This window comes from Malania oleifera, chromosome 10, assembly GCF_029873635.1.
Source record: "Malania oleifera isolate guangnan ecotype guangnan chromosome 10, ASM2987363v1, whole genome shotgun sequence".
Taxonomy (NCBI): domain Eukaryota; kingdom Viridiplantae; phylum Streptophyta; class Magnoliopsida; order Santalales; family Ximeniaceae; genus Malania; species Malania oleifera.
This window is the reverse complement of record NC_080426.1, coordinates 90,905,562-90,977,650: the sequence shown is the minus strand read 5'-3', so window position 1 is coordinate 90,977,650 and position 72,089 is coordinate 90,905,562. Positions and strand designations below refer to the sequence as shown.

The window sequence follows — 72,089 nt, the reverse complement described above, 5'->3', positions numbered from 1 at the left end:
TTGAATCTGACATTTATTTACTTATTTTTATGCATGATAAATTTTCAATTAGGGTTTACGTTGTTTTAAGTTTCGTTGCAAAAATCCTAAAAATCTCAGGAACTAAATCTGAACTGTGTTCAGTAAAAATTTCTTTTCTTATTTTCTTTGGGATTACATGAAATTTGGAATTAAACTGCATTCCCTGAGGAGACGATCTAACCCTTTGGCTAATTATTACACGACTGAATTTCTATACTTGGGACAACTTCTGAGCTACTCATTTTTCGAGTGAATCAAGTTTTTGACGCCGTTGCCGGGGATTGTTAGTTTTAGTTTCAAACTAGTGTTTTTTCCGTTATTTTAATTTTTCTCATGAAAAAGAAAACGAAAAAAAAAAAAAGAAAAGAAAGAAAAATTGAGTTTTGAAGAAAATATGACTACACCTGCACCACGCACGCTTATGGATTTTTTTTCAGCCGACACGAACCACACAACCATCTTACATCATATTGCTTCAGAATACACAAAACTTTAACATTAAGCTTGAGATGATATCTGTGATATCTCAATTTTATGGGATGGAGTATGAAAATCCGTATTAACATTTAACTAATTTTGAGCTTGCATGTATTACATTCATAGATGAGGCTGCTACTAATCAGGAAATTAAATTGCGTCTATTTCCTTTCTCATTGAAAGACAAGGCTAAGGCGTGATTTAATTCTTTTAGGCCTAATTCTATCTCTATTTGGACTAATATGCAAAACGAATTTCTGTATAAATTTTTTCCCTATAGAAAACTCAATTTTTGCAGGAACAGATTAATCGATTCATGCAAGGAGTTGATGAGACATTTCATGAATGCTGGGAGAAATTTAGAGATCTGGTTAACATGTGTCCCCACCATGGATTTGAATCATGGTGCCTGGTCAACTATTTCTACACTGCGTTGACTCCTGAATCGAAATAATTTGTTCATACTACGTGTTCAGGATATTTTTTCGACAAGGAGCCTGATGAGGCATTGGATTTTCTGGATCATTTAACTGACTATGCTTAGTAGTGGAATACTAGGATTGATAGAAGACCAATTGAAGCTTAACCATTGAGAGCAGTAGATGGTGGAGAGTGGTATGAATTGAAAGATGATTTTTATGTTGAGGCACGTATGGCTAAACTCACTAGAAGAGTGGAGGCTATGAAGATGGAAAAGAAGAATAGTACAAAGCAATTTTGGAATCAACCTTCCCAGTCCTATGCACCCCCTTATTAGTCGTCATATCATTAGGCTGCCTTTCAGCATCAGTATCAGCCACAATAGATCTCTTAGAGCTATGAACCTTCAAGATTACAATCTAATGCAGCACCTGCTCCACCGGAGAAGTCTCTTTAGGATGCCTTTCAGCAATTTATACAGATTCAAGTCACAACTAACAATCAGTATACTTAGGCCATAAATGAATTGCGGGACACCATTAATGAGATGAGCACGCAGTTGAATATCTTAGAAAAAAAGGAATTTCATGTAGAACCTTAGCATAATCCTCAAGAATGCCAGCACCAACAACAATAAATACATAATGTTTCTTTTGAGACAGCAGAGACCGTTATTAATTCGAGAAGTGGAAAAGAAGTTCCCTAACTTGAGATACTCACTGACAGACCAACAGTTGTCCCAACACCTAAAGTTACAACTGAGGTAGATGAGATCAAAGAAAAATTAGAGGAAGCGAGCCCAGAATTGAAGAAGTCAGTTAACGTGGATACTGAGACCAGTAAGGAGTACCAACTTGTGGTACCTTACCCTCAGAGATTGACAGCCATGGAACCATCAATCCGTACTGGATTAAATGTCAAGGAGTGTAATGCTGAAACAAATCCCTGCAGTGGTAAGGTGATGGGTACACCTGATGAAGAAGGTGAGCAGACTGGTGAGAGTTTAATTTTCAAGGAACCAAGTAAAATTTTTAATGTTGATGCTTTTGAAGAACCAAAGGTAATTGCTCTGACAACTTTGCCTCAAAGAACGGTTCTTAAAGAAGTGAAATTCCTGGAAAATATATTGAATAAAGATAATTTCTTATTAAAACAAGGAAGACAGTCTGCACATATTTTGTCTGGTACCTTAGAACGTATTAATTTATTTGAGGCTAACTTTTGTGCAGGTAACAAGACTAATTCATTATGGTGACATAAATTTGGAGATTTTCCGGTTCAATTTATAGACCTGCACCCACCAGATGAAATTCCTCCATAGCCTCCTCCAGACAGACTGTGATGTTTTTCTTTTCCTTCTTTTCATTTTATTTTACTTTACTTTATTTTTAGTTTATTTTCAGGTACATTTTTCTGTAGTTTCAGTTTTTCTTTTCCATTACTTCTCCACCTAGGTACGCTCTACTTCTCCTGTGCACGTCTTTTCTATTTCCCCTATGCTTTTACATTGAGGACAATGTTCCACTTTAGTTAGGGGGGGGGGTGAGAATTTACATGTGACACTGTGCATGTCTACTTGCTGAGTTTTGTATTAATAAAAAAATAAAAAAATAAAAAAAAATAAAAAAAAATAAAAAAATAAAAAGAAAGAAAGAAAGAAAGAAAGAAAGAAAGAAAGAGTATTGAGGATAGATGATTATGCCCTGATTAACACTGACATGTACTCTTCACATACTTGCATATAACCTAAGAATTACACACTCGAGTCATTTATGGGTAGTTTCTTTTTATATGACTTTGTAACTCTATGAAGGTTGATTGGTAGTACACTCGAGTTAATTTGGCTATATAAACTCTGGTATTTATATGGCATCTTATGAGGCTGAATAGATGCATTCACGTGATTCATTGCACTTAGGGTTCCTTGTAAGCATTGAGAGAACACTCGTGGCAATTATGACACCTTGTAAGGTATCCTTGAGCTATTTATTGTCCTTTTGAGTGTTAACATCAAATTAGAGTTCATGAAACTTAGTTCTCTTTTCTTCTAGATGATTCCTCGTATACTAGTCTCTATTTTTGACTTGTTAGCCTAGATGTGACATCTAGTGGGGAGATAAAAACCTAGGTCTTGTAGCCTACTCAAGATGTGAAGGCTGAGCCCCCTAGAGATAAATTTAATTCATGGACTATTGTACGAACTTAATTCTCATTGGTGGTATGAAGACAATAAAAGAAGTGTAATGATTGTCCTAATTGACCAAGAAAAGACAGAAATTGAAGAATGAGTATAAGAAAGAAAAAACAAAAGAAATAGAAATGCACATGAAACGAAAGGTAAATACCTGCTCCACACAAATACCACAAAGAGTCAGGGACACGACACATGTTCTCCATATATGAAGACTCTTCAACCGCTTAATGCTTCAGATGTATTCACGGCTGGTTTGTGAATAAGTTGATCTAGGGTGGCTTTGGTTGGATATGGTGAGTAGGTGAGAAAATGCGAGGGTGAAGGACTCGATGTTAGCTTTGGTGCAATCCAAAGAGGGGAGGGGGGTCAATTAGGTATTTAAAAATTTTCTCCTAGGTTAATTGGTTTAGCAACAGTATTGAACAACCTAGGGTCAGTCTATGTAGTCAATAAATAAACATATATGTGCAGTAAAGTAAAGTGCGGAAAAAGTAAATGATATACGCGATATGTTATCAAGGTTCGGCCAAAGTGCCTACGTCCCCACCTTGACTAACAAGAACAAGGATTACCACTATAGGCTCACTTAACGGGTGGAGTGACACCTAAACAACTAGGTCAATTAGCACAGGGTTGACCTCAACCTTTACAACCAAGTCAATTAACATAAGACTGATCTCAACCTACACAATCCTTCCGGGCTGGATTACCGCCCCCTCAGGCCACACTTGGAAATACAACAGTAACTTCACAATAAAATGGTATAGTGATTATACTTTCATGTAAGGAAGATATGTACCCAATACGCACAGTACAATCAATACACTACCAAAAGATAGGATTTGATAAGCTCAGTGTAGTCTAAGTGTCTACTCTCAAATAATTATGCAAATATTGCAATCAGTGCGTGAGAGTGTAAACGATATGATCTTTGTATCACAAAATATATTCAATCACGATGCTCAGACAAAGATGTTAGTAAAACTTCAGATATCTCAACGAGTAGATTTTATCAACGTATAAAACTTGAGAAATATATATATATTTGGTTTGCAAAAAGGATTTAATCTTTGTGTTCAACAAATGATATTACTCAATGAATATTATATATATATATATTTGGTTTGCAAAAAAGATTTAATATTTGTGTTCAACAAATGATATTACTCAATGAATATTGCAACAAAGATTTTCACCACATAAACAAATATCTCTTCAAAGATTTCTCAAGATGAAACACACTAGATATTTGAAAATAATTTGAAAAGATTTTTGTAACCAAAATCAAATAAGAACTTCTCAAGATATTGCAATGACAATGCAATACTTAGAAGTTCAAGTGAAGTCTTCTTAGGATAGACTTATTAATGAAGTCCCCTAAGAACACTTGAGGTTTTGCTCTCAAATAAAATAATATCAAACAAGCACAATCTTGAGAGAGCAAACCTTATGGAACAATAACACTCAAATCACACTTACAAATATATTTGAGCAATAAAATCTGATAAGAATGAGTGTTGGTGGCTAAAAAATGAGTATTATAGATTTTGAAATTTCAAAGGATTTTTCCTAATTAAGATTGCTAATTCCATACTAATTATTCCAAATGAGGGGGTACAAATAGTGTAACGGCCCGACCCTTTATACGGACCTAGGTTGCCAACCTACATACATAATAACCTGTACTTGATAGACATACATGAACAACCCGCCCTAAATAGGTACATACGGGTGTAAATCATACAAAACTGGGATATAAATGTCGAGGAAAAACATAAATATCCATCGGGATTTATACTAGGTATATACCAGAGTCTACCAACTGTATTCTTAAATTCACAAACATTCAACTTAATACATAAATCAGTGTTTACAACCTCCAAAAAGATGCTTCTAACTAAGTTTATTACATAATCGAATACTTACACAACTAAACTTAAAACCACCCTCCCAGTCGCTCTAGCAACTAAGACCGACGTCCTGAAGAACTTGAAAATAGAGGTTTTATAATAGAGTGAGACACTTCTCAGTAAGGAAGAAAGTATTACAATCAGTGTGTGACCACATGTGAGTATTTCAATTTAAAACATATATCCATATATATAAAACAAAGGTTTTCAATACTGAAGCACAACATATATATCAATATAAACAATACTGTTTTTCCATATAAGCTTTTAAATCATGTATATGAATATAGAACGACCAACAACTTAGTATCACAAATAATGCCTATTTTACCCCAGGGCACGGGTTGTGCACTGATATCTCTAACAATGCCTTGTTAGTGCAGGAACTGTCATGTATCTCATATATAGTCCGACTGTCTCCCCTGGTCCATTATTCACTAGTGATTACAAACTCCTGCAAGCCGACCATCTCTGTACCCACACCGCTTAGCGTGTGTGATTGCACTGTACTCACTGGCAACGGAATCCGAGCCTCTTGGTATCGAGACTATAAACCCCTTTACCTTGAAGTATTTCAACTCCAGTTCAGTAGTATCTTTCAACTCCTTAGTCGGTAGTATCTTTCAACCCCTTAGGTGGTAGTATCTTTCAACTCCAATAGTCGCGAGCTGTGGTTCCACTTATCATATATACAATTTATAACAAAACGTGATAACCTGTGCAATTCTTGTATTTTCACAAACTCATATATCCATATCTAGTATAAACCGGCACACACCCTCTTGTTTTACCCTTTTTGCATAATTAGCACGGTATGTAACCGACACCTGTTTTTCAACATTTTCTAGTATAACAATTTGGAACTCCGTTCCCATAATCCATATTAATAATATCAAATGTTCACAAGTTCATTTTCATCCACATGTCACACTAATTTAAACAAAAATCCGCTGTATAATATATAATACAATAAACACCATTTAAATAAAAATAAGGGATTCACGCATCTCCTACATACATAACAATACAAATAAAGAAGTTTTGAAACATTTGGAAACCATACGCCAAAACTCGTATTTGTACCAAAACCGTAAAATCATGAAACTCGACATTTCAATCCGGTGAAATTTAGTAAAATAGTAGTCAAATCAATCATATGAATGTAAACTATCTTTTTAGCGGTTTAGTTTTACGAAATAACTATTGTAATCAATTTCCCCTTACCTTAAACCTGAAACCGAAACACGAACGAACCGATCGAAAACAATGACTCGGGGTCCCCAAAACCTAAAAACCGAAGAACAATACTCAATATAATTTCCTATACTACTGATTTGCCGAATCGAAATCGAATTCAGACCCTTACCTCGATTTTAGGGAAAATCCCAAAATTCCATAAACAAAGATCCGTTCCACAATAAACGTAGAGATTTTCCTCTTGACCCACGTGGTAACGACGGATCGTGGATTCCGGCAACGGATGATGCGGAATCCTAAAAAGAGAGAGAGAGAGAGAGAGAGAGAGAGAGAGAGAGAGAGAGAGAGAGAGAGAGAGAGAGAGAGAGAGAGAGGAATTTATATAATAAAACCTAACTTAACCTTTAAGTAATCTAAATAAACATCTCCTCCAAGATATTTATATACAAATATCTCAAAATATCTTCTCCAAAATATCTCCTCCAAAATATCTCTTTATTTATTTATTTATATTATTTATTTATTTATTTATTATTTATTTATTTATTTATTTATTATTATTTTTTGGGTCGGGTTACTACAATCTCCCCTCCTTATAAGAATTTCGTCCTCGAAATTCACCAACCGATACGAAGCATACTCTACCTTACATCGGAGACCTACAAAAAAGTCGGCAGCCACCTACAAAGCAGCTCCGGCCCGAATTTATTATCTACCCTCGCTTTTGGCGGAGGAATACCGTGGTTACAATGCGATGCTTTAGAAGATTACACACACACACACTAAAACTCTCCCAATGACCATACCACCTATACTACTATACATAATTACGTACCATCAGAAAATAACTGCGGGTACTTCTGACGTATCTCTGACTCTAACTCCCATGAAGCTTCCTCCACTGCATGGTTATTCCATAACACATTCACTAGCGGTATTTCCCTAGTCCGTAACTGCTGAACTTTCCGATCTAATATCAGTACTGGTACCTCCTTATATGATAAAGAATCATTGATCTTTAGACGTTCGTAACTTAGCACGTGTGAAGGATTCGACATGTACTTCCTCAGCACCAAGACATGAAACGCGTCATGGACTCTAGATAGTGTTGGAGGTAAAGCCACTCGATAAGCAACTGAACCTATCCTTTCCAGGATTTCAAAAGGCCTAATATATCGGGGGCTTAGCTTCCCCTTCTTTCTGAACCTCATCACCCCTTTTATTGGAGTGATCCTTAGAAACACCATATCTCCTACCTCAAATTCCAGATTCCGTCGACGAGTATCAGCATAACTCTTTTTCCGACTCTAAGCTGCCTTAATTCTCTCCCCGATCAACTCGACCTTTGCAGAGGCCTGCTAAACCAGTTCTGGGCCCAGTATCTGCCGCTCACTAACTTGATCCCAGAATAACGGAGATCGATACCGGCGACCATACAATGCCTTATAAGGTGCCATATCAATGCTAGCTTGGTAACTGTTGTTATATGCAAACTCGACAAGCGGTAGATACCGTATCCAACTATCACCAAAGTCCAGTACACAAGCCCGCAACATATCCTCTAACGTTTGAATAGTCCTCTCGGACTGTCCATCCGTCTGCGGGTGGAAAGACGTACTGAACGTCAGTTGTGATCCCAAGGCATCCTATAGACTCTTCCAGAATCTTGACGTAAAACGTGTCTCACGATCTGAAACTATAGAAACATGAACACCATGGAGTCATACAATCTCCTGCACGTATAACTCTGCCAGCCTATTCAGAGAATGGCTGACTTTGATTGGAATGAAATGTGTAGTCTTCGTTATCCTATCTACCATAACCCATATAGCATTCTGCCCATGCACCGTCGTAGGTAATCCTGTCACAAAATCCATCAAAATGTACTCCCACTTCCATTCAGGGATGGCAAGTGGCTGAAGTGGTCCTGTTGGCCTCTAGTGCTCTGCTTTGACCTGCTGACAAGTCAGGAACTGCTCTACAAAATGGGCGATCTCTCTTTTCATGTTGGACCACCATAAAGACTCCCTCAAATTTCAATACATCTTCATACTACCAGGACGTACGGTGTAGATCGAACGTTGTGCCTCTTCTAGAATGACCCATTTAATTATGGAATTATTTAGTATACAAAACCTATGGCAAAATCTCAATATCCCATCACTGGAGATATTGAAATTTGGCTTCAACCCACTTTGAATTCCTTCCATAAGCTCAACGAATTTCGGATCCTCCTTCGGCGCCGCACGGATCCTCTTCTGTAAGGTCGACTGCACCACCAAGCTGGCAAGAACAACCTGATGATTCCCTTCCACCACCGCCAAGCACAACCTTTCTAGGTCCATATAGATCTGATGTTGAACCCCCACTGCTGAGACCGACGCATCAACAGACTTCCGACTCAGAGCATCAGCTACCACGTTAGCCTTTCCTGGGTGATAGCTAATAGTGCAGTCGTAGTCTTTTATCAACTCAAACCACCTGCATTGTCTCATGTTCATTTCTTTCTGGGTGAAGAAGTACTTTAGACTTTTATGATCGGTAAAAATCTCGCACCTTTCACCATACAAGTAATGCCTCAGGATTTTTAATGCAAACACCACCACTGCTAATTCCATATCATGTGTCGGGTAGTTCTTCTTGTACTTTTTAAGTTGACGAGAAGCGTAAGCAATTACTCTGCCTTGCTGCATTAGAACACAACCAAGACCCTTTTTAGTGGCATCACTGTAGATAACAAATCTTCCATCCCCAGATGGAATGGTCAGGACTAGAGCAGTAACCAGTCGCCGTTTCAGCTCCTGGAAACTCAGCTCGCACTCGTCAGTCCAATCGTACCTCACGTTCTTCCTCGTGAATCGCGTCAACGGACTTGCTAAACTGGAGAACCCTTCTACAAAACGTCGGTAGTAACCTGCAAGACCTAGAAAACTTTTGACCTCCTAAACATTCTTCGGCCTTGCCTAGTCCACTAAACCTCAATCTTACTTGTGTCCACTAATACACGTTCTTTGGACACGATGTGCCCTAGACAATCTGTTCCAGCCAGAACTTGCCCTTCTTTAGTTTAGCATACAACCTCTTATCCCTAAGCATTTGCAATACAAACCTCAAATAAACTTCATGCTCTGCAGCGCTCTTAGAATACACTAGGATGTCATCAATAAATACCACGACAAACTGGTTTAAATATTCGTGAAAGGCCTTGTTCATCCATAAATGCTGCAGGTGCATTAGTCAAATCAAAAGGCATAACAATAAATTCGTAATGGCCATACCGGGTTCAAAATGCTGTCTTTAGAATGTTCACCGCTTTCACCTTCAACTGATGATACCCAGATCGTAGATCAATTTTAGAGAAAATCTGCGTACCCTAAAGCTGGTCAAACAGATCATCAATCCTAGGTAGTGGATATTTATTCTTTACCGTTACATTGTTAAGTTCTCTGTAATCGATGCACATTCTCATCGACCCATCCTTCTTCTTCACTAATAACACTAGTGCTCCCAAGGGAGAAACACTAGGTCGAATGTACCCCTTGTCTAGTAGCTCCTGCAATTGTTCTTTCAACTTTCTTAATTCAGCTAGAGCCATACGATACGAAGCTTTCGAAATTGGTGCCGTATCTGTAGCTAACTCTATAGCAAATTCCACTTCACGATGTGAAGGTGATCCTGGCAAGTCCTTTAGAAACACGTCAGGGAACTCACGCACTACAGCAATCGTCTCTAGCTTACGTTCTTCAGTCGGCATGTCTTTCACAAACACCAGATGCCCTTGGCAACCCACCAGGAGTAACCTCCTAGCTTGCAAAGCTGAAAGGATCCGTGGTGCAGAACTCACACACGATCCTAGGAACTTAAATTCCTGCTACCCTGGCGGTCTAAATATCATCTCCCTTCTATGGCAATCGATACTGGCCAATCAATCCCTAGGATGATATCAAAGCCATATATATCAAATGCCATAAAGTCAACTGGTAGTACCCTTCCCTGAATTTCAACTGGAAAGTCACAGACTGCCTTGCTACACCCGACTAGTGATCCTGATGGCGTAGCCACTACCAGTTCATTATCTAACAGTTGAACCTCCAATCCACACAATTTAACAAATTCTTGGGAACTAAAGGAATGCGTTGCCCCAGAATCAAATAATACGACAACTTTATGAGAAAACATGTCAATGATACCTGTGACTACGTCACCAGTATTCTTTGCATCGCTAGGTGTTAGAGAATACACCCTAGCCTGGGCTGTACCCCCTTGCTGACCACCACGTTGTGCCTGAGTATTTCCTCTATATGACTGTTGTGAGGTTCCACTGTTTCCTGGAAGGCGACAATCTCTCGCCTTATGTCCTTGCCTACCACATCGCATACAAGCCCCCGTAGTCAGCCAACACTAACTAGCGTGCTTCCTACCTCAAAGAGAGCAACCATGGGAAGCTGCGGTGTTCTGAAATGTACCACCACTATTCCTTTTCCAGTTACTCTGCCTCACCCCAGACGAAGAACTAGGAGGCGCTGGCCTCTTCTTCGAGACCTGAACCTCCACGTCCTCTAGTAGGCTCTCCTCTGCCACAGCGGCTTTGTTGACTAGTGTAGCAAAGTCTTGCAACTGCAAGATCGTTGTCTGTCTACAGATCTCCTTCCTCAGACCCCTCTGAAACTTTCAGGCCTTCCTCGCTTCATCCGGTATCATGAATGGAGCGAATCGGGATAGCTCTTGGAATTTGGCAGCATACTGCTGCACCGACAGCGACTCCTGAGATAGGTTCATAAATTCTTCCATTTTCGCATTTCTTATTGTGGCCGGAAAGTACCGTTCAAAGAATAGATCTCTAAAATGGGACCACATCATCTCTACTGGTATCGGTCGGTGTTCCTCCATCTTCTTAACTGACACCGACCATCTCTCTGCCTCCCTTGACAACTTGAACATTGCAAAGGTTATTTTCTGCTTCTCCGTGCAGTTCAAGACATCCAGGATTTTCTCGATCTCTTAGATCCAATTCTCAGTATGAACTGGATCTGCGCTTCCTACAAACACCGAAGGCTTCAACCTGGTGAACTGATCAATGAAGCATCCCATCTCAGATGTGAGACGGTCCTGCCCCCTATTCGTTTGCACCATCTCAGCTATAAGCTGCCATGCAAAATCCCATTATACACTCGTAAAGTCACTATCGGCCTCATGGCCAGCACCCTCACTACTACTGCCTCCTATGTTGGTAGTAATGTCCCTGGATTCCATCCTGAAAGGCGAAAATGAAAATCCATTAGAAGGGCAAAAAGCCTAAATATTGGCTAATACTATTTTACTATAGACTCAGTCCCCTAAAATCATATTTTCAATATTGACGTACTCCATTAATTTAACATCATCATTCTAACTCAAATCCTGTCCTTCTGCTTGGAAACAATACCATCAATAGATTGCTGTGATTTTCTGAACCCTTCGAATGATCCAGAAAAATATAGAAGTCTGCCAAGGGAATTCCGTCTCTAAGCATACAAAACAAAACCCGAGGTCTTATCCATGTCCTATACTCTGGTATATTCTAGACTACAGAACTAGAAAATTTTTAATTTTGAACATATCCCTAACTAGGCAGCATGATTTAAATCACACTTTCGACTGATTAAGGGCTCTAATATCAACTGTAACGGCCCGACCCTTTATACAGACCCAGGTTGCCAACCTACATACATAATAACTTGTACCTGATAGATATACATGAACAACCCGCCCTAAACAGGGACATACGGGTGTAAATCATACAAAACTGGGATATAAATGTCGCGGAAAAACATAAATATCCATCGGGATTTATATTAGGAATATACCAGAGTCTACCAACTATATTCTTAAATTCACAAACATCCAACTTAATACATAAATCAGTGTTTACAACCTCCAAAAAGGTGCTTCTAACTAAGTTTATTACATAACCGAATACTTACACAACTAAACCAAAAACCTCCCTCCCAGTCGCTCTAGCAACTAGGACCGACGTCCTGAAGGACATGAAAATAGAGGTTATATAATGGGGTGAGACACTTCTCAGTAAGGAAGAAAGTATTACAATCAGTGTGTGACCATATGTGAGTATTTCAATTTAAAACATATGTCCATATATATAAAATAAAGGTTTTCAATACTGAAGCACAACACATATATCAATATGAACAATACAGTTTTTCCATATCAGCTTTTAAATCATGTATATGAATATAGAACGACCAATAGTTTGGTATCACAAATAATGCCTATTTTACCCCATGGCACGGGTTGTGCACTGATATTTCTAACAATGCCCTGTTAGTGCAAGCACTGTCATGTATCTCATATATAGTCTGACTGCCTCCCCTGGTCAATTATTCACCAGTGATTACAAACTCCCGTAAGCCGACCATCTCTATACCCACACTGCTTAGCGTGTGTGGTTGTACTGTACTCACTGGCAACGGAATCCGAGCCTCTTGGTATCGGGACTATAAACCCCTTTACCCTGAAGTATTTCAACTCCAGTTTGGTAGTATCTTTCAACTCCTTAGTCGGTAGTATCTTTCAACCCCTTAGGTGGGAGTATCATTCAACTCCAATAGTCGCAAGCTGTGGTTTCACTTATCATATATACAATTTATAACAAAACATGATAATCTGTGCAATTCTTGTATTTTCACAAACTCATATATCCATATCTAGTATAAACCGGCACACACCCTCTTGTTTTACCCTTTTTGCATAATTAGCACGGTATGTAACCGACACCTGTTTTTCAACATTTTCTAGTATAACAATTTGGAACTTCGTTTCCATAATTCATATCAATAATATCAAATGTTCACAAGTTCATTTTCATCCACATGTCACACTAATTTAAACAAAAATCCTCTATATAGTATATAATACTATAAACACCATTTAAATAAAAATAAGGGATTCAGGCATCTCCTACATACATAATAATACAAATAAAGAAGTTTTGAAACATTTGGAGACCATACGCAAAAACTCGTATTTTTACCAAAATCGTAAAATCACGAAACCATGCATTTTAACCTGGTGAAATTCAGTAAAATAGCAGTCAAATCAATCATATGAATGTAAACTATCTTTTTAGCGGTTTAGTTTTATGAAATAACTGTTGTAATCAATTTCTCCTTACCTTAAAACCTGAAACCGAAACACGAATGAACCGATTGAAAACAATGACTTGGGGTCCCCAAAACCTAAAAATCGAAGAACAATACTTCAATATAATTTCCTATACTGCCGATCTACCGAACCGAAATCAAATTCAGACCCTTACCTCGATTTTAGGGAAAATCCTGAAATTCCACCAACGAAGATCCGTTCCACAATAAACGTCGAGATTTTCCTCCTGATCCACGTGCTAACAACAGATCGTGGATTTCGACAACAGATGGCGCATTCCTAGAGAGTGAGAGAGAGAGTGAGAGAGAGAGAGAGAGAATGAGAGAATTTATAGAATAAAACCTAACTTAACATTTAAGTAATTTAAATAAATATCTCCTCCAAGATATTTATATACAAATATCTCAAAATATCTCCTCCAAAATATTTCTTTATTTAGTTATTTGTTATTTATTTATTTATTATTCATTATTTATTTATTTATTATTATTTTTATTAATTTTTTAGGTTGGGTTACTACATATAGACATCCCCAAAAATATGGCCGTTCAAGACACATATGAAATTATTATGAAGTTTTAATTGTATTTAATTAAAGTAACCCCGTTTGAAAATGTTAACCACGGTAAAAATAATGGGGCAACCCGAGAGCCCCGGTCGACCGAAGGAAATTCAGTTGATTGAGCTGTTTGAAGTTCGGTCGACCGGGAACAATTTCAACTACAAGTTTGGTTGACCAGACTTGGAGGTTTAGAGCGATTTTTCCCTTTTAGCGCGGTTCTGTTGACCAGATGCTTTTGAAATTGTTAAGTTCCACATGTGGGAAATCGGTCGACTAGGACGTTGGTATGCAATCTTAGCACAGTCGACCAGATTGTGAAAGTGTTGAATTATAGGGACTTCGGTCGACCGGGTAAAATTGAACTGGGTAAGTTCGGTCGACCGGGCTGTGGTCAATCTATTGACCCAGTCCTGGTTCGATCGACTGGGTGATATTATACTTGGCAGTACGGTTGACCAAACATGCAACTTTAGTGCATTTTGGTCCTGTTTAAGCATGCAATCACCATATTCAAATGACCATACATATATATATATATATATATATATATATATATATATATATATATATGCATATGTGAGTGTCCTAGGGTCATTATAGGTCTTTTTGAGTGCACCAAAAAAATCCGGCGTCGGTAGACCGAAGGGTGTTCCGTAAGGCCCAACTACGATTTTGAGCTTATACATCTTACTATGTAGGTAAGACATTAATTATTATAGACCATGTTCCTATCTTACTATTATAGACCCAAAATGATAAATACATAAATTACAGTACAACATGAAATACTTTTCAGGGTCTTTAGGTTGTTCAACTTTTAGTCCTTGTGCCATTTGATTTTAACCTGCCAACTGCACATAACCTCAAGCATGCATCAAATACAACATGTATTTGTCATTATCACAACCGGGCGTGACCTATAAGATCAACACCCGACACCTCACAAATAGGCTGGATCCTTTTCAGACTAGTCCACTCCATACATTTAGAGTTTGTTCCTTGTAATATGTGAGATGTTTGATCGTGACACTCCTCCTCACATATGACGAGTGAACCCATCATTTTTGAGTGTTTTTGAGGGTATACCAGTTAGGCCAAGTGAAAACGATCGTTCTATAGTTGTCCACTAGTATCCTGGGTGTAACGAGTCATACACATTACACATACCTCGAGATTTTGCTTGTTTATACTTGAATTTATATGGCTACATTAGCTTTGAATTGTTATTACTGATTAACTTCATGTGAGTATATTGTTCTTAACGACTATATAATGATGAAACTTGTATGAATGACTTGCTTCGGAATTGTGTGAATTGTGTATGAGCTTGTGTGTAATCTGGTGATAATCATATATGTGAAATGGTATATTTGTGTTGCATGTACATTCATTTAATATTCATTGGAATTGGTGTTTGTGGGTGTCGCCTTGAAAACCCTCACGAGACTACAACTCGTCCACTAGGATCGACCTAGGGGTTTAAAGCTTTGTTGCATTTGGTAAATGCAACCTTGTTTCCCGTGAAAGAGGAGGTAGATAGGGTTTGGTAGTTTTCATAGCTTTTGGCTTGCTCGAGTTCTAGAAAAACGTTATGGCATGTGGTTTTCATGAGTACTGAAATTTTAGTTGCCACTCTCCTGGTCTGATTGCATTCACATTATTTTCTAGAGATTAGCAAAATGTTAGTTGGTGGGTGTGATTATGCGCCTAAATTGCATAATTAGACATTTAAATTCGTGCATTAAGAATTATATTTTTAGTTAAATGCCTAATTACTCTTAATATTTTAACATTGTGTTCTATTAATAATATTTGGATTTTATTGAATGATTTATAAATTTTTGGTATTTTTTTATCGCAAGACAATTATTGGAAGCAAAAATTGACACCACTTTGTATTTTGGACGTAACTTTCAAGTTTGAGCTCCGATCGAGACAATTCAAAATACTGGGGAAAGCTAAGAAAGTTTTACAAATTTTAGGTTTTGAGCTTTGAGAAATACGGGCTATGGGAAGGTCAAATTGGGCTTAAAAGTGCAGAATCGACCATGTTTAACAAAAGAAAAAAAAAATGAATAAAGGCTTACTTTGATGTGACCATGTGAGTGGGCTTGACGCCTATGTGAAAGCCATGTGCTGGAGCTCCTTGTGGCAGCTGAAATTTCAAGAAAAAAAGGGGCTTTTGATGGCTTTTGAAAAGTCAACAAAGGGAGCTCTTTAGTTCATTATTTCTTTAGGAGAGTAGGCCAGGGTTTAGATATAATTTTTAGGTCTTTATTTTTGCTCCTTGGGAGGCCGTGCACAACAAGGGAGGCCTCTCCTCTTCTCCATTCTCCACTCTTACATGGCTCTCTCTCTCTCTCTCTCTCCTTATTTTTTATTTGAATCTTAAACAATTGGTGGATCTATTTTTATTATTAAAAAGTTAGTTTGATTTTCTTGTTATTTAAATATTGTCAATTAGTTTTAGATTGAATCTTTCTCTCTCTTCTACTCCCTTTCCTTAGTTTATTTGTTTAATAAAAAGTTGTGGTTGGAATTTTATTTTGGTTTAAATTATTCAATTTAGATTGTTTTTCTTAAAGTCTTTCATTGAATCTTTAATATTTGTTTGAGTTATTATTCAATTTTTTTTTCTTATTTGGAGTCTTTGTTAGCATTTAAATATTTTCTTTGAGTATTTTTACTATTAAAGTTAGTGTTTTTATTTAGTTAGAGATTATTTTTGTTGGGTTTATATTTAAAGTTAGTATTTTTATTTAATAGAATAATTGCAGGGTTTGTTTCTTTCATTATTCTGGCATTGAATCTACATTTATTTACTTATTTTTATGCATGATAAATTTCTACTTAGGATTTATGTTGTTTTAAGTTTCTTTGTAAAAATCCCAAGAACTGAATCTAAACTGTGTTCAGTAAAAATTTCTTATTGCATTCCCCGAGGAGACGATCTAGCCCTTTGGCTAATTATTACACGACTGAACTCCTATACTTGGGATAACTTCCGAGCTGCTCATTTTTTGAGTGAGTCAAGTAGCTCGTAGGATTTTAGTACTGTCTGAAACCGTCGACGGATTGCCCCTATACAGCTTACCCAAATTTTGAATTTTAGGCTATTTGGAACTTAGTTTGGTTAGGTTTTAGGAAAAAACTTCCAAGTAGGAGAGTTGTGTTCTGACCCTACTTTGTGTGACCAAACACCATTGCAAAGGGCTGCCCTAGTGTTGTCCGAATCCTTCCCCAACCCCTAGGTGTCTACTCGTGTTGGGAATCCTTACTGAGGTTGTAGGATTGATGTTGAGAGAGATACCTCAATAGATGAGTTGTCAAGTGAGCCAAATGAGAGTGCCAGTTTGAGTTTGATGAGACCCATTATGAATAGTCCCAATGATCAGGAGGATTGACGACACACTTTTATTTTCCATACTTACATTAAGTGTGGGGGTAAAAGTTGTAAGATGATCATAGATGGTGGTAGTTGTATGAATGTTGTGTCTAAATTTGCAGTTGAAAAGTTGAGTTTGAAAGTTGAGCCACACCCATAGGCATATAAGGTAGCTTGGGTTGACACCATTGCCATGCTCGTAAACTATAAATGCCTAGTTCCCATTAAAATTATTGATTATGAGGACAAGAATTGGTGTGATGTCCTTCCCATGGACGTTGCCCATATTTTGTTAAGAAGACCTTTGTTATATGGATTTGGATGTCTCACATAAAGGACGTACCGACACTTATTCATTTAGATGTAATGACAAAAGAATTATTTTGAGTCCACTAGAGCGAAATATGAGAAAAAGAAGAAGGAAAAGATAAAAACTAGTGAAGAATCATTGAATGTCATAAGTAAAAATCAATTTGAGCAAGAAAATTGAGATGCACAGGTAGTGTTGGTGGTTGTTACTAGGGAAACTGAAATACCCCTTCCTGAGCATGAAACACCACTCGAAGTATCACCTATACTTTCCAAGTTTGAGGATGTCATCTCCGAGCCACCTAGTGAGTTATCTTCCATAATAGACATTCAACATGTCATTAACCTTGTTCCTAGTTCATCTCTACCTAATTTACCACATCATAGAGTGAACCCGATAGAATATGAGGAGTTAATGAAAAAAAGTGAATGAAATGAGGGAACATGATTCTATTAAAAAAAGCACAAGTCCATATGCTTGCCCTGCTATCCTTGTTGGCCTTACAAGGTTTAAAATCTTGTTATCTTGTTTTGATGCTAACAAACAAGTGAAATTTAATGTATTTGTGTGAGTAATGATATTTCAGGGTTCATATATGTGAAAGTAAGGTCAAAGTGCCCACAAAGATCAAATATGATGGAAGCAAGGTCAAAGTGCTCACAAGGATCAAATGAAGCTTAAATGAGCCAAGACATGAATTACTTGTTGAAGAACATGAGGACATGAATAAGTTGTTAAAAGTCAAGGCATATTAAAGTCAAAAGAGCCAAAGAAAAGCAAAGTAAGAAAACTTAAAGAATATGGAAGCTTGAAGAAAATATGGATTCAATCCAAGGACAAAGCATGAAGACTCAAGAACTTAGAATGTTAATATTTTAGAAGTCTCATGTAAGTGCTTTAATGTTTAAAATATCGTTTGAAATATTTTGAAACTCTTAGGTTAACTTCTTAGACCTAGATACTTTTTAAAATACCTGAATAATATTTTTATAAGGTCAAAAATTATTTTAAAAAGGTTAGAATCATTTTTGGAATAAAGAGCACCAAAAAGAGTTTTTTTTCCCAAATATTGTCAGTTTTTATACAGCCACATTGAGGTGAATTTTTCTCTATCAAAAACTCATTATTTTAAAGAGTGGTAAACATGAAAGTTGTAGGATTTTTTCTTAGCTTTCTTTTGACACCAAGAACACCTAATTTGGAGTTATACAAAAAAAGTTATGGCCAAAACACTGAAACGGGGTCACTGCTATCAGACATTTAAAAATTGTTCAACGGGCAAATTTTTAAAATTCCAATGTTTTAAATTATAGCCGTTTGAACCTTAAATATTCTAATAAATAGAGAAATTCTTTAAGGAAACTTTTGCAAGTTTGAAAGCCTATAAATACATAGTTTTGCAAAACAAATAAAAAAGCTAAGAATTGAAAAATCTGTTTTAAGAAGTTGAAAGTATTCTTGTTCTTCCTAAGTTCTCTTGCTCACTCATTGAAAAATTCTTTTGCTGAGAACTCTGAAGTGTTGATCCTTCTTCCTTTGAATTCCTACTACTAATCCTCTTCTAAGAAGGATATTGGTGAATTCTACACTTGAGCTTCATTCTATTTCCTATTGATATTTTACATTTAAGTATATAGTGTTGAAATTGTACTAACTTGCTCTTTGAGAGAGTATATTTGTACGCAGATTTTATCTTATGTTTCTTGTAGTTCATTGACGTTCCAAGGTGTTTGGATCGTTGGCTAAGCAAGGGGATATTGCTTAGAGAGGCGAACTCTAGCCTATGTAAGGAGTGACCGAACGAGGGAATATCGTTTGGAGAAGGCAGGCTCTAGCCTTAACGAAGGAATGTTGTAATCGGTTTTGTTCCACCCGTCAACGGAACAGGTTTAGTGAATCCTTTGGTGGTTTGCCAAAGGCGAGGACGTAGGCTGGGTATAAGCCGAACCTCGTAAAAATCTCCGTCTCACTCTCTCTTTCCCTATTCTTTATTTTCAGTTCATATACAACTGCGTGGATGATTTAAATATCTAAATTATACATACTATGCATATTTGGAAATCAAGTAAACTTAAAATTCAATTTTGATTTGGGTCGTGGAAACCGAAAGGGAGTACGTTGGTTACACCATATCTTGCGGAAACCATGCGGGAGTACATTACTTGGTTAACACCCCAAAGATAAATTTACCAAGAGTTTATTTGAATTCTAAATATTTGGAAAGAGTGATTGAATTTATTTATACAGGGCTTTACTTCAGTAAGCATAAATTATAATTCATAATTATAGGGCTTATATAAACAAACAAACTATCTCAAGATCTTATATTACCAAAGTGCTGAATACTTTATATCTTGGTTTGGTTGTTTGTTGTTTAACTTGTACTTGCCAAATAAATTGATTGTTTGGTTTGAAGATTATGTTTAATTGATTGGATAAAAGAACTAAGTTCTTGATTGATTAAAGAATTAAAAAACAAGTCAAGAATTGGTTAAGTGTTTAAAGAAGTTAAGGATTCTTAAAAGAAGTTAAAAGAAATTTTTAGAATCCAATTCACCCCCTCTCTTGGGAAGCTATTCCGAATTTCAATCCTTACCACCAAGAAAGAAGGCACATGGAGCATGTGCATCCATAGTAGTGCAATCAACAATATTATCGTCAAGTATAGGTTTCCCATAACTAGACTAGATGATATGCTTGATCAGATGGTAGGATCCAAAATTTGTTAAAAAATAGGCATTAAAAGAAAATACCATCAGATTAGGAGCCTTAGGGACCTATTGAGATGTTTGGTAGGTGAGAACATCATAACTTGGAATTTATGCCTTCCTATGGTCAAATTTGCATTCCATAGTTTAGTCAATAGGACCACAGGCCTTAGCCCATTTCACGACGTCACAGAATATATCTTAGGAAGCATATAGATCTTATTCTACTACCACCTAAGTCTAGAGTGAGTGAACAAGCTAATGCTTTTGCAAAGCACATACATGATCTACACTCTGAAATAAGAATGAAAATTAACTTGAACAATGAGCATTATAAATCTAGTACTGATATACATCACAAGTTGCAAGAATTTTCAGAGGGTGATATAGTTATGGTCCGTATTAATCCCGAGCGGATTCCATTAGGAAAGGTAAGAAAGTTGCATGCTAAAAAGATGAGACCTTTCAAAGTTTTAAAGAAAATTAGTTCTAATGCTTACATGCTTGATATTCCTGTTGATTTTGGCATAAGCAATGTTTTTAATCTTGAAGATCTAACACTTTTTCTTGAAGCATCATCTTTTGTGGAGCCTTCCAATAGTAATCTAGCAGGTGATTCTACTCCATTCCTGATCCTCATGAACTTGAAAACCCGAAATTACCTTTGACTCCACCTTTACCCATACCAAAGAACCTTGATGAGAATGAAGAGATCTTGGATGACAAGACAACATTCTCATGAGCAGGATCATAGCAAAAGTTCTTGATCAAGTGGAGAGGTAAGCCACTTTCCGAGAGGAGCTGGATTCTTAAAGAAGAGCTCCTTCGTCTTAACCTGGGGAATTGTACTTGCAGTACATCACTTCTTATTCTTCGAAGAAGAATTCTTTTGGGCCTGGGAGAGATGATGGAGGTTGGCACGCCTTACCCATCCCCTCTGCCGACATGGTGACACGCGGACGACATCCAGATGTTTACTATTCTTAAATCTGTTTTGTAGGTTCATGTGGGATGATTTGGAGACTTTTGATTTGGAGACCATCTACTATTTGGAAGGAAGACTTTATTATTATGTTCATTTTATATTGTGTTTGGATATGTTATTTCAAGAATATTAGGTGCTTGAAGACCCCCAAGTGAAGTATGGAAGCAAAATCAAACTCAAGACCCATGTGGGCCCCACACAAATTGGGCCTCCCTTTGACTTATGTTTTGTATTTAATTTGTAATATTGCAAGACACTTAAACTTAGGTTGCATGTGAGAGTGTTTAATGTGTGAGTTCAGTAAGTTAGTATTTAATTTGTTAGTAAGTTGTGTGTATTACTTAGCCATGTGTGGGAATTATTAGCTAAGTTAATGTCTTGTCTTCCCCCCCCCCCTCCCCCCCCCCCAAATGTTAGCTTATATATCTCCATTGTAAGACCTAAAAAGTAAGCTAAGATTTGATATTGAATTGAAAGGAATTTCCTTTGCTAAAGCTTGAAAGCTTTGTCCAATCATTTGATTGTGTAGTGTAAGGTTACGCATTCTCTCTGAGGTCAGGTTGTGAAAGACCACTATTCTATCCAGCGACTCCATCTCCACCTCCCCTCACTAACCCACACGACCTCCCCTCCAATACATCCACACGACTACCACAAAATACACCCCACGACCACCTTCCCTTCATTGTATTGCTGCATTTGTTTTGGTGCTTCAATGCTTGTTCAAAGGACCTACGATGCGATCTAACTACGTGTGGAACAACGTCAAGTCATCCAAACAAATCTCTTGGTAATTTAAGTACTTGTGTTCGAATCCTTGCTATATTTTGTGAACCCTCGCTAGTAGATTAAATCACATCTTTGAACAACCCTGTTGAATCCATAGATTGCAACATTGGTACTTGTTAGCTTAAATCTATTGCATGAATATTAGATTGCTAACATAAAACTTATATTCTTGAATCTTTGAAATGAAAACTTTTTAGTATTTAACTTGATTCCTTTGTGAAATAACCAATTGAGACTTATCTCAAAACAACATCATACACCTTCTCAAAATTTCAACAACATGTGAAATATAGCATGATTTATGATGTTTATGTTCAGTTGATTTAATTCTTAAGTTAAAGTGTTTTGAGTGTATGTGCTTGTGTGAGGGTTGAACTGTAGGACATAGGTCGATCAATCCCATCCTACATCACCAAGAAAGAGAAAGAAGATATGATAACAGTTTCATATGCTCAAGAAGTTAGAAGTTTGATGTACGCAATGGTTTGTATAAGGCTAGATAATGAAATATTGCTTGTGTTTTTTATGTTTTTAGCAAGTTTCTTTCCACTTTTAATAAAGAGCATTGAAATGCTGTGTAATGGATTCTTAGGTACCTCTTCCTTATATGTTAGCTTTGGAATGGGAAATCTATATTGGTTGGTTATACAATTGTAGACATAACTGGAGATGTTGATACTAGATAGTATACATCAGATACTTGATTACTTTCCTTTCTACTACTAAAGGAGAGTTTATCAAAGCTATTGAAGCTTGCAAGGAGGTGTTATGGATGAAAGATTTTTACCAGAGCTTGGGTGTAAGAGAGGTATATGTTGCATTGTGATAGACTATGATTCATCATTATAAGAATCAAAATTTTCATTCTTGATTGGAACACATTGATGTGAATTACCATTGGATTAGAGATACATTGGGTTCTAATTTATTAGACATTAAAAAGATTCATATTGGTGACAATGACTTAGACATGATGAGAAAATCCTTATTGAGGGAGAAACATAGAACATGTTTGCGAAACATTGAATTCCTCCATATAGTCAGGAAGGGGAGATTTATTGGTTTCCCTCCTATGTGGAGGTTGACCCATATGCATAGAATGGTCCACTTGGTTGTCTTGGTCAATGTCCAAGTGGCTTATATGATTGCCTTTGTTTTTGGGCGAGAACTCCCATTTTTCATTCAAGTTTGATTCTAACTTATTGGTAAATCTTGGTGTTCTCTTTATGATTTTATGGTTCATTTGTGTTGTTGGTTGCTAATTACTTTTTTTTTTTTTTAATAATTAATCATTCTACTTACTGTTGATTGGACTAAGAGAAGATTTATCTTGGGTTATTGTGTTTTGGCCATCACCTTCATTCATTCCTTCTCCAACAGTGCATCATAATTAAGGTGAGCATGAACTCAACTTGGCTCACCAGCATTTTGATTTTCTTAACTGTTTTCTTGATTGGGCGATCGATAGATCCTTTTTCTCCTCTAGTGACAGTTTGCCAATGGTTTGTGTCATTTTGCCATTTGGTCTTCCAGAGAACTTGAACCAATGTACCACCAACTGAAATGAAGAAGTGAACAAGAAAACCATTAAGTGCCAGAAATTAATAAAGATAACGTGGTACAAATGTCTAACGAATTTTATATTCCTCAAATAAAAATGAATGCCTCTTTTGCACCATCTCCTTTCCATTTCTTTAATTTGAGGACTAGAAATTTACTCTCCAATGAAGTTGTTAAGCAAGGTGTGTAATCCTTGCAAGTGAATGCTTTATCACAAAGGATGATTACAAGAAGGGCGAACAAATCATAGAAAAAACACCAATGATTTGGTGTTCTTGTGCTTGATTGGATTTGGGTTTGAATAGATACTATCGAGCTCAGTAGGACTGTTATTTTCTTTGTGAAGGTTCCCAAGAATGAAGCTTCAATAGCCTAATAGCCTAATTATATAAGTGAAATAATGTGTTTTTCTAATAGAATAGGATCCCCTTTCATGAAAATGAGATGCTGCAATTTGTCTCATTTGATTTGAAGAGGCTTAAATGGTGAGGCCAATTTAATTTGTTTGATTTAGGCTTATAAGAAATACTCAGGCCTATTTTGATCTCGGCGAGTTAAACTAAACACACAAGCCCGCATTTATCCACCACTGTAAAATTCAGACATTGATGTTGAAGGTAATTTTGAATTTTTACCCTTATTTTTTATGTCCACATACAATCAATGAACAAACTCTTTAAGAATATAGCTATATCTAAATATTGTTTGAACTCATTTGTTACTTTTCACTTTTCATTCTTTCCACTTTTCATACATTTTTAGGAGATTGAAGTTTGGATTTGAAATAGTTAGTGTAAATTTGGATATATTGCAATACAAATTTGTGTTGAATTTTATCCAAAATTACACAATTCAAATCTGAAAACAGAAATTCATGCTTTAAAACGCAACAAAAACTTTGTTGCCTGCAAAATGTGAGATAAAATCTCCAAAGCCTTATTAACACTTACAAATTGTCAAGAACAATGGGTTCATGAATCACTGCTTTCACAACACTGGTCAACTCATGTGAAGTGAAACCATCATCTTTGGTGTAGAAGTAGTGCACTACTTTGCACATTTTCCAAAACAAATCCTTGCAAGCATGGGGAACTACACTGCCCTTGTTCTGCAGAACTAGTCTCAGCAATTCTCTCCTGGTACTGTCAATGATGGCCCTAATCTCTTTAACAGTCTCCTCTTCAGTAATATCACCAGCACGATGAGTCAACCACAATAGAACAGCATTGAGTTGTTTGCCTTCCTCGACTTCCCTCTGCAGCATAACCATATATATAAAAACATCTTTAAAATAAACATGACAGATGGAGTATCATTTTCCCTGCTTTTATTGTACAGATTAAAAAATTACCTTAGCAGTCTGAATATCATTGAGAAGACGGCCACAAGTGCTCATAAGCTTAAACAGGTTATGGTACTCAAGGCTTCTCACAGCGTCCTCTGAAAGCATAGGCCCAACGAAATAGAGAGCTGGGAGGACAATAGGTCCCAAAGCAAATGACACATAAGCATTGGTCATATATTCATCTACTGATGGTGTCCAATTGTTTCTCGCCCATTCTGCTTCCTGGAACATAGACCTGAGTAGGTCGAGCCACTGCCACCGCAAACATATAAGGATAGGCCTCATCATCAGTAGTCACAGACAAAATGGAAGGTGACATTTGAAGAGAAGTTCTGGGATATGTCCACAAAAGTGAACTTTAAATAAATTATTCATTTATTCTTCAGGCTTTCCCACAATATCTAGGGACAAATTAAAGCTTGGTTAGATAATTTCAAATTCATGAAGAGACTGGAGATTCAAGGAAAGAAGATAGTCCCAGCAGAAATTGAGGGAATACATAAACCTCAGTGAAAGTTTTGATCTCTAATTGATAAAAGAACAGTAACAAGATGAACAAAGATGATCTCACAATCTCAATTACGTGATGTGTCACATTACGCGCTTGCCATGCAAATGCTTTGTCTCCAATATCACAAATAGTGTTGTGAAGTGCAGAAAATATGATCTCAACTTGCTCCGAACAACAATCAGCGTCAAGATTTACATCCCACCTGTGATTTTTCATGACACCATTACTGATCTCAACTTGCTCAGAACAACAATCTCAACTTGCAGAAACCATGGAACAACAGGAGATCCAACTAAAAAAAATAGAAAAGGGTGAAAGGAACACATACTTCTCCACCAGTTGAATAAGGTTTGCTAATTCCTCTTTAGAACCCCCAACATCAAAAAAATCGTCAACCACAGTTGTCAGCACACCATTCTTTGCCCATGACATGCGAGCACCAGACAGTTCAGGAGGGAACAGAGTGGCTGCAGCAGAAAAGTAACAGTATGCAAGCTTCTTCCGCGCAAATGTTAGCTGATCCAATCTACTATCTACAATCCACCTGCTTACATGAAGACGTCACCTTCGATTCAGAAATGCATTTTTCCTAAACAACTAAACGGACGATATAAATTCAGCCTGAACAACCAAGATTCGAATTCTGGAAAATACTTGAAATATGAGATTTTCTCGAAATTTATTGTAACTTTAACATCTTAGAAATGCTGGGAAATATTTTGTTGGGGAAACTAATTCTAGTATAAGTCATGTAAATATATGGTTGTAAGGGAGATTTCAAGATGGATTTGAATAATAAGAATTGAATTTAAAGTTTTTTTTAAAGTTACCCCTTGTTTCTTAGGATGTAAGGTCCTGTATCATTAAAGCAGGAAAGCACCAGCATCAGTGATGATGTCAATTTTACATGAAATAAATGTCAGGCTACTATAGGAGTATGAGGATCAAGCATCCCAATTGCAGTTGCTTATGTATAGAGGGAATGAAAACAAAATTTAAAATCTGCCTGTTTATACTACCAAATCTGCCACTCTTTGACCTTTTTTCTCATTGGATAATCCCTTAAATACCGGCCACCACATCATGGACCTTGAGATTACATATTTACCTCTCTAATTTTTTTATTTCTTGAAGGTGTATTGATTGACAGTTGTTGAAGTCTTCCACTGCCAGTTTCAGTAAATCTTCATTGCCAAAGGTTAAAGAACTGGCATAAGAGTTCCAAGAATGAGTAGTAGCCAAAATTGACAACAATGACCACCAAAAAAAGTATAATCAATTTTCACTACGAAAATATAAAAAGATGAAACAATCAGAGGTGTACCAACAGGAAGATTTTAGAATCCTAGTGCTGACAACATTGTAATGCTCTATGCTTCTCCTGTTTGCTACCCGTTCCAAAATTGCATGGTAGGGAAACTTAAGAGCATCATTCACCTAAAATAGGAAAGGAAACTCTTGGCATCATTCAAAAAGTCCTGAGGCTTGATTATCAATATATGACCTACCTCATAGCAAATTTGTTTATCGAGTCTATCTGCATGAAATAAACCGCTGGATATTTCCCGTTTCAGAAAGATAGATGCCCACAAGTTTTGTTTCTGTAGACCTGATTCATCTGGATATGTTAACTCCGATGCCCTAAATAATTCCAAGGCAGACCCCATGTCTTTTAAATGGCCACATAGCAAACTGAAGTAGTGATCTTCTTCAGCAAACTGACTTAATGGATCTACATCACATGCTGAACTAATTAAAATTTTGATGGAAAAAACAAATCCTAACTTATCTTAAAACAAATCTCCTGAATCAACAGAATAACCTGAGGAGATGTCATATCCATTAGCACGTAAAATCCGAAATGCCTTCGCACAAGTGGCAATGTCTAGAAATATCTCTTCCTCCCCTTGCAGCCAGCATCTGTTTGTCAACAAATGTCATGTTTTTAAAAAATTGAGAACTAAACAAAATCTAGAAACTTACACCCAAAAAAATTTTTTGAATAAAAAAAGTATATATATGAAGTGGGTTTTAGGCAAATGAAAATTGGAGAATATATCTGCAATTACCGATATGTTTCATCCAATACACTTCTAATTTCCTCCTTAAAATGCCGATCAATTCCCAACCTTTCAAGATCGTCAACCATACAAAGGCGTGCATATATATCCAAAGGATAAACTGTTGGAACTGAAAGGGATCCAAAAAAAGTGACCAATTAAATTCTAGAAGTACATAAATTGGCTAAATATAGTGGAATGTGGATGCTAGTGGCAAATACCTGCATTCCCAAACTTCTCTATGATTGAGCCCAGATAATTAAGACAGTTAACATTTTGAAGATGAATAACAGCGGCAGCTGTGGTAGATGGTGAATTGAACAGAGACCCATTCTTCCTCTGATATTTCATGATCTTTTTCCAGTCCTGCAACTTTCCCAAACCTTCTGAAATATATGCCATGTAGGCTTTCCTACCCTCAGAGTCTATCCCATCGACACTAAAAAATAAACATTAATAAGTTGGGGAGGTCTAGCCTTTCACGGAAATAAAATAATTCAATTTTGTTTCACTCTGCTTAAGAAAAGAATTAATATTTTTTTTATAGTATTTAAATGATAATTTTGTAAATGCACATTACCCTTCATGATTCTAAAAGAAAGTTGTATCAACTGTCAACCCTAACATTCAGTATCACTTAACTCTTTTGCAAACCCAAGCCAATCCAAGGAAACTTGCTTTGCGCACAGTTGGCCAAGCTTTGGCTCAGGCCGCCTAGTTTTATTTCAGTTTGAGATTGTGTATTCTATCAGAAGCATATCATCATCAAGAAATAATGTTAAAAGACACAAGATTAAATGAAGAAATATACCTATTGAGTTCCACCTCTCTTTTGGAAAGCATAGCATTTATGTCTTTCTGTTCTAAGGGGAGGTTCAAAGCCAAATCTTTAGCATGCTCTATCATACCAGGAAATATGATATCAAATCCAATCGGTGAATGTTGCTTCTCATCAATAGCTGAAGCAAAATTCAACTCTATAAACTGAAGGCCTGAAACATAAGATTATAAAAATCAGTGAAGATCAATGGAGGACAGTGAGCAAGAAACAAAAAACGAACAGCAGTGTGCAGAGATACCCCTCTTTATATGCTCTTCACCAACACCCCATTGCTGGAGTGCAAGGACGCATGCTAATGTGGATGAGATAGAATCTCTAAGAAACAAGGGATGTTGGTTAGGAAGACCCCATGAGCCATCATGGAGCTGATTATCCAATAACCAATTTACACACTGAGGGAAATGAGGGACCTTTGGAGAATTCAAAGAAGGGATCATTGCCACCCAAGCAGTGTCATATGAAGAAACAGAAAGTTCAACCTTATTGAGCATCTTCTTTATTCTTTCCTTAGTCCCCTCAAAGCCCTGCAAGCAGATCGATATGTTGTTTACCATATTTTTCTTCAATGTAAAAGAATATGAAGGAATCAAGAACATTTGTGCAAGGACCGTCATACCAGCATAGAAGGGTTAGCATCTGTCACCATTTTCAATCCATGGTCCAGAGAAGCTGCTTGAAAAAAAAGGCAGGGTTGAACAAAGATTAATGCCATACAACCAAATTTACACTACCCCGAAATCTCAACTGTTAATTTACATAGAGGAGAATGGACAGAAACAGAATTAACATGACAACAAAAAGTAGAGCAAAATTTGTGTGTATATTTTGTATGATCAAAACTCAAGACAATATACTGGTATGTCGTTGGAAAAAGAGCATGTAGTTTGTTACAATCTGTGCCAAAAAAATATTTAAAAATAAGATTAAAAAAAAGTAGTGTATGCAGTAGAGCCTACATTTTTTACTTATAAGCAAGGTGTTAAATTTCTATTCCCACAAAAAATTTGAGGCTTCAAAAGTATGGAAATTTTCATGCCGATGTCAATATAATTTCAATTTTTCAAAAATAATGGAAATTAGTAGTAAAGAATGAAGTTCTTTAATGAAACTTCAGAAACTAATAAGGCATAAATGCAGGATTTAGAAATAAAATATTATAAATAAAATACATCAAAAACAGTTACCTGGGTTATAAGATGCAATAGCTGTAAAATAATAATCATATTACACATATTCAATTAATATAAATGAAATTCATAAATCAGTTAAATATTATTTATTATACAAATACAAATAATTTGAACTAAAAGATCAATAAAAAGTTGTAGTTAATATCTAATTTTAATTTTTCATATAATTACAAAAGTCTGAAAGCTATAGTTCACATCCTTCTGGTAGTAATCTTAGTTCAACTGAAAATATAAAAGATAAATAAACAGAGAAACTTCAATTTAAGTTTTGAGTCTCAAATTGAATTTAAAGGAAATTTCATTCCACAGTTGAAATTTCGACAAATTTCACTGAAATTTCGAGATTTCAATGAATTTCAGATGATTTGTAGAAACTTTGACCTAAATTATGTAAAACAGAAATTGTTTGGCATTTCATTATGACAGTAATGACAAGTGGAAATTTTGTCGATTTCATGGATATCATCCATATGGTGCTAAGAAGCAAACCTGTCAACATGCAAGGAAACCAAAGAAATTATCTAGAAAGACCTGTATCTCCTGAAAAAAAATGTTCCAACCAAATCAATGAAAGGAACACTGGACTGAGAACTCCAAAAGAATGAAACATACAAAAATAAGCACCCCAGCCATACAATATCATGTGAACACCCTCAAACGTATCCAGTTCATCTCTCTCTCCAGAAGCACCAATATCAACCTAATTGAAGCCACCTCGACATGGGCTGAGCATAGCCCATTAAGCCATCAAAAGGTCAGCACACCAAAAGTCCCAAACTGAACAAGGCATAGTCCAGGAACCCTCCAAAACTCACTTGCAGTGAAGAACATTGCAACAGTGATGCTGGATAGTAGGGACAATGGAATGGAAGTACAGAGGGGGAGAGAGAGAGAGAGAGAGAGTAAGAAAGAAGAAAGAGAAAGGGAAGGAAAGAGGATGACAGGGAAAAGGAGTTGTCATGCAGAGAGGAGAGAGGAGAGCAAATTCTGATTCGAAGTTCAAACTGTACTCTAACTGTCCCCCAACATACATACAAGCAGTTAAACACCCTGAATTTAACTAAAACATATAATTACACAAAGAACCCCTCAAGAACTAAAACATATGAAAAAAACAGTGTTTTTGAATTTAACAGATGAATCAACTCAGCTGAAAAGAACTTAACTCCAGACAGTGACTGCAAACACCACTCTAACAGTTCCAGAGCAGTCCTAGGAACTTCATCCTAACCCCTGTAGCATCAGAAGCAGGAGATCCTCTCCACTGAACAAGAATCACTGAAAACCACCTGGAGGAGAATCAACAAATTTGCCATCCAAAATAGCTTCATTGTATACTTTGGCTAAGAAATGGCATTAGATTGAGGTATTATAAAACCTGCACCAACTCTAGATGACAAGGTAGGAGGTTTGTGCCTTGGTAAGTTGTCAAGTCCTCCACAACGAAAACATAACTAATGTTCATATGATCAGGAAAAATGAAACATTTTATCTCATGTAGTAAGACCTCCGATGCAAATGTATCTAAGTTGTTCTTTAGGGAAGCTGTCAAACCACATGACTTTCTAAGTCCCATAGTATTTAATAGTAGCATCAAGTTTGTTATCTACTCTAGGAAGACAGTTTGGCAGATGTATGGCACTAATTTGATGCTTTCTTCTACTTCTTATCTTCAAATTGATGACAAGACTAAGGTTGTTAATCATAGTTTGGGTGGGCTACTTAGACGTGTGGTGGAAGAAAAATAAGGCAATTCAGACTTAGTATTTCTCAACATATGTCGGAGAACAAAGGCATGTTCATTAAGGAACTCTATCCAGCTAGCATGCTTCGCTCTCAACTCAAATATTGCAAAGAGACAAAGTCAGAATAGAGTCCAAAATCCTGGAATAAAATACAATATATCCAATGATACAGGGATCTCACAACAACATAAAATTCTTTATCATGTGGGTCATATTTTTGTTTAGCCTCTGTGAGTTTCTCACTGAAAATGCAATAGGGTTCCCCCCTATTAGTCAAAACTTCACCTATACTTACATCGAAGGCATAAAACCAACCTCAAAGTCTTTACCTAAGTCAATGCCTTAGTGCATATAGTCTGTCAGTTTCTTCCAAATCTATCCAAAAGCTTTAGTAACTGAACTGCCCAATCAAACTCCCCTTTCTAAAGACAATTTGTGATGACAGCCATAATAGTGCCAAAACCCCTAATGAAACACCTAAATAAAATACATAAGCCATGAAAGCTACAAAACTCTAGAAAGTTGCACTTCTCAAGGTTAGCAGCTTCCCTCAAAATGACAAAATCCTATAAAAAATAAGCCATGTACTCCTCCTATGTCTTACTGCAGACCAATATATCATTAAATCAGATCACTACGAATTTTCCAATGGATGTGTACAAGACATAAGTCAAACCCTCGTAAAGGTTCTATAGGCATAAAAGTTCAAAGGGCACCTACCACTCATATAAACCATCTTGGATCTTGAATGCAAATTTCCACTCATCTCTTGGTCTAACTCAAATTTGGTGGTATCATGGCACAAATCAATGTTAAGTACCAACTAGAGCCAGGTAACATATCAAGCATCAATTAACCTTATCCTTGTAGTCCTACAACTGGATGGGCACGGGCACTAGAAACCTCTTGGCACTAATGAAGTGGTCCAAACCCATTCTACCTTAAAGCGCTGGGGTGTGGCTTTTCCTTAAGGTTCAGCCTAACCTCAGTATCTAAACACAAGATACATAATATTACCCCCATTCATGATTAACTTACAAGCCCTATCACCACATGTAATGCAGTAGTTGTCCTCTACCAATCATTGTTATTCATAATAGTGGACTAAAAACATCTCACATATACAGCATGAGTTCAATTAACCTTAGAGTCATCAACTATCACACCCTTAATTCCAGAGTACACAATAACATTTATAACTTGATCCTAACTTTTCTCTTGAGAGTCAACTAGTTGACAATCTAAAGCTAAGGACTTTTGGGGACGCCAGGCACCTATGTGACCTCTAGCATGACAATGATGACAGTGAAGAGAAGAACTACTAGCCTAAGAATTACTAAAGATGCACTAGGATGAGTGATGGACTACTGCTGCTTTACAGTCCTAGAGTATTCTTCTTAGAACCAAACTTGGGAATAGCCCTAGACTATAAAATAGGACTAGACTGTTTAAAAGTCCTAATTTACCACGACTAACTCACCTAAATGGTTTGAGAAGTAACCTCTAGTTCTTTCAACAGAAAATGCCTTTAGGTAGGCATACTCATTAGTTTCAACAAATTACACAATCTCTCCCCCCCTATCCTCTTCAAGATCGTTGACAAAAATAGTGACTGTCTAACATGGTATCACTATGGAGCATACAACAACAACAAGAGCCATCAAGCCTCAAAGTCCCATTTGGGGGTTGGCTACATGAATATCTTCTGACAAATGGAGGTCTGTAAAATCCTCACTTACTATCTCATTCCAAGTTATTTTAGATTTGCCCCTACCCCTCCTACTACTGCTAAGAAGCATAAGCTCCTCAAAACAGTCCATTTAAATAGTCAGAATTGAGGTTTGATTATGGTTAAGGAGTTACCCAAGTAGCTTATTCCTACAGGAAGAAAGAAGGCACTTCTCCTTTAATCTCCGACCTTTCATTGAGTGGAACTCCCCTAAGCAGATTATTTTTAGTTCGTACAACAACTTTGAAAAATCAAACTTTCTCCTCATTCTCATGCAGTAGTCCTCCATCTCCTTGATCTAACTTGCTCATTCTCATGCAGTACCACTCAAAATAGTCCTCCATCTCCTTGATCTAACTTGACGAAGAATTTGGATCTAATTTTCCACGATGTCTGCACATATCAACCTCAATCCTCTAAGTGATCTCTGTCAAATCCTCATTGTCGTCTAGGATTATGTAGGTAGTCTACATGTCAATGTCATCAAATCACCCTCTTTAAACCTAGACTCTAGACCAATTTGAAGCTGGAGAGGCTAAACATATATACCACGTGGTCTATGGAGTTGGATTGTTCTATTGGGAGCTATAGGAACTCCAAGACTGGGAATGTGGGAAGAATACCCTAGGAATACATTGACTGATTAAGTTGCCTAATTGAATAATCTAGGTGTTTCCACTATAGGACACTTAGCCAACAACTTTAGGACTTGCGCAATTTTTCATCAAGCTACTCAAACTTTTGGTCTACGGTGTCCTAAAAGAGTCTAAATGAAAGCTAAAGTGGACTGTCAATCTGTGCATTCAACACGGGTTGGTTCACTGGTTTTGTTAGTGGTCACAAAAAATGCAATGAGAAAATGATGCCCAAGAAGTAATATGAATCTTAATATTACTACAATCCTGACACACTAGAGTTAATGAACTTAATGTACATGATTAGGCATACTCCAATTGTAGAGAATTCCACTTGTGAGTTTGGGCTTAAGACCCAATAAGCTTAAGCTTTTGGATAAAGTTGGTACTCATCCATGTGCATCAAGCTCACCCATGGACTCCCCTAATCCTAACAAGTGGTATCAAAGACGACGGTTGGTAACTTTGGACGAGCAACATCGAAAAGTTGAGATATGAAACTAATTCTCTTGACATGTTAACAGTTGGAAGATAAAGTGTGCGACTAAAGCCAACAAGAATTATCTAAGCCTAGTAGATGGATTTGAATAAAATGAGGACAAGGGAGGTAGGATTGGTTTGGAGGCACGTGAAACGCAATCCAAGGCGTGGGGTAAAGCCCACTTTAACAACTATTGGAGAATTGAGCTACTCCCACAAGGAATATGGTATCTGCTCAAGGGGGAGAGGTCGAACCAGGCACATAGAATGATAAAAAATGCTTCTGTTTGAGGGGGGAGTAGTTGGAACTCACAAGTGAAGGGAAAATTGAAGAGAATTTCACGTGTAAGTTTGTCCCACATTTGAAAAATAGAGTGGAAGGTGAGTACTTGTATACATGGTTGGACCTAAGACCCAAAAACCTTAAGCTTTTTGGTCAAGTTGGTGCTCACCTACATGTATCAAGCCCATTCATGGACTCCCCTAGTGCTAACACCTACATTATGCAACAAACAAGCAGCTAATGGCATAAACACAGACGGAAGAAAACACTAGTCAAAAGTTTTCATGTAAAAAGGGGCAGCAGAAATATTTTTTCATTTTTGTTCTCTTGTTTTGTTTTTGTCCTTGTTATTTTAAAGGAAGCAAGAAACTTGGAACTATGCAATTTTACTAATTTTCCAGATCATCTAAACATTAATCAAACTTAGTGGAAGAATTTCAAGCCATACTACATACCCTAAACACAGCCTTGAGATCATCCCCAGATGTTCCTGTGATTTTTCAAGGTTTGTTCCCAATTTCCCACAAAATCTTTGAATTTCTCAAGAAGTATATTCAATTTAGTACAGTATTTTTTGCTATCTTGTTCCTAATTTCCCACAAAATCTTTGAATTTCTCAAGAAGTATATTCAATTTAGTACAGTATTTTTTGCTGTCTTGATCTCACAAAATTCCAACAGTTTCTTCCACATAACCCATAAAAATACAGCAATTAAACTTGATGCTTGATGTTACAGACTTATTTGGCCTTCCAAACCGGACATTGGCAGTCAAAATGGAATGTGCAAAGAGATTTCAGGTCATCAGTTTTTTTTTTTTGGTAAAAGAGGGCGGCACCTCCTAAACTTTATTAGAAGGTCATCAGTTTTACATCCAATTTTTTTTTTTCAATAATAATGATAATAATAATAACAACACTAATAAATCCTTTTTTCTTTAATCACTGACAGGGTCCACTTCCCTCTGCTGCATACCAACTGCTTTGAACCCTATGCTAATTCTGAAGAGAACCTAGAATCTAAATGTTCATTAATTTGACTAGCACAAAAGAAAAGTGTCAAGAACTTTCACCACACGAATAACTCATATAGTACATTCATTTTTTTTTTTGCTAGGTCATGTGACACATCCATAAGTAAAAAAATGTATGAATGAAATCTGTGAATGGGAAAAGCTTTGTTTTGTGCCACATGGAAGCAGGTACTCGATAATGAACCCATTTTGATGGGGCTGGCGGATTCCAACTTTGTATCAACCCTTAGAAACTACACTTCCCCACCAGAATTTAAAGCTCTAAGACATTTTCAAATTAGACAGCCAATGCAAAGGGATTAATAGGGCTGGCTAAATTTTCTCACCAATTTTCATTTTGCAATTGCAATCCCCCAAAACAAGCAATATATTTCAAAATTTTAGCGATACACATAAATGAAAAATAATATAAAATAAAATAAAAAAACTCTCAAATATTTAATTTGTGATTCAGCCAAGGAGTCCCTTGATGATGAAAAATGAGAGGATCAGAATAGAGAGACACCTCACTGAGGTTCATTCAGGAAACAAAAATCCAAAATACCACAAAGGAAATGCAGAGTAGAATAATTTAAGGGAAAGCAAAAAAAGACCCAACACTAATTACAAAGTCATACAAAGTAACAGAAGAATGTTTTTCCTTTCCCCTTTTGAGATTGAGAATTCTCAAACAGGGTACAAATTTATAAAACACTGACCCTGTCTTTGAGAGCAATTTATCCAAATCCAAGAAGAGGAAGTTTTGAGAGACTCCTAAGTTTGCCCCAAGGCCGAATGATTGGTGGTAAAATGTATGCAAGGCAACGGAATGGAATTGGCTTAGCACCAACATCTCCAAAAAAAAAACAAACAAAAAAAAAAATCATGATCACACAGCATGCTTGTTGATATAGGAAACCCAATTCAAGTCCATGATCATAGCTATTGATTTCAGATTTGATAAATAGAAGGATCAATTAAATTATAAATTTTAAACTTTTTTTCTGAATTGTACTAAATGGATTTTAAATTCAAAAAAAATTGTTCATTAATTTTTAATTCTTAAATTTAGAAAATAATTGTAGTTCGCTAGATTTTATAAACTTGTAATGTAACTTGCTCGTCCTAAAAAAAAAAAAAAAGGGGTAAAATTTTAGCATAGAAATCAAGTACATGTTTAGTCATAGAAAATAACTACTATTTTTTTAAAAAAGAAATCCCATAAATATTATTTTATTTTTAAATTACGAACATTTAGGCAAAAAGCTTGAAAAGCAATAAAATATTTTCCCATAATGATTTTTTCTATAATTATTTTCTATAAAATAAAATAAACAGTGAGATTGACAAAACACAAACCTTCAGTAAAAAGACGGAAATCACCTCTAAAATTTTTAAAATTCTACAAACTTTCCCTATCATTCATTTCCCTCCGTCTTAATTTTCGTCAAAATATAAAAGGATGTTTTTTTTTTTTTTTTTGTTGATAAATTTCAGGAAAATATATAAAAATTTTGAAGCTCTGTTTTTTCTCAAATCCTGAGGTGAGGTCATTTTTGAGAACTCAGGAGGTCTTCATTTTGACAGTAGACAGGTTTGTCTTTTACCCAAAATAAAAAATAAAAAATAGTTTTGACAACTGAACAGTAGAGAGAGAGAGAGAGAGAGAGAGAGGAGTGAAACCTGAGATGGAGAGGGCTGTTGGCCGAACAGTGTTAGGGAGGGAGAGAGCCATGGTGGCGATGGCAGCAGATCAGCGACGGCAGCAGTATCAGTAGTACTGAGTTCAGGAATTATTGTCAAAAAAATAAAATTGAGAATGTACAAATTATAAGGACTAAGCAAGAAGAAGCACCGCCATCTCCATCATTCCGACACACCACTCAGGGATCTCTTCGTCTACCCTTCGATTGATTATGCAATCCACGAATTCGTAGAAGATCTGCGTGAAGAGACTAGAGAGCACGATTTGTTATGTGAATATATGTGTATGTATATATAAATATATAGGCACCTTCTTAAATGAGGTTGGCTCTCCTTCCCTCCTGTAGAGTTTTCCCCACCTTGGGGCCACAGCGCTGTCACTCCCATGTCGTCTCCAAATGTCAAATGATTATTCGTTTCTGTGTTAAATCAATGCTACGCATTAACTCGCCGCCGGACTTACAAAGAAATATTAAATTCGAAATCTGAAAAGATAAAACATTTATTCTCCGTATGAAGCAATATATTTAACTTCCAAAAAAGTATTAAATTATTACTTAATATTATAAATTAGAATTATATTTTTAAAGAGCACAAATTGAGAAAAGTAAATTAATGTTCTTGAAAAAATATATTTAAGTATCTTTATGAAAATATTATTATATTATTATCTCAATTTTATTTTAGTTTTTACATTTTATTTTCTAAATTATTTTATTATTATTAATTCATTCAGATGCCGAATTTAAGTAAAGTTGCATTTGTTCCTCTTGATATCAAAGATAACAATTATTTATCATGAATTTTTGATGTTGATATTCATCTAAATGTAATGAATTTAGGAGATGCTATTTTAAATGGAAATGTTGCATTCCTCCAAGATCGTATAAAAGTTATGATCTTCTTCCGTTATCATTTAGATGAATAATTAAAGACTGAATATCTCATTGTTAAATACCCACTTGTCCTATGAAAAAATTTAAAGGATATATTTGATCATCACATAACTGTGATTTTACCAAAAGTTCGATATGAATGGTTGTACCTGAGGTTGTAAGATTTTAAAATAATCGATGAATATAACTTAGTCTTACATAAGATTAGTTTGAAACTAAAATTATATGGTGAAAATATTACTAATGAAAACATGCTAGAAAAAACTTTTTCTACTTTACATCTCACTAATGTGCTCCTACATCAGCAATATAGGGAGAAGAAATTTACAAAATTTTCTGAACTTATATCATGTTTTCTTGTCGCTGAGTAAAATAATGAGTTTTTGAAAAAAAAATCACCAAACTCGTCCAACTGGTTCGACCTCATTTCCTGAAGTGAATATGAATACATCTCGTGCTCGAGGATGATGTCACAGGCATCGTCGTGGCCGTGGTCGAAATAATCATTGGCATCAACGTGAGACTACAATCCCTCAGAAGAGAGATAAACCCCAAAAGAGGGATGACACCCAGAAGCGGGTAAATGATCAAAATTAGCGACTTAGGCAGCATGTAACTAAATGTTACAGATGCGGAGGAAAAGGTCATTAGTCACGTACCTATCATACGCTCAATCACTTGGTAGATCTATACCAAGCATCTATAAAAAGAAAAAAGAAAAGACTAAAGAGGTTGAAACAAAATTTTCTAATAATGTTGTTCCAATAGATGTTGGACCATCCAATTTTGTTTATCTTGACATTACTGATTTTCTTGTAAATCCAGATGAAAATAATGAAGTAATATTTTAGGATATATAGTAAGTAATATTGTATTTTGATAAATTGCTACTATTATCAATTATAGTCATGATTTTTTTATAATATTTGTTGTAGTGTGAATAGTTTTAAAGTTTTGATTGATTCTAAAATGTCTTTGGAAGAAGTTTGTTTAGCTGACAGTATTACAACACACTATTCTTCGAGATAGGAAATATTTCCATTACTTGAATATATATTCAACAAATGTTAATACAATATCTGGTTTTACAAATTTGATTGAAGGCTGCGAAAGAGCTAATATAAGGTTACTCAATGGTACTTTATTACAAATTGATAAAACTTTATATTCTAACAGATCTAGAATAAATCTGCTAAGTTTTAAAGATTTAAGAATTAATGGATATCATATTGAAACTACAAATGAAGACAGTAAATAATTCCTTTATATTACTTCTATTGTTTTTGAGAAGAAACAAATTTTAGAAAAACTGTCAACTTTATCTTCTAGATTGTATTATATAAAGATTAAAACAGTTGAATCATATAATGTCTTGCACCAGAAGTGCAATGACTCAAAGTTATTTACACTTTGGCATGATCATCTTGGACATCCTAAAGATGTAATGATGCGAAGAATTATTGAGAATTCACATGGTCATCCACTAAATAACCAGAAGATTCTTTTATCAAATGATTTCATGTACACTGCTTGTTCTCAAGGGAAATTAATTGTCAAACCATTTGTTTCAAAAGTAAGTCTTGAATCACTTAGTTTCTTATAAAGAATTCATAGTGATATATGTGGACCAATACATCTACCATCTAGACCATTTAGACATTTTATGGTCTTAATTGATGAATCTACTAGATGGTCACATGTTTCTCTACTTTCTACTCGTAATATTGCATTTGTTAGACTTTTTTTTCAACTGATTAGATTACGAGCTCATTTTCCCGATTATCTAATTAAATCAATTCGATTGGATAATACTGGTGAATTTACATCCCAATTTTTGAATAACTATTGCACGTCATTTGGAATAGATGTTGAACATCCCATTGCTCATACCCATACACAAAATGATTAAGCTAAATCTTTTATTAAGAGACTTTGACTCATTGCTAGGCCTATGATTATGAGAACTAAATTGCCTTTATCTATTTGAGGACACACTATTCTTTATGCTACATGTTTAGTCCGTATAAGGCCAACTTCTTACAATAATCTTTCACCCACGCAATTAGTTTTGGGCAACAACCTGATATTTCTTATTTAAGAACTTTTGGTTGTGTAGTATATGTTCCTATTGACCCTCCTCAAAGAACTAAAATGGGTCCTCAACGTAAGCTTGAAATTTATGTTGGTTTTGATTCCTCTTCTATTATTAGATATCTTGAACCTTTAACATGTGATTTTTTTAAAGCACAGTTTTAAGATTGTCATTTTGATGAAACAGCATTCCCTACATTGGGGGGAGCTAAATCAGTGCCTGAAGCACAACATGAAATCACATGGAATGTCATGAGTTTATCTCATTTAGATTCTTGCACAAATCAAAGTGAACTTAAAGTTTATAAGATTATCCATTTGCAAGGGATTGCAAATCAATTGCCAGATTCTTTTATAGATACCAAGGTCATACTAAAATCTCATATACCTGCTGCAAATATTCCACTATGTGTTGATGTCCCTGAAGAACAACAGTCGGCTAATGAATCTAAACCACAAGTTAAGCGTGGAAGGCCTGTTGGTGCAAAAGATAAAACTCCCACAAGGAGAAGATTGAAATCTGTAAGAGGTTACAGAGGTGGATAATCCATTCGACATTCATAAACCCATTTCTCCTGAAAATGAAATCCCTATTATAAAACCTCTTAAAGAGGAATCTCCTGAAGAAGAATCTCTTAAAGGGAAAACTCCTGAAGAGAAAACTCCTGAAGAGAAAACTCCTGAAGAGACATCCCTTGAAAAGGGATATGTACCTGGAAATAATAATGAGATCTCAATTCATTACACATGAGAAATGTAGGATAGAAATAAAGTTGTTGTCAACAACACATTTGCATATGCTGTAGCTACTGACATTACCAGAAGTAATGAGGATCCTAAACCTAAATCTATCAATAAATGTCAGTATAGAAGTGATTGCTCAAAATGGAAAGAAGCTATCACATCAGAATTAAACTCTCTATCAAAAAGAAGTTTTTGGAACTATAATCCAGACACTAGAAGATGTCCCACCCAGTGGATATAAATGGGCATTTGTGCGCAAAGGAAATGAAAACAATGAAATTACTTAGTATTAAGTAAGGCTTGTGGCACAAGGTTTCTCGTAGAACCCCGAAATTAATTATGAGCAGATATATTCTCCTATAATGGATGAAATCACATTCAGATTCTTAATTGGGCTAGCAATCACTGAATGACCGAGCATGAGTCTTATGGACATAGTAACAACATACCTATATGGATCGTTGGATAATGAAATTTATATGAAAATCCCTGAAAGATTTAAATTATTTGCAGCAAAACCCAGAAATTTATATTCAATTAAATTCCAACGTTCTTTATATGAACTAAAGCAATCTGGACGCATATGGTACAATTGATTAAGTGAGTACCTTGTGAAAGAAGGTTTTATAAATGATCCAATTTGTTCATGCATTTTTATTAAAACATCAGAATATATATTTCGTATAATTGCTGTTTATGTTGATGATTTGAATTTAGTTGGGAATCCTGAAGAGTTCACTATAGTTGCTAATTATATAATGGCTGAATTTGAAATGAAAGATTTTAGGAAAGACAAAATATTATCTTGGCCTACAGATTGAATGTGTAAATGCAGAATTTTTGTTCATCAATCTAAATATATTGAGAAGGTATTAAGGCAATTTTATATGGACAAAGTTCATCCTTTGGGATCTCCAATGATGGTGGGATCACTTGATGTTAAGAAGGATCCATTTCGACCTCATGATGGGGGGAGGGGGGGGGGGGAGGAATTATTTGGTCCTGAAGTACCATGTTCAAGTGGTATCAGCTCTCAAATGTATCTAACCAATTGTACAAGACCTGACACTGCATTTTCTATAAATCTACAAGCACGATACAACTTTGCTCCTACTCGGCGGCAATGAAATGGAATTAAGCACATTCTATGCTATTTGAGAGGTATATCTGATTTGGGTCCATTCTACTTATTTGATTTCAAATCTCAATTAGTAGGATATGCAGATGCTAGATATCTATCTGATCCTCACAATGCTAAATCTCAAACTAGATATGTATTTCTTTACGAAAAAATTGTTATATCCTGGAGATTAGTAAAGCTGATGATTACTGTAGAGACCCGAAAATAATAATAATTAAATAATAGAGAGAAAGGAAAATTTTAAAAAGGACAAAAATAGGGCTTGTCAATGAACGTCTTGACTTTGTCGATGAACTACCGCATAGTGTTTGCGGACAAGTTTCAGTGTTCGTTGATGAAGAGATACCGAGAGGGGGGTAAATCAGACCCATTGGTTCGTCGACAAGCTTTTCACCTTTGTCAATGAACTCCCTTCTTTGGTTCGTCAATGAGTACGCGTGGCTCGTCGAAGAAGCCACGTGGTAGCAGTTTATATATATATATATATATATATATATATATATATACAAAAATCATGTTTCAGCGAGAATTCTTTTCCATTTTTCGTTTTCTATCACTAGATTTCGGTCCCTCTACCTTCTCTCTAGGTTTCCAGCTCCATCTCTCCCCGGTTCGATGATCAAAAGTTATCATGTTGATCCTGGGGAGATTCTCTACAACTTAGCCGGAGCAAAACTTTGGTTTGAGAAGGTTGAACACCATCCCAAAATCGGGGTAAGTAGGTTATTTAAGATTTATTTGGTTAGTAGGCTTCTCTAAACCTAGATTTTGTATTTGATGTTGATATACTGCTGTTTGGGGTGATAAACTAGGGTATTGTGAATTTAGAGTTTGATGCTTATACTGCAAGCAGGCTAGCGAACCTATGGGTGTTCTCAGGAACCTAGGTAAGATGATAAATAGTTTATAATTTAGGAAATGTGGGTATGGAAATTATTCTGAAAATTCAGTTGATTGACAAGGAAATATATATGTGTATAATTTCAAGATTTTGAAATTATGAACGCCGTGAGCATGAGTTAGGAATTAGCAGAGGAGCTTAGTTTGCCAGGTAAGGGAAATATGCTATGCTAGTAATTTTAAAAACTTTATCAGTAAAATATATGTGTTTTAGGGAAAATTCTACAGGCTATAAATTATTTTTATTATCAGAAAATACAGATTTCAGAATATGGGTTTATTATTTATTTAATTGTGTAGCATGAGTAATTATCAGGTTCAACATGGAATTTACCCAATTTTCAGACATCATGTTTTATAGTATGTATATGCAGAAAATATTATTATCATGTTTTATAGTATATACATGTAGAAAATTATTATACAGAATCTACAAAGTTTTGATTTATAGCATTTTTCCAGAAAAATCATGATAATCATATTATAGAGCCATAACAAATAAATATCTCAGTTTATTCAGATTAGTTATTACAGTTATTTAGATACTCCAAATTATTCAGACAAGTTATTTCAGAGTTATGGTTATCTTAGTGTTATATATATATATTATATACAGTATCAGACCTTGATGGATCGTTTCAATTTTTAGAGCACTGTACCGTAACTATTTCAGATAAGAGTGCAACCATATATCTCGGATAGTATGTGGATTTATGCGTAGTCGACCGTGCCATGGGAGAGATTGCAGGTTCCCAGTATTCAGGGTTGAGGCGGCCGGTTCGATGATAGTGGTTTTCAGTACCGTGCCTTGGAGAGGTTGTAGGCTCCCCAATATTCTTGGTTGAGGCGGCCGGTTAGTTTTAGTTGACTTATCTTGGTAGGGCAACTAGTGTTAAGTCCCGCCTATGGGCCGCACAACCCTATCATGAGGGGTTTAAATCATGACATTTAGCCATCCAGGGATGTTTTCTCAGTTATATATATATATATATATATATGAATACAGATTTACAGTTTATCAGCAAATATAAATTATAGTACAAGAAGTATGTTTAAATAGAAAGTCAGATATTACAGTTATATTTTAAGCCACATAGGTTAGAGTTATGTTGTATGATATTTTGCATGTTATCTCAGCTTTAGTTATTTATCAGTATATAATTCATGTGAACTCAGTTGCCACACACTAGTAATAACATATTTCGTCTTACTGAGAGTTGTCTCATCCCAGTGATTTAAATATTTCAGGTGATCCAGCTAGACGAGCAGATCAGGCTTGAAGGTAAAGAGCTCATTGGCACTGCCCTGTTTGTAGGGTAAGTGTTTTCAGAGAGATGTATTTGTAGGTAAATTTCAGGAGTTTTTGGTAGATGTTGTTGGGGAGACATGTGTTTAAGTATGTATATTTTGGGGGAAAATACTAAACTCTAGTATTGTAAATATGGTTATATAGTTTTATGTTTTCCGCTGCATAGGTGTTTTCCAGTAGTTAGTATCAGGGGTATTCGAGTAGTATATCTCACAGTATATATATGAAAAAAAAATGGTAAGAATTTTTGGGTCGTTACAATTATAGCAACATTCTCCAATCATTTTGAAATACTAGCTATCCATGAAGGTAGTAAAGAATGCGCGTGGCTTAGATCGATGATTTCTCATATCCAAGAAAATTATGGTCTTCAAACAATAAAGAATATTTCGGTAGTTTTATATGAAGACAACGCTGCATGTATAGCTCAACTAAGAGGAGGATATATAAAGGGTGACATAACAAAGCACATCTCTCCAAAATTCTTCTATACGCATGAACTCCAAAAGAATGGTGATATAGATGTTCAGCAGATCCGATCAAGTGATAATATTGCAGATTTGTTCACCAAAGCTTTGCCTGTGACAACCTGATTTTTATACCATTTTTTTTCAACAATAAACAATAATAATCAATCATCATCTGTTAACTAACTCTGATACCATATATGACATATAACCCGACCATAAGGGGGGTACCGGGTATTCAGTCCATCCAAACATACTATCCACGCAGTGGAATACATACTGTGCCTGGCTCTAAAATACAATACCATCCAAAATATAATACAATACCAGAGTGCTAAGACCTCTACACACATATCCACACCACCACAAATCCATAAAATAGTCTAGGGGTTACACAAAACACATCCTATACTCAACCACGTACCCTAAATACTAGGGTACTATGGTCTCCTCTACCTCGGGGTTCTCTCTGCTCGTCTATCCTTATTTCCTGAAATGTTTAGATTCTGGATGAGACACCTCTCAGTAAGATGGAATAAATTGTTGACAGTGTGTGGCACATGAGTTTAAATATATTAACACATCCTTTTAAATAATTATAACAACTGAGAAAATATACTGATATGTACTCATATTCATATATAAAACATAGTGTCATAAACTTTCATATCATTTTCATAATCAAATACATACTCATTCATGTCTTATATCATATACATACTCTGTCATTTCTCATATTCATTAACATACTCTAGCCCATGGGTGTCCATCAGCATACACAATGCGTCTATAACCCATGACTGTTCATTTCTCGTATCATTTTTTTATTTATCATTTTCATAGTCTAGCTCATGAGTATCCACCAGTATAGAATACACTACGCGTCTGTAACTCATGACTGTTCATTTCACTTTTCACTTTTCATAAACATTTTCTAGCTCATGAGCTCCATCAGTATAAAATACACTACGCATTTGTAGCTTATGGCTGTTCATTATCGCGTCTGTAATGAGAAACCATCCTGAGAATAATCATTTCATCATGTATTCACCCCACATGACCAGGTTGTGCAATTCGAAGGTTGGACCTAACCACGGTTGGCTTACCTAGTTAGATCAAAATAGGGAACACGTTTGTAGTACGATTGACCTACCCAATCCTGGTCCGGACCCCAGGGGGTAACACAACCCTTCACAGGCCTAATCGACTATCTTGCTACACTCTGTACCAGACGTGTGGTTGCACTAAAACAATGCTAGTAACGGTACCATGCTCTCAGAATAACTCTGGTCCATGTGGGTTCTCATTTCTACATTTCAATATTCATATTTCATTATTTCTATATAATTCTTATCACATACATATACATATACATATACATACATATGTATATATATATGTATATATCTCATCATTTTTGTATAATTCTCTGTTCAACATTTCTGTACAAAACATCTTTAAGTATTTCACATATCATCATTTCAGTATAAAACACACCTGTGTATTTCTTATTTAATCATTTCTGCAATTCTCATTATTTATGTATAATTCTCATCTCATTTCATCATTTCTGTGTAAAACATATTTGTATATTTCATATATCATCAATTCGCAGCAAAAACATATCTGTATATTGTATTTCATCATTTCTATATAAATATAACTGAGTTTCTCATATCATCATTTCTGTATAAAAATATTTTTGGGTTTCTCATATTTTCATATTTGCATAAAATATAACAGTATATCAACATTTTTCAGTACAAATCATATATTTCAGTATCATTCACATTCCCAATATAAAGCTATTATTTAATATTCCTCATGCCACACAATTTTAAATGGTTATTCACATTATAATAATCATAAGGAAAATATTCATATCATAATTTTCTAATACTATATGCCATATTCTCATTTTCACATACTTTAATTAATCAATTAATTTCCCAAAAATATCTGTTATAATTTATTTCCCTTGCCTGCTTACTGAGAAAATTCCTACAAAGATCCTAAAATCCAAGCCCGTAGCATTTTGGAGCTCAAAACCCTAAAATCACATTTTTCCAGTTTAATCAACTCAACCCCAGAATTACAATTATTTTAATATTTCCTTAACCTGCACACTCCCAATAACTAATTAAACTTAAAAAAAATAAGTAACAGATATAATTTCATTATCTTTACCTTAACTTTGGAGTGGTGCCTTTAGGAAACCCAAATAAAAAATTTGATCTGATTAAAATGACAAGAATCGAAGCTAGGACCTCATGATGGGGTCCGATCGTCGATTTGGCTAAAGATTTGAGGAAAATTGAGGAGAGAGAGAGAGTTTATCTTATCTAGGAGTGCTGCTTACGACGCCCTAATCATGAATCCATTCTGGTTAAAATGTTAGCGGTTGAGAATGGAGCCCAGTGGTATTTTCTGTTCTTCAATCGGCCGAAAATCGAGGAAGAAGTTGAGGAGAGAGAGAGAGAGAGACGCCTTCCTAAAGCCAAAGACTTCAAGAAGGTTTATATATATATATATATATATATATATTATAATATTATATTATATTAATATATTAATATACTATATTATATTATATTAATATTATTATATTATATTATTTAATTAATAATTAATAATAATAATTATTATTTTATTTTTTACCTTTTTGGGTCTTCACATCCTCCACTCCTTATAAAAATTTTGTCCTCGAAATTTACTAACTTTCACTTATCATACCATCCTCTCGCAATCACTGAAATATTTATCAAACTCTAAGAAGAGCCAGTGACCACCCACATAGCGGCCTCGTCCCAATTTATTAATAATCCTCGCTTATGGCGGAAGAATACCGTGGTTACAAGGGAGAGTTCTAGGAGATTACAATCATTCAGATAAAAAGAAAACTCTCCTAAAACCATTCATAACCAAAACCAAAAACATTAATTATTTTTACACTATACAAGTCAGTAATCATACACTGTCATTTACTTTTACTATTACTAGCTCAACTCTGAGCTCTACTGAACAAGTGTGGATACCTCTAGTGCATCTTATCTTCCAATTCTCATGAAACTTCTTCATTTGCGTGGTTGCACCATAACACTTTTACCAATGGAATCCTTTTTTTGCATAACTCCTGATCATTTCAATCTAAAATTTGCACTAACGCTTCTTCATATGACAAAATATCCTTAAGCTCTAGTGCCTTATAACTAATCACATGGGAGGGATCTGAGACATATTTCCCGAATATGGATACATGAAATACGTCATGAATTCTAGACAACACCGGTGGTAATGCCAACCTATAGGAAATTGGACCCACTCTTTTCAATATCTTAAATGGTCCAATAAACCTAGGGCTCAACTTACCATTTTTTTTTCAAATCTCATAATTCCCTTTATCGGTGCAACTTTCAAAAACACATGGTCCCCTGTATCAAACTCTAACTCTCGCCAGCGAGCATCTACATAACTTTTCTACCGACTCTGAACTGCCCTAATTTTATCTCTAATAAGTTTGATTTTATCATAAGTTTGCTGGACTAACTCTGAGCCCAAAATATGTCTTTCACTAATTTCATCCCAATATAATGGAGATTAGCACCTTTTACCATATAACGCCTCATATGGTGCCATCCCAATGCTGGTCTGGTAGCTGTTATTATATGCAAATTCAACTAATGGCAAAAACTTTATCCAGCTAGCTCTAAAGTCTAGAACACAAATTTGCAGCATATCCTCCAGTATTTGAACGGTCTTCTCTGTATGTTCATCAGTCTGAGGATATAATTTTGTGCTGAACGTCAACTGAGAACCAATGGCTCCTTGCAAACTCCTCCGAAAACGAGATGTGAACCATGGGTCTCGGTTCGATACTATGGACACTGGCATGCCATGTAGTCTAACTATCTCCTAAATGTATAACTCGGTCAGTCTACTCATGGAGTAGTTAACTCTGATGGGAATAAAGTGGGTAGTCTTCGTCAATTGGTTAACAACTACCCAGATGGTGTCCTGTTTATGAAACGTCGACGATAATCTTGTAACGAATATGCTCCCACTTCCATTCAGGGATGTGAAGTGGCTACAATGATCCCGCCGCTTTCCAATGCTCAATTTTTACCTGCTAGCATGTCAAACACTGCACTACAAATTCAGAAATTTCTTTCTTCATATTGCTCCACTAAAAAGACTCCTGAAGATTCCTGTACATCTTAGTACTACCACGGTGCACTGTATAAAGAGATCGATGCGCTTCCTCCAGGATAATTCTCTTAATGTCAGCATCAGTAGGCACACACAACTTGGTACGGAACCTTAAAGCTCCATTATCTTAGACCTGGTGATAGAACCCAAGGATAGAGAGGAGCTGATACCCTGTGTAGACAGGGTGAGTATTCTGAGCTAGGGATGGAGGATTCCCCTAGAGTTTTTTTGTATTACTTTATGAGATTGTGTTAGACATGTATTTATGGATGAATTGGTACTCTATGTGTATTCACTGTGGTATGTATAAATATAAAATGACTTCCGCTGTTAGGTTTGTGTATTTAGGAATGATTGTGTACTCGGTACCCACTTCGGGTCGGGTTATGTATAGATGATATCAGGGGTGTTGACGTGGCTAATGTTGACTAATATGTTTTGTATTGGAAAAAAAATTGGTATGAAAAATCGGGGCGTCACAATCTTTCCCTTCTCATTTGGGACACATTTGATGCTTCCATGTAAGTAGACATATAGTGAGAATAAGAGAAGAGGAGAGACAAAGTGAAGAAGGGATAAAGAGGAGATAAAGATGTCTTGTACAAGGATGATTTCATATCCTATTATAATTCCTCCCGTGATAGTGAAGTTTTGATCCCATCTGCCCGTGGAGTAGGCATAGCCGAACCACGTAAAATTTCTATCTCGTCTTTATTTATTTTTTACATTTTTATAATAATATTTCTATTTAGAGATAAAAATAAAAATATTAAATTATTTTGAGAATGTTGATTTTATTTTTTAAAAATAATTTTTAAATTAAAAATAAAAATTGAATGACTCAATATATCATATACTTTTCACTCAATCAATTTGTATAAATAAGTAAATTTTAAATACATAAAATTAGAAAGTATGAATGTCTACTAAAATATTATTATCTAGAAAGAAATCTTAGAAACGTGCATTGCCTTTGTTAGATTAACAATATGTTTTATGTTCAAGGGATGCTAGCCTCGCCGAGATGATTCATTCTTCTTTCTTTCTTTCTTTCTTTGTTGGAAATGAATTTTTTTTTTTAAAAAAAATGTCACATAGACACACAACTAAAGTCCATGTGGCAATCACGTGGATACCTTGAAGAAGCTCTAAAATTTTCCATTAGAAGTTATTATAATTGATATAGACATTTAACTTTTGAATTTTATAGGGACCAAAAATCTTATATATATATATAAGATGAAAAATAAAAATTTTCAAACATATTAGTAGTTTATGATAACCGCTATAGTTGTTTATAAGAATAGTAAATTTGATAATTTAAATGTATATTTTGAAATTTATTTTTTATGATTGGAGCACAATAAAAAAAAGACTCATATATACAAACATAGATAATAGGAAATAATAATGATTAGGAAATAATAATGATGCTTTTGACTAAATTTTTTATTATTACTTTATAATATATTTTATTTTATTTTTTATTTTTCTTGTTAATTAAACTTGAAAATAATAGGTAAATATAATGAATTCAAAAACTTATTGTCTTGAAATAATTATTTTATTCTTTTACTGAGTTTATCACTAATCATTTATCTCACCTTTTATTATAATCATTTTATTTTTTTATTATCTTGTTTCCAATTGGCACCACAACAATTGTTGTTACTTACATAATACCACATCATGTTTCCTTCTTGAGATCTTAAGACCATATTTGGTGATCGTTGAATCAAGTATATAACATATGTTCGTCCCAAGGTTTTTCATTAACTTGATTTTGATGATAAGAAATTATTCTATACTAATGACTTTGTGCTTAAATTATTTTCTACAAGATTTAAGTCATTAAAGTTGTAGAAAAATTGGATTATTGAGAGAAGATATTTGAAGACTTTTATTGATTTGTTCGTATTGTTTTTCTCTCAATCATAATGCATTTTAAATTGTAAAACTCTAAGAAAATGTAAGGTATAACATTTAAGGGGTTTAACCCGACAAATTGGGAACAAAAAGTAGACCAAGCCTTGACTTTGTGCAAGGAGAAGTGGACCAACCCTAGGGGCGGTTGATCGACCCAGGCAAGGCTAGAGGTAGTCAAATGGCCCCTAGAAGGCAATTGAGCGGTCAGACAACTTTTGCCTACAATGGTCACTTTTTCCTCTCTACTAGCTAGTAAGTGGTCAAACGGTCTAACAAGCCAAAAGGCTCCAACGAGCAGAAAATAACTAGTTTTCATCCAGTCTTTATATATTTGCCCTCCTAAGCCTTGAGAATGTTAGAGAACTAATATACACTGAACTATGAAGTGCTCTAGCCTTAATTTCTCTCTCAATCTATCTTTGAGTTTTATTTTCTTACTTTTGAGAGAGCACCAAAACTCTTGAGCCTAATATTTAATTATCTCTTGAGAATTTGTCTTGAACTTTTAGTTGTAAATCTTTCATTATGAAGATATTTGATTTGTAATCTCTTTTGTAAATTCGTGTCCTTGGTTCCGTATAAGTAAGGTGTTTTGGTTTCCTTGTCTCCGTGAAAAACAAGGGGCATAATTGATGTCCTTGTCACCGTTAAAGTAAGGGAAATTAGTAGAACCTCAAGATGGTTGGTCTTAAAAGAGTAAACATAGGTGGGGATAACCAAACCACTATAAAAGAGTTTGCATTTTGTTGTCCCTTCTATCTTTGATTTTGTTATTTCATATTTGTGTGATTTGTTTGTGTTGATTTTTTGAGTCCGATTCCTGTTTTGATGCGGACAAAGTACAAGTGTCTTATGTGTGTATTTAGCGTGTGAACAAGTTTTTAATTTGGCATGCACATAAGATAAAGGCAAATGAAAGCCAGAAGCACTTAAAGAGCACATACTCCTGGCGCACTCCATGAAGATGGAGGAGCAAAAAGACAAGAAGACCTTTATTCTTATTGTAAATGTATTTTGTTTTATATTTTGGTCTGTCATAATGCATTGCATGCATGATGGGAATGTAAGCTCAAAATAACCATAGACTAATCGTAGGAAACCAAACCTGACCTTGGTCGACTGACGTTGGATTTTTTAGGTCAAATTAAGGGCAAAATAGTAAACATTAATGCCCTCGGTTAACCTACCATTCTTGTGTTATAATCCAACGGTTGACTGAAGCACTGTTTTCTCGGAGTCAATTTGTTGACCAAGGCTCAGTCGACCAACCCAGTTTGAACGTGGCTTCCACGGTTGACCGGCCCTTTAAAATTGACCTTTCCATTGCTCTCGACCAACCGGTCTTTTAGTTCAAAATCCTAATGGTCGACCGAACCATATGAATGGCCGACTGGCTAAGTGCCTTGTTCGACCGAACCCACAAAGTGTTCGTGATCGCCTTGCGTTGGTCAATTGCACATTTCCTCGGTCAACCGAACCAATTTGAAATTCAAATTCGTTGTGAGAGCTCAGTCGACTGCCGGTTCTCCTTGGTCAACTGAATTCCTATGTTCGGTCAACTAGCCCGTGCCTTGGTCAATCGAACCTCTTGGGTCAGGCTATTTTTTAATGCTTAAACACGCTTTAAAATTAATTAAATAATTTTAAGAATGACCAACGTATCCCCAATGGTCATATTTTGGCCAAAGTCTATATATATCCCCTCATTACTCATAATTAGTGAGTTGATTAGCCCAAAAATTCTCTCAAATTTTATACTTAATTTTTTACTCTCTTTTATTATTCTTTTGATAAATATTACAAGAAAGCATTGTTTTTGAACATTCATTTGGACATTTATTTTTACAAATCATATATCTTTTACTCCCATATCTTATTCATTTTTCAAATCATATTTTGAGAGTAAATCCAAAGGTTCTCCTATAATTTTTACTAAAAATATTTTTGGAGAAATTTATTTGGGTTCAAATCTTTGAAGTGCATTATCATATAAATCATTTTTCAAAGGGTATAAAATAATTTTGAGAAATACCACACAAACTCACATTGAGCTTTTATTTCATATCATACGTGAGTGTATTTGAGCTTTAGTGTGTACACATCTACTTGTTGAAGAAGCATTTCTTTGTACAAAATTTCATATTTGTTGTATTCTCAACGTGTGGTCGGAAGAGGGAGACTTGCTATGTGAAAAGTCCCAGATTGCTTAGACCTGATTAAGAAAGCACCAGATGGTTTAGACCCGGTTAAGAAAACCAAGTGTGCCTTTCTAAGGTATTGTTATAAAGGTTGGGGTCAGCTTTGTAAATTTGACTTGGGGTATTCCTCACCCAGTAAGGAGAGACTTTGTAATGGGTGCTGCTCCACCCGCAAGTGAGCAAAGGTTTAGTGGAAATCCTCCTGCTTGTTAGCTCGAGACGGGGATGTAGGCAGTAATGGCCGAATCCCAATAACATATTGTGTGTCATTCTCTCTTTCCTTACACTGTTTTATTTTCTGCACTTAAATTCTTGCATATGTATGCATCTATTAAATTTATTATTAATGTGTGCATGTGTTAAATATTTTGAATGATTGAGAAATACTGAGTCTGTTGTATCTGATTTCAATATCTACTCAGATATATTGTATTGGGTTTAGGAATTGCATAGAAGTACCTTAGGTTGTGTAATACCGATTGTTGATTTGAATTGAACCTAAGCAGAAAATTTTAAATACCTAATTCACCGACCTCTTGGGAATACACCAATTCCAACAGTTTGATTGTTTTAATTGCTTTAAATTTTGTATCAAACATTTTAATTTTCATTAAACCCAATTCACTTTCCTTTTGGGTTGCCTTTGGGCCAACAATTGGTATTGGAGTCGGTGCTTTTTTTTTTTTGGACTTAACCATTTTAGAGAGGATCTATGGCAATAACATTTTAAGTCCTACCTTTGAGAGATATTCCACTATTAGACAACCATATTCAATTAAAAATATTAATTTTTAATTTTTTATAAAAATAAAATAAACAATAAAACTTATTTTCCATAAATGAATATGCCCTCCCCCAATTTATTTAAGAAATATTAAAAAAATGAGAATAAATGTTAGGTAAATTTTGATTCATAAATTTGCATCAATTTGTTTCTAAAGCTAAAATAATTAAAAATTGCCCCTATGGCATGATACGGCGGAAAGACATCAACAAGTAAGAAGGAGTATCAGAGGTTCAATTCTAGGTAGATAAACTCATGGAGCCAGCGGTACCTGTAGATGGTGAGAGTTTACTTTATGAGCCAACAGGGATTGTGGATGGTGAGAGTTCGCTTTGTGAGCCAGTGGGGACTATGGATGGTGAGAGTTTTTTGTCAGCCAGTAGAGTTTGTGGATGGTAATGGAGATGTGCTATAGGAGTTGGGTTGGCCGAATGCCCAATTGATGCACAGAACCCGTATCCGCATCCGGACTTTACCCTAATCAGTGAAACCCGAGGGCAGAGGACACTGATCCGTAAGTTTGGTGTGGCACCAAGGGGTCCGAAGGTTTTGTTGGTGGCTGGAGTTCCTATGTAATAAAAAAAATTTTTCAAAACTTTTTAAAGGTAACAACTTTAAGGTTAGAAATATGTGTGCCTTCTTATCTTATATATTGTGTCCTATAACTTCAATTAAATTATAGCCTTGTCCTCTTGAATGTATATGCCTTATCAAGAGAGAGTTATAACTCAATTTATTCTCAAGTATGAAAATTGGAAAATAAACTTATCTTAACTGACAAGTAGAAAATTTGGGGTTTGTTAAAATTATTTATGTCATTCTTTTCTTTGTTGAAAGATCCTACCTCATTAAATATGAGTGTGCACATGTATATTGCATGACAGTTCATAACTTATTATTTATCCTAGTCCAATGTATCTAATAAATGTAACAATGCACATAATAAAGTAGTATTTGGTAGTATTGATTTGGACATAATTTTTGAATTTATATGTATTTATAAAAAAAAAAATATAATTTTGTTCTATGTTTTATCTAAATTAACATAAATTAAAATTAAAATTTTAAAATTTATGCTACAAAATGCAAGAAAGTACTATATAAAAGGTCCTTCAAAAATGTTCCTATAGATATATTTGTTAGCTTTATTAAAGAAATATCATCGTAATCATCACATTTGATATCATATATGTTCCCATTTAGATTAAGGATTTTGATTGAGAAAAATAAAGAAAAAAATGAAAACAAATATTTTCTATTTACATCATATAGTACTAAAAAAGAAAAAAATTTGGTCAAATATGACCAAAATTTTAGAAAAGTAAAATGACATGTATGAAATCAAATTTTTTTCATTGATTTTCTATGCATCTTTTTTACCTTTTTTACTTTCTTTGATAACTAAATATAAAAATTTGATATATATATATATATATATATATATATGTATGTATATTTTATTTTCTTTCTCTTATATTTTTGAACTTTGTAATATGCCATAAATATTCTAGTTTGACTCATTATCTTTTTATTTTAGTGACTGATGAACTTACTAGCAATATTCAAAATGAGATATTTTGGTATATGCTGTTTGTAGATGATATTGTGTTAATTAATGATAGTAGAAGTAGTGTGGAATCTAAAATTATAAACCTTTGAGGAGCCACATTAGAGTTTAAAGAGTTTAGGATAAGTAAGAATAAAATAAAATATATGAAATGTAATGTCAGTTATATAAGGAGTAGCAGTGGGGAAAAGATTAAACTTGAAAATTAAGATATTCATAACACTAATTGATTTAAATATATTGAATCTATTATGCAAGTCCAAGGGGAATTGAAGAAGATGTAGTACATAAAAATAAAGCAGGTTGGGTAAAATGAAAGAATGCAACATGTGTGTTGTCTGATTGTAGAATACCCTTACAATTTAAAAGAAAAATTTAAGAAGACGGCTATAAGATCGACTATGCTTTATGGTTCACAATGTTGGACAACTAAGAAACAACATGTAAAAAAAGTAAAAGTTGTTGAAATGCAAATGTTAAGGTGGATGAGTGGTATAATATTAAACATTAAAGTAAGAAATAAACATATACACAATAATTTAGGCTTAACACGAGTTGAAGATATGATAAGGGAGGAGTGACTTATATGATTTAAGTACTTGAAACGTAGACCTAGTAGAAGTGAATTAGTTATTGTTTTTGGCATGACAAAAGGATAAGGATAAACCTAAAATAACTTGGTATGAGATAGTGAGGACGGGTTTAATAACACTTAACCTAATAGAAGAAAATGCTCTTGATCTCATGAATTGGCAGAAAGGGATTCATGTAGCCAACTCCTTACTCAGACTTAAGACTTGTTGTTGTTGTTTATCCTATTTTTTTAATGATATATTTAATCATTAATAATATATGTTTAAGAGATATTTATAGTTAAATTTTTAGACTTTTTGTTTCAAGTTTTGAGATCAAATTTTAAGAGGGGCAACAAGAAATCTGAGATGGAAATGGATTCCTCTAATTGGGCCATCGACAAAATAACAAGAAAAAAAAAAGAAAAAAAAAAGAAACAAAAGAAACACATCATATATATGAAAGTGCATGCACTATAGATAGATGTAATCAATATTTGCACGGGGGTCTGTAATAAATGGTGTATAATAATTCAAATGTATCTAATAAAATGGTAGAATGCAGGGTTGATTCTTCATTAAGGCCATTGAGGTGCTAGCCAAGGGATTTTTGGGGCTCCCAGATTTTTTTTTAATATAATAATGTTAACATTATTTATAGTTACTAGCTACTGTGTCAATACTCAGTACCCCTACTAGCATTCACCATTCTCCATTTGTATTAGTTTCATGGAATTCACGTGTTTGGTGGGTGGAGTGCACATGTAGTGTAGCTAAAATTACTTAATGTAGTGCACATGTAGTGTAGCTAAAATTACTTAATGTACCTAGAAAAATTAATTTTAAATAAAAATAAAAATTAAACAAAATATTAAGGACCCTTAATTAAATCATTCGCCTAGAATCCCATATTGGGAAAAGCCGCTCCTGGTGGAATGCATGCAATGAATGTAATAAATACAAATAATAAGCATGCGTAATGATTATAATGTTATTTTTCTAATAAATGTGAGTATCAAATGATTTAAAATTTTAAAAAATATTAAGGACTCTTAATTAAATCATTCGCCTAGGGTCCCATATTGAGAAAAGCCGCTCCTGGTGGAATGCATGCAATGAATGTAATAAATACAAATAATAAGCATGCGTAATGATTATAATGTTATTTGTCTAATAAATGTGAGTATCAAATGAACAACTATACAAACTTTACCAATACAAATATATGTATGCATATATTAAAGGTTTTATGAACAAGCGAAGAAACTTCACTAATGCAAATATTTTTTTAGTAAAATATAAGCAAGGGTTGTATAGACACTCCTTAATAGGATCCATACAATAAATATTAGTCTTAAATAAGAGTGTCTATTTATTTCTTAATTTTTATTTTATTATTCCATTAACTAAATATTTATGGGGCATTTGATATACTAATTTATATAATTAATTAAGTTGATTTAATGAGCTCGATATAATAACTACATTGACAATTAATTTGTTTAGAACTCCAGTTGTGAGTTTGTTCTACATTAAAAAAAAAATTAAGTGGAAAATATGTGCTTTATACATATATGGTAAGGTCCAAGACCAATTAGTTTAAACTTTTAGGTCATATTAGTGATTAGTCATGCATATAAAGTCTACCCAAGAAGACTCTTTTGGTCCTTACAAGTAGTATAAGAGCTTATGGTTTGCATTAACCCTTTGGGTTATATTGGTACTCATCCATCTATATCAAATCTACTTATGAGGATTCTCGGTCTTAATATAACTTGCTTGAAAATACAAAATAATGCTAATATGTATTTAGTTTATATATATTGTAGGCACTCCGTGTAATGACCCAAAAATTCATACCATTTTTTTAATACTAAAAAATCATATTACTTTGATACTCCTGATAAAAATCTATTATAATATCTTAGTCCCAAAGTGGGCATCGAGAAATACCTGTTCATAAGATAACACACTTATGTTGCGAAAACTTAAGATCATAATACCATAAATACAATACCAGAATTTCAGTATTTTTCCCAAAATATACATATACCACTCTAGAAACATCGACTAAACCTCCTACGATCTACTAAAAAATACATCTCCCCAAAACACTTACCTTATAGATAGGGTAGTACAAACGTCCCCTTTACCTCCAAGCCTGATTTGCTCGTTTAGTTGGGTCACCTAAAATGTGTTAAATTACTGGAATAAGATAACTCTCAGTAAGACAAAATATGTTATTACCAGTGTGTGGCAGCTAAGTTTACATGAATAATATACTTTTAAATCTACTTATGAGGATTCTCTTCTCATGAAATTTACCTTAAGATTGCTTACCTCTAACAATCCGTGGGCAGGTTTTTTCAAGGCTAAATATTGCAGAAATGATAATTTATTAATAAGGAAGGGGAGACCAAATGACTCTCGGTTCTAAAAATCAATTATGGCCACCATTCTAGAAGTTATGGATAATATTAAAATTTTGGTGAGAGGTGGGAACTTTTCTTTTTGATTCGAAAGGTGGCTGTCATCAGGCCCGTTAGCTATGAGCACTAAGGATATTTTGAATACAAAACTGTGTATTAAGGATTGCTGATTGAATAATAATTGGAACTCTGATTTAGTACTGAAATTGGTTGATGCCGATAAAACAATGGAAATTTTGCACTAAGTGCCGACTGGTAAAAGTGGGCAGGATATTTTTGTCTGGAAGCCTGTCCCCGACGGTAATTTTTCTACAAAAACAACTTGGGAGGCAGTGAGGAGCAGAAGTGATAATTTTGTGTGGAATGACTGGTTTTGACATTCTTTATTGCCTAGAAGAATCTTAATGTGTTTATGGAAAGCCTGGTTTAGATGTTTGGTTGTAGATGATAGAATTCAGGCTAAAGAAATATCGATGGCTTCGACTTATGATTGCTGCGTTCAGAGAAGCCAGGAAAACATTGATCATATTCTTTTTTTAGGTGAGGTGACTCAGAGGTTTGGCGTCGTGCTAGTGTGGCGTTGGGGATTCCTTTCCAATGACCCCTTTTCTGGAACAACAAAATGGCAAATTGGTTCCATTATGCTCAAAAATCGTCTATTAAAGGTATTTTAATCGGGTTGATTCCGTGTTTGATTACGTGGTGCCTCTGTAATCGAAGATGTAAAATGAGAATTAAAGGAGTTTATCAAAGTGTAGATTAGATGTGGAGAAGTGTTCGATTCTGGGTTAGTTTTATTGCTGAGAGCATCAATTCTTTTCATAAATTGAAGAAGTCAGGCATTAAGGTTTTAAATGAGTTTCAAATTAAGCATTAGGGAGTTGGCGACACGCCTAAAAAAATTATTTCGTGGGTTATGTCGCGACGTCCCGGACCCAGCCCAGAGAACCAATCTCTGATTTAAAAATGGGTTCGGCTTGCGAACTGAGAAAAATGAATGTGTATTTTGAAAATGTGAATTTTTGTGGAAAACGATGTGTGGTGGAGTCCTTTTGAAGTGTGGTTAGAACACTTGATTGCTATCTCGTTAGGGGTAGAATCGGTCTGCATCACCAAAGTCGGGCTCGGGAGTATGGTTACGCAAGGGGAAGGTATCAGCACCCCCTACACGCCCGTTCTTATGAACGGTACCAGATTAATAAAGAGTTTTCCCTAAATAAATGTAATAAGCCTTTAAAGATTACTCCCTTTCAAAAGTCAAAAAAGGAAGAAGAAGAAAATACTATATAGGTATTTCCTCAGAACCGGGGCAATCTAGTACTCCGAAGAGTCAATGTTCTCGTTTGCAATCATCGGGAAGGAAAATCGAAGATAGGATACAAAATACGCTCCCAGGGGTTTTGAAATCTATAGGTTTTTTTTTTTAGTATCAAAAGTAATATTCCGAGAGGTTTTTGAAATTTGTTCGGGATTGGAATAATTTTTGTGCCTAAAAAGATATTTTTGTGATTTTTCCTAAGTGTGAAAATGATTTTTGTGATTTTTCCCGAACTTTCCAAATAACACAAATAAAATCAGTTGAAATCAAAATGTGAAAATATTTTTGGAATTTCTGAAAATTTTGTGATTTTTGTAAATTTTTTTGGATATAATAATAGTATATAAGCGAAATGGAGAAAACCAGGGTGAACTGGTACAGGAACGGTGAACCGGTCAAACGTTGACCAGTTTGGGGGAAAAACCTGTTTAAGGTCTTGGTCGAGACCAATGATTTTCCGGGATTTTCCAATGTCCTTCCGAATACAACAGAATTTTAGACAACAATCACGAAAGTCATGGTTTTAAAGATATGCCTTTAGAATGTATTTTTGAAAATCTTGAATGTAGGGAAACAAATCTAACATTTGCCAAACATGTTGGAAACTTTCTTGGATTTTCTTCAAAAATTTTCAAATGTAAATAAGTTTCAAAGCTTTAAAAATTTTTGAATTTTCTTTGAAAATTTTTCTGAATTTTTGTGTCTTTTATGAAATTTTTTTGTTTGTTTTTGTTTTTATGGGTTAAAAGGAAGCTATTTAAAGTAAAAAAAAAGTGAAATAAAGTCAAATAAACCAATAGAGGCCGATTAGGGAAAGGGGGACAGAAATGTAACATAAGAGGAGAAAGTTCATTGGTTTTACCTATCGTCTTTTTCTCCTTCGGTCTTCCTCTCCTGTCTGTGAATTCGCAAGGGTTAGTCTACAGCGCCTTCCCGAGGGTTGTTCTTGAGCTCCGACTCGAGGCACTAAGGAGTATCTTCTTCGAATGGAGTGACCTGGCACCGGCAGGAAATGAGATCAATCGATCGCTTGATCTTCTTTCGCTTTCCTCTGCTCCAGTCTTCTTTTCCTGTTGGTGAATCTACTAGGACCGCTCTATAACGTCTTCCCGAGAGTTGTTCTTGAGCTCTGATTCGAGACACTAAGGGGTGCCTTCTTCAAATGGTGTGACTCAGCTTCGATAGGAAACGGGATCAGTCGACCTCTTGATCTTCACTAAAAAAAACTAACTTCACAAACTTATAATAGAAAACTTCAATATTTGAAATCTTCTCCTTACCACCACTAGGAGCTCTCCTCCATTTGTGCTTGGAATGAGAGGGCTATTTATAGGCTTAGATTGGGGCAAGCATAGGAAAGAAGACATAGGGGAGTTATGATGGGGGGAACCAAGTATGGGGGGAAGAATGATGAAGGGAAATTAGCATAGGAAGAATGATAAAAGGAAGAAACATGACATGTGGTGAGTGATGATGGAGGGAACAAAGTATGGGATGAAGAATTATGAAGGGAATATAGTATGGGAAGAATGATAAAGGGAAGAAACATGACATATGGTGAGTGATGATGGAGGGAACAAAGTATGGGATGAAGAATTATGAATGGAATATAGTATGGGAAGAATGATAAAGGGAAGAAACATGACATATGGTGAGTGATGATGGGGGGAACAAAGTATGGGATGAAGAATTATGAATGGAATATAGTATGGGAAGAATAATAAAGGGAAGAAACATGACATATGGTGAGTGATGATGAAGGGAACAAAGTATGGGATGAAGAATTATGAAGGGAATATAGTATGGGAAGAATGATAAAGGGAAGAAACATGACATATGGTGAGTGATGATGGGGGGACAAAGTATGCTTGCATTTGACTAATTAAAATAAATAATAATAATAATAATAATAATAATAATAATAATAATAATAATAATAATAATAATAATAGGGTTCTAGAAGCTGTGCGGAGCCCATCGGAGATGTGTGGGGCCCACGCGCCATGTGGGGTCCACAAGCCGTTTGAGGGTTACAGGAACCCGAGCTAGCAAGGCACCGGATATGTGGATCCGAGCTAGCATACCAGAGGGGGTAACGTGCACCGGATGTAGGAATCCGAGCTAGCGTACCAGGAGAAGTGGGGCCCACAAACTGTGTGGGGCCCAATTGAGATATGTGGGGCCCACAAGCAATGTGGGGTCCACGAGCCATTTAAGGGTTATAGGAACCCAAGCCAACAGGCGCAAGCATGCCAAAGGAGGTAACGTGCATCGGATGTAGGAATCCGAGCTAGCGTACCAGGGGGGTAACGTGCATCGGATGTAAGAATCCGGGCTAGCGTACCAGATGAGGTAGCATGCATCGGATGTAGGAATCCGAGTTAGCGTACCAAGAGATGTGGGGCCCACAAGCAATGTGGGGTCCACCAGCCATTTAAGGGTTATAGGAACCCGAGCCAGCAGGCACAAGCATGTAGGAATCCGAGCTAGCGCACCAGAGGGGGTAACATGCATCAGATGTAGGAATCCGAGCTAGCGTACCAGAGGGGGTAACGTGCATCGGATGTAGGAATCTGAGCTAGCGTACCAGAGGGGGTAACGTGCACCGGATGTAGGAATCCGAACTAGCGTACCAGAGGGGGTAACGTGCATCGGATGTAGGAATCCGAGCTAGCGTACCAGAGGGGGTAACGTGTACAGGATGTAGGAATCCGAACTAGCGTACCAGGAGAAGTGGGGCCCACAAACCATATGGGGCCCAATTGACATATGTAGGGGCCGTAAGCAATGTGGGTTCCATAAGCCATTTAAGGGTTATAGGAACCCGAGCCAGCAGGCACAAGCATGCCAAAGGAGGTAACGTGCATCGGATGTAGGAATTCGAGCTAGCGTACCAGAGGGGCTAACGTGCACCGGATGTAGGAATCCAAGCTAGCGTACCAGAGGGTAACGTGCATCGGATGTAGGAATCCGAGCTAGCGTACCAGGATATGTGGGGTCCATAAGTAGTGTGGGACGTACAAGAATGTGTGGGGTCTACCAACAGTGTGGGACCTACAAGGATGTGTAGGGTCCTCCAACAACGTGGGACCTACAAGAATGTGTGGGGTCCACAACTAGTGTGGGACCTACAAAGATGTGTAGGGTCCTCCAACAACGTGGGACCTACAAGAATGTGTGGGGTCCACAACCAGTGTGGGACCTACAAAGAATGTGTGGGGTCCACAACCAGTGTGGGACCTACAAGAATGTGGGGGGTCCACAACCAGTGTGGGACCTACAAGAATGTGTGGGGTCCACAACCAGTGTGGGACCTACAAGAATGTGTGGGGTTCACAACTAGTGTGGGACCTACAAAGAATGTGTGGGGTCCACAACCAGTGTGGGACCTACAAAGAATGTGTGGGGTCCACAACCAGTGTGGGACCTACAAGAATGTGTGGGGTCCACAACCAGTGTGGGACCTACAAAGATGTGTGGGGTCCGCAACTGTGTGGGAAGGTTTTGACATGAGGTCTCCCCGGAAAGGCCTGGTTTAAATTGGGGTGTCTACAGCTGCCCCTCTTTATAGGTCTTGTTGCTTTGAGGTAATAGTAGGAACTCTCTTATGTTATCTATAGCAACAAGCCTATAAAGATAAAAGACACCTATTTTAGCCGGGCCATACAACTAATCACGTGTCGTCTTTTGAGTAAGGTTATGTGCTGATCAGAACAAAGGAAGATGGAGGGTGACCCAGATTGAAAACGTGGCATGATCTGGTCCATTCAAGGAAAACATAGATCGTGCGGTTAAGGAGAGGTGCCACGTGTCAGAGATTGGGTGGCTGGTGTATGTGAGTGTGGATTGATGACGTGGCTCAATCAAAGTGGTCCACAGATCGTGCGGTTGAGGAGGGGTGTCACGTGTCAGTGACTGAGTGGCTGGGGTATGTGGATGTGGATCAATGACGTGGCTCAATCCAAGCCGTCCTTGGAAAACACAGATCGTGTGGTTGAGGAGGGGTGTCACGTGTCAGTGATTGAGTGGCTGGTGTATGTGGACGTGGATCGATGACGTGGCTCGATCCAAGCCATCCTTGGAAAACACAAATCGTACGGTTGAGGATAGGTGCCACATGTCAGTGACTGAGTGGCTGGGGTATGCGGGTGTGGATCGATGATGTGGCTCAAGGATATCTCACAAGGTGTCATAGTCTCCACGGGTGCTCTCTCAGTGCTCACAGGAAACCCTAAGTGCAATAAGTCACGTGAATGTGTTTATTCAGCCTCGTGAGATGCCATATCAATACAGGAAATTATATAGTCAAATTAACATAAATGTACTACCAATCGATTCTTCATGGAGTCATAAGATCATATAAAGAGAAAACTATGCATAATTGACTTAAGTGTGTCATTCATAAGTTATATGCAAGTATGCGAAAGGTATGAGTCAGTGTTAAGCATGGCATAATGCAATGTAATCCTTCAGTACTCCTCCTTTCCTTCTCTCTTTCTTTTTGATTTTTTTTTATTTTTTTATTTTTTTAAAAAAAACCCGGTACGTGTACGTGCACAGTGTCACATGCGAATGCTCATCCCCCCCAACTAAAGTGGAACATTGTCCTCAATGTGAAAGCATAGGGGAAATAGAAAATACTGTGCACGGGAAAAGTAAGGCGTACCTGAGTGGCGAAATAATGGAAAACAAAGATCGAACTACGAGAAAATAGACCTGAAAACTAACTAAAAATAAAATAAGATAAAATAAAAGGAAAATAAGGGAAAGAAAAACATCACAATTGTCTGGCGGAGGCTCAGGAGGAATTTCGTCTGGTGGCAGCAGGTCTATAAACTGTATCGGCGGGTCTCCAAATTTGAGTCGCCAAAATCGATCAGTCTTCAAACCTGCACGAAAATCAACCTCAGATAAATTAATGTGTGTCAAAATACCAAACAATTTGTGTGCAAGTCGACCCTCTTGTGTTGACAAGAAAGGGTCTTTATTCAACATCGTTTCTATGAAATTTGCTTCTTTATGAACTAACGTGTGATGGGAAGTTATTGGAGCAATTACCTGTAGTTCTTCAGAAGCATTAACATTAAAGATTTTACCTGGTTCTTTAAAAATTATAAGCTCACCAGACTGGTCACCCTCTTTATTGGGTGTACATATCATCATACCACTGCAAGAGTCTGCGTCCATATTAGGCTCTTTAACATCTGATTCAAGTGGGGGTGACGATTTCATGGTTTCTGAGCTTGGAGTTTTAGGTACCACAGGTTGGTACTCCGTATGGGTATCAGTCTCCTCATCAACTAACTGCTACCGCTTCTAGCCCCGTTTCCTCTGATTTTTCTTTGAATTCATCTATTTCAGCCGTAACTTCCGGTACTGGGACAACTGTTTTCCCGGAGATGAGCATTTCAAATTGGGGATCGTCTTTCTCGCTATTGAAGGTGATGGTGGCCTCTTCTGTCTCAAGAGAAACATCATGTATTTGTTGTTGCGATTGCTGGTACTCTTGAGAACTAGGCTGAGGTTCCGCGAGCGATTCCTCATTTTCTAAGATGTCCAACTGTGTGCTTATCGCATTAATGGTATCCCGCAATTCATTATTATGATCGACTTGAGTTTGCATGAACTGCTGGAGCATGTTCGCCATCTGAGTTATGTTATCCTCTAGAAATTTCGACGGCGTATAGCTCTGAGGGATCTGTGGTGGCTGGTAATGAGGCAGAGGAATATCTGGGTATTTTGGTGGTTCATATGCATCACCACCATTAATTGTGCTGGTAGGGTGTGCAGCCATGGGTGTCTGAGTGTATCGTGTGTTGCACTGTGGGACATTGTCAGCTAAGTAATCAAAGAATGATAATTCCTGATCTGGATCCTTGCTGACGAGCTCTCCATTAGACATAGTCTGGACAAAACACTTGCAATCAGGGGTAAGAGCAGTATAAAAACAGTCAACTAACCTCCATGAGTCGAACCCATGATGTGGACAAGTGCGTAGTAGATCCTTGAATCGCTCCCAACAAGCTCGAAATGTCTCGTCATCCTGCTGCACAAAATTAAGAATCTGTTCCTGCAAAAATTGAGTTTTCTACGAGGGACAAAATGCATGCAGGAATTCACGCTCCATATCAACCCAATTAATGATAGAGTGAGGTCTCAAGGAATGAAACCAGATCAGTGCCCTATCCTGCAAAGTAGCAAGAAATAAATTTAGTTGAATAGATTCATTAGTTTTAGTATGAGAGAAAAATATGTTGCAGGTTAACTCAAACTCTGCTAGGTGCTGATAAGGGCACTCAGATTCCGTCCCGTAAAATTTGGGTAGCAGTGACGTCCTCCCGCGCTGCATCATGAAATTAAGCTCATCATAAGGCAAAATAGTAGAAGAGGATGCAGTGGCATATTCAAGCTGCATAAAATCCATTATCGTGCGCGGTGTAGGTGCAGCCATTTTTCAAAACTCAAAATTTTTTCTTTTTTTGTTTTTTGTTTTTTTTTCTTTTTTTTTATAAAGCTAATAAAAATGACGGGAAAAACATAAATTTGAGACTAAAAACGACATTCCCCGGCAACGGCGCCAAAAACTTGACTCACTCGAAAAATGAGAAGCTTGAAAGCTATCCCAAGTATAGGAGTTCTGTCGTGTAATATTAAGCCCAAGGGCTAGATCGTCTCCTCAGGGAATGCGTTTAATCTCAAATTTTACGTTCTCCCAATCGAAAATAAAAATGCACTGAACATAGTTCAGATTCGGGATTTCAAGATTGTTTGATTTCATTCTTACGAATTAAATGGCACGTAATTTAAAAACCCTAAAACTAACATTCACTAAATTAAAAGAACAAGTATGGAAATTCTAGTCTACTTAAGGAAATACCTTAACATGCATTATAAAATATGGCACCTACGAATAAGGAATTAAAATATGCAATGGAAACTCAATCGGACACAAATGCATACAATAAAAATTGAACCTTTAATAGGAAGGACCTCGAATTAAAACTAATTTATTAATGAATTAAATGAAAACAAAACAAGATAAAAACACAAACTTTAATAAACACCGACCCTAAACTAAGCTGAATCTCAAAAGAAAATTAAACTTGGAATACTTCAAAACAAAAACAATATATTTTTCTTTTTATATTTTATTCATTCTTTTTTTAAGAAATCAAACTTGACATATTCGAACATAAAAGCAAAACCAACAAAACACAAAAGGAAGAAAACAACTTTAACAGAAACTTAACTCATAAAATTAAATTCTCTAAATAATAACAATTCAACTTGAACTTTATTTGAAATAAAAACAATTAAAAAAACATTGAAAGAGAATGGAAAGAAGGGAACAACAAGACAAGTAATGAAATAAAATAAAATAAAATAAAGAGAGAGAGAGAGAGAGAAGAAAACAAAAGCCTAGAAGGATGCTTGGGTCTATGGCTGCAGTGCATAGGATCTGTTGGATGGAACTGCTGCCATGGCTTGCTTCTGCTGTTTGGTGAAGATGCTGTGGCTGTAACTGGAGCAGAGGGCAGAGGAGGCTTGACTAGAGGTTGCTCTGTTGCCTGCTGGAGTTGCAGAGGGGCTGGGCAGGGGGCTGTGCTGTTGCTGTGTTGCTGGCCTTGTGCAGCAGGCTGCTGCAAGAGTTGCTGCAGGCTGCGGGTATTGCTGCTGTGCCGGAGAAGTTGGCTGCGGTTGTCCTACTGTGGTGGCTGCTGTGCAGAGGGCTGGTAGGTAAATAGAGAACCAGAGGGAGAGGAAGAGCAGGGGAAGAGAGGAGAGTTTGGGGGAGAGAAAGTAAAGGGAAGAGAAGAGAGCAAGATAAAAAAAACAAAGCAAACTTAAGAAGAAGAAGAAGAAGAAGAAGAGGAAGAGGAGAGGAGAGTGGTGCACAGGGCACAGCTGGGAAAGAGGAGAAGAGAAGAATAAATAGAGATTGGGCAAGAAAGCCCTAGACCCGGATAGGAGACCCGACCCATTTAGAGGACCCGAATTATTATATTTTTTTGTTCTCTGTTCATTACAAATTCTGCTCTTCTGGAGCCCGTATCTCACAAAACTCAAAACATGAAAGTTGTAGATGATCCTTGCCTCTTTCTCTAGAAATTTGAATCGTCTCAATCGGAGTTTGGATAGAAAAGTTATGTACGAAATACGAACAGGTGTTGGTTTTGATTCTCGGGAATTTTCCTGCGACAAAAAATTACCAAAATCTCATAAATAGTGCAATAAAGTTCAAGAATGATGATTTTGGCATTTTATTAAAATATTGAATAAATTTGGATATTTAATTAAAAATATAAATGGTAAAGCCCGGGTTAAACGTCCAATTACGCAGTTTCGACGCGTAATCACACCCAGCAACTAACGTTTTGCTAGTCTCTAGCAAATGACGTGAATGAATCTCAGGGTGGTGTCTACAAGTACATACTCCGGTGATCATGAAATCAATGCACATGCGATATAACTATACCACTTCACATACAAGAATATAACTGAATTTCACACAAGCTCGTTCATATTCAATGCACACGACTCCAAAGCACGTCACTCATGCAAGTTTCATCGTTTATATATGATTTGAGAGTAGGACACTCACATGAAGTTAATCAGTGGCACATTTAGAGTTAATGCAATCATATAAGTTCGAGTATAAACAGGTAAACTCTCGAGGTGTGTGTGATGTGTGTGACTCAGTACACCTAGGACGCCAGTGGATACCTACAGAACGGTCGTTTTGACTCGGCCTTACTGGTATACCCTCAAGAACACTCGAAGAAAATGGGTTCACTCGTCATATGTGAGGAGGAGTGTCGCGATCAAACATCCCACATATTAAAAGGAACAACGCTAAGTATATGGAGTGGACTAGTCTGGAAAGGATCTAGCCTATCTATGAGGTGTCGGGTCCTTCACCCTAGCATCTTCTCACCTACTCGCCATATCCAATTGAAACCACCCTAGATCAACTCATTCACAAACTTGTCGCGAATACATCTGAGGCATTAACCGGTTGAAGCATCTTCATACGTGGAAAATATGTGTCGTCCTTGACTTTTTTTATGATATGTATTTGAGCTGGCATTAACTTTTCATTTCATGCGCATGTGTATTGCTTATTCATTCTTCTACTCATTCTTCATTTTTCTGTCTTTTCTTGAGCAATAAGGACAATCATAACACTTCTTTTGCAATCTTCATACCATCAATGGGAATTGAGCTCGAATAGGAGTTCATGAACTAAGTCTATCTCTAGGGGTGGCTCAGCCTTCATATCTTGAGTAGGCTACAAGACCTAGGTTTCTATCTCCCCACTAGGTGTCACCTCTAGGCTAGCAAATCAAAAATAAAGACTAGTGTACAAGAAATCATCCAGAAAAAGAGAATTGAGTTCTATGAACTCTGATTTGATATTAACGCTCAAAAGGACGATAAATAGCTCAAGGATATCTCACAAGGTGTCATAGTCTCCACGGGTGCTCTCTCAGTGCTCACAGGAAACCCTAAGTGCAATGAATCACGTGAATGTGTTTATTCAGCCTCGTGAGATGCCATATAAATACAGGAAATTATATAGTCAAATTAACATAAATGTACTACCAATCGATTCTTCATGGAGTCATAAGATCATATAAAGAGAAAACTATGCATGATTGACTTAAGTGTGTCATTCATAAGTTATATGCAAGTATGCGAAAGGTATGAGTCAGTGTTAAGCATGGCTTAATGCAATGTAATCCTTCAGTACTCCTCCTTTCCTTCTCTCTTTCTTTTTGATTTTTTTTTTATTTTTTTATTTAAAAAAAAAAACCCGGTACGTGTACGTGCACAGTGTCACATGCGAATGCTCATCCCCCCCAACTAAAGTGGAACATTGTCCTCAATGTGAAAGCATAGGGGAAATAGAAAATACTGTGCACGGGAAAAGTAAGGCGTACCTGAGTGGCGAAATAATGGAAAACAAAGATCGAACTACGAGAAAATAGACCTGAAAACTAACTAAAAATAAAATAAGATAAAATAAAAGGAAAATAAGGGAAAGAAAAACATCACAATTGTCTGGCGGAGGCTCAGGAGGAATTTCGTCTGGTGGCTGCAGGTCTATAAACTGTATCGGCGGGTCTCCAAATTTGAGTCGCCAAAATCGATCAGTCTTCAAACCTGCACGAAAATCAACCTCAGATAAATTAATGTGTGTCAAAATACCAAACAATTTGTGTGCAAGTCGACCCTCTTGTGTTGACAAGAAAGGGTCTTTATTCAACATCGTTTCTATGAAATTTGCTTCTTTATGAACTAACGTGTGATGGGAAGTTATTGGAGCAATTACCTGTAGTTCTTCAGAAGCATTAACATTAAAGATTTTACCTGGTTCTTTAAAAATTATAAGCTCACCAGACTGGTCACCCTCTTTATTGGGTGTACATATCATCATACCACTGCAAGAGTCTGCGTCCATATTAGGCTCTTTAACATCTGATTCAAGTGGGGGTGACGGTTTCATGGTTTCTGAGCTTGGAGTTTTAGGTACCACAGGTTGGTACTCCGTATGGGTATCAGTCTCCTCATCAACTAACTGCACCGCTTCTAGCCCCGTTTCCTCTGATTTTTCTTTGAATTCATCTATTTCAGCCGTAACTTCCGGTACTGGGACAACTGTTTTCCCGGAGATGAGCATTTCAAATTGGGGATCGTCTTTCTCGCTATTGAAGGTGATGGTGGCCTCTTCTGTCTCAAGAGAAACATCATGTATTTGTTGTTGCGATTGCTGGTACTCTTGAGAACTAGGCTGAGGTTCCGCGAGCGATTCCTCATTTTCTAAGATGTCCAACTGTGTGCTTATCGCATTAATGGTATCCCGCAATTCATTATTATGATCGACTTGAGTTTGCATGAACTGCTGGAGCATGTTCGCCATCTGAGTTATGTTATCCTCTAGAAATTCCGACGGCGTATAGCTCTGAGGGATCTGTGGTGGCTGGTAATGAGGCGGAGGAATATCTGGGTATTTTGGTGGTTCATATGCATCACCACCATTAATTGTGCTGGTAGGGTGTGCAGCCATGGGTGTCTGAGTGTATCGTGTGTTGCACTGTGGGACATTGTCAGCTAAGTAATCAAAGAATGATAATTCCTGATCTGGATCCTTGCTGACGAGCTCTCCATTAGACATAGTCTGGACAAAACACTTGCAATCAGGGGTAAGAGCAGTATAAAAACAGTCAACTAACCTCCATGAGTCGAACCCATGATGTGGACAAGTGCGTAGTAGATCCTTGAATCGCTCCCAACAAGCTCGAAATGTCTCGTCATCCTGCTGCACAAAATTAAGAATCTGTTCCTGCAAAAATTGAGTTTTCTACGAGGGACAAAATGCATGCAGGAATTCACGCTCCATATCAACCCAATTAATGATAGAGTGAGGTCTCAAGGAATGAAACCAGATCAGTGCCCTATCCTGCAAAGTAGCAAGAAATAAATTTAGTCGAATAGATTCATTAGTTTTAGTATGAAAGAAAAATATGTTGCAGGTTAACTCAAACTCTGCTAGGTGCTGATAAGGGCACTCAGATTCCGTCCCGTAAAATTTGGGTAGCAGTGACGTCCTCCCGCGCTGCATCATGAAATCAAGCTCATCATAAGGCAAAATAGTAGAAGAGGATGCAGTGGCATATTCAAGCTGCATAAAATCCATTATCGTGCGCGGTGTAGGTGCAGCCATTTTTCAAAACTCAAAATTTTTTCTTTTTTTGTTTTTTGTTTTTTTTTTCTTTTTTTTATAAAGCTAATAAAAATGACGGGAAAAACATAAATTTGAGACTAAAAACGACATTCCCCGGCAACGGCGCCAAAAACTTGACTCACTCGAAAAATGAGAAGCTTGAAAGCTATCCCAAGTATAGGAGTTCTATCGTGTAATATTAAGCCCAAGGGCTAGATCGTCTCCTCAGGGAATGCGTTTTAATCTCAGATTTTACGTTCGTTCAATCGAAAACAAAAATGCACTGAACTTAGTTCAGATTCGGGATTTCAAGATTGTTTGATTTCATTCTTATGAATTAAATGACACGTAATTTAAAAACCCTAAAACTAACATTCACTAAATTAAAAGAACAAGTATGGAAATTCTAGTCTACTTAAGGATATACCTAAACATGCATTATAAAATATGGCAATTACGAATAAGGAATTAAAATATGCAATGGAAACTCAATCGGACACAAATGCATACAATAAAAATTGAACCTTTAACAAGAAGGACCTCGAATTAAAACTAATTTATTAGTGAATTAAACGAAAACAAAACAAGATAAAAACACAAACT

At 36.1% G+C, this 72,089-nt stretch overlaps 2 protein-coding genes across 4 annotated transcripts; both read right to left on the bottom strand.

Annotated features, from left to right (window-relative positions):
* Window positions 1-10,110: 10,110 nt before the first annotated feature.
* On the bottom strand, window positions 10,111-10,596 carry LOC131166775 (uncharacterized). The gene has a single exon (XM_058125346.1). The coding sequence runs from the start codon at window positions 10,594-10,596 to the stop codon at window positions 10,111-10,113; it is 486 nt and encodes a 161-aa protein (XP_057981329.1).
* Window positions 10,597-13,018: 2,422 nt separating this feature from the next.
* Window positions 13,019-37,549, bottom strand: LOC131166264 (ent-kaurene synthase TSP4, chloroplastic). 3 transcript variants are annotated; one of them, XM_058124647.1, is made up of 17 exons: window positions 37,365-37,549; window positions 37,193-37,289; window positions 29,053-29,105; window positions 28,675-28,960; window positions 28,407-28,587; window positions 27,817-28,034; window positions 27,605-27,725; window positions 27,358-27,455; window positions 27,044-27,267; window positions 26,860-26,972; window positions 26,644-26,742; window positions 25,864-26,079; window positions 25,596-25,737; window positions 25,031-25,276; window positions 24,630-24,934; window positions 13,535-13,659; window positions 13,019-13,454 (listed from the first exon to the last, which is right to left on the bottom strand). In XM_058124647.1, the coding sequence occupies exons 2-16, from the start codon at window positions 37,242-37,244 to the stop codon at window positions 13,542-13,544; spliced, it is 2,472 nt and encodes an 823-aa protein (XP_057980630.1). In that variant the 5' UTR covers window positions 37,245-37,289; window positions 37,365-37,549; the 3' UTR covers window positions 13,019-13,454; window positions 13,535-13,541. The 3 variants fall into 3 exon arrangements, with proteins under 3 accessions (XP_057980630.1, XP_057980632.1, XP_057980631.1); XM_058124648.1 differs by lacking the exons at window positions 13,019-13,454; window positions 13,535-13,659 and adding an exon at window positions 23,463-23,677 and having other exon boundaries at window positions 37,365-37,548; XM_058124649.1 differs by lacking the exons at window positions 13,019-13,454; window positions 37,365-37,549 and having other exon boundaries at window positions 28,916-28,960; window positions 37,193-37,213.
* Between the last annotated feature and the right edge of the window lie 34,540 nt (window positions 37,550-72,089).

What these genes read in the sequence shown, in the direction of transcription:
- LOC131166775 (XM_058125346.1), bottom strand. Translation starts at nt 10,596, where the DNA reads ATGCGATGTGGTAGGCAAGGACATAAGGCGAGAGATTGTCGCCTTCCA.
- LOC131166264 (XM_058124647.1), bottom strand. Translation starts at nt 37,244, where the DNA reads ATGGCTCTCTCCCTCCCTAACACTGTTCGGCCAACAGCCCTCTCCATC. An exon ending in AGAGAGGTGGAACTCAATAG is followed by an intron (nt 28,035 to 28,406) that starts GTATATTTCTTC and finishes TTTATTTTTTAG; the next exon opens with TGTCGATGGGATAGACTCTG. An exon ending in ATGATATTCAGACTGCTAAG is followed by an intron (nt 24,935 to 25,030) that starts GTAATTTTTTAA and finishes GTTATGCTGCAG; the next exon opens with AGGGAAGTCGAGGAAGGCAA.